Source organism: Chenopodium quinoa, unplaced genomic scaffold (assembly GCF_001683475.1).
Source record: "Chenopodium quinoa cultivar QQ74 unplaced genomic scaffold, ASM168347v1, whole genome shotgun sequence".
Classification (NCBI taxonomy): domain Eukaryota; kingdom Viridiplantae; phylum Streptophyta; class Magnoliopsida; order Caryophyllales; family Amaranthaceae; genus Chenopodium; species Chenopodium quinoa.
In genome coordinates, this window is record NW_018744647.1 from 1,579,813 (window position 1) to 1,651,901 (window position 72,089).

Genomic DNA, 72,089 nt, shown 5'->3' on the forward strand with positions numbered 1-72,089 from the left:
GATTGGCCTGACAAACTCCATTTTTTCACTGTGGGGTTATCGCACGTCAATTTGCACATCAATAGGAAATAAGCCATTCTCCTTGGTTTATGGAATGGATGTCGTACAACCTGTAGAGCTAGAGATACCATCTCTATACATTTCATTAAAAAGCAAACTCGATGAAGTTGAATGGAATAGGGCGAGATATGAGGAGCTAATTCTACTTGATGAAAAATGACTAGAAGATCTACATCATACTCAATGTTATCAAACTCGTATGGCTAGGCATTTTAATAAGAAGGTCAACACAAGAAACATCAAAGTAGGAGACTTGGTGTTAAAAGCATTAAGGAAGATTGTTTTAGATCCAAGGGGTAAATTTAGGCCTAATTGGTCTGGACCCTATATTGTCAAAAAAATCCTATCAGGAGGTGCAGCAAGATTTACTAATATGGATGGAAATGAGTTCTCGAACATGATAAACCTTGACCAACTTAAAAAATACTACCCATAATTACTTGAGTAGGATACTGAAGAGAGCTACGTTTGCCTGATTCCTTAAGAAAGGATACGTAGGAAACCCTTTACGGGTGCGGCCACTTTACTTTTTGCAAACCTCGCATCCCGGACTTAAAAATAAATTCGACAGAAATTCGACGAAGCATCAGCGTCACTGAAAAAGTTCTGTCGCCAGCCGATTAACTCTAGCGCCAGACGACAATGTCCGTCGCCTGACGCTAGTTTTCCGTAGCTGGCGCCAGTTGTGAAAAAGTGGCGCCATTTTTCTGGGAGTACTTGGGGATAATTCGGTGATTTTCAGAAAATTTTTGACTTCTATACTCGAAAAAATTTCTGGAAAATTAAATTTTCAGTTTTCATTGCTTTAATAAATTAAATTTAAAGGAGATTATTTAATTAAAAACCTGAAATTTCATTAATAAAATAAACTAACGAATTACATTATTGATGGAATTTAAATAAAGCTAAAATAAATTAACTTAAAATTTAAAACTAAGTCTAATAATTGAAAGTTAAGCAATGCTTTAATCTATTTTCTCTTTATTTGCTCTCTTCCAATTTTAATCTGCATCCTCTTCATCATCCATAACTTAAGCTAGTAGGCATCCTTTAGAGGACCTACATTAAATTTTGGAGTAAATAGTTTCTCCCTTAGCTAGGACTCCATGTTTCTTCTCTACCCAAGCCTTCTTCTCTGAGGTGTCAGCTTCTCTTTTCCCTTTATCCTTTGTAGAGCTCTTCTTCCTAGTCATTGAAGGTGTTTTGAATTCAACCTTTTCACCCAAGCATTATTTAATGGGAATCACTTTGTCACCTAGACGACTCTTCACATCATTTTTACTCTGATTTTTCTTCATGTCCTCTGAAGGTTTCTTGAGAAGCCACCTCTTCATATCATTGGGCAAGGAAGGAGGAACCTTTTGAGTAATCACTTCCCACAAAGGTCTAGCTCTCCATTAAGCATCAAATTTTTCTACTTCTTGAGAATAGGGACAACAAAGATTCGTAGAAGGAATTGTTTGAAGTAGGCGGTACTGTCTTTTTACCCAGCAGGGATAATAAAAAGTCATCTTGGATAAGCTTAGAAGACGGCAGAAGGGTTTCTTGTTGACACCAACCATCTTCTCTATTTTCCACCAAGGGATGACCCACTTGATGGCAAAGTTGCAAGAGGCAAAGACTTTCTTCCACTCATGGCGCCCCATCTTAGAGAAGCGTTTCTTCCTTCTCACAAAGCAATTTGGAGTGTACTTTTCAACATTGTCAAGAGAACTAATTAATTCTAGTCCTCCATTAGCCACATCTGCAAAAAAAAATTCAATGCAAATAAAATAATATTACTATACAAAATTATGTTTTTGATTTATGTAATTAAAAATGTTATTTTTCTACCTGTAATAAAATTGGAGAGTCCCGAAAAGGTGCTTTTGGATTTCTTTTCAATTCATCAAGACTAAGCATAGTCTCTCCAACGATTAGCGGTATTGGATTTCTCCCAGATTCAATCTGCTCCAAAACAGTTAATATAATTTCTTGACCCTCATTAGTTCTACCACTAGTGAGAAGATATTGGTTAAGCATGCAAAAGAGAAAAGCCCTCTCTAAAAACATGAAAATACTTAGAGTAAGGTCTATCAAAATAAAGGCGAGCAAACTCTTTCAAATTAACTATGCTACCATCTACTATATTTGTTTGATCTTTGTCTTTTAAATTAAAGAAGTTCTCAAAATCCTTATAAATATTATTCATTTATTCTAGGGATGACTGTAAGATCTAACGCAGGGAAGCCTAAGATCGCACCGAATTATTCCGACAAAGGGCTAATTTCATCACACCCTAACCTCAAACAAAGAGCATCCACATCCCAATATTCTAAGGCGGTATGAATGAAGTCTATATCAAGATCTACCCCCTTGACACCATAAATACCCCCCATATGGAAAAAGTCTAATTCTTTTCTCTCCTTAGCAATTAGAGACCGACACCATTCATGAGTGAAGTTGGTAAAACTCTTAGTGATTAAAGACATGATTATTATTTTTTCAAAAGCTAAGACAATTTTTTCTGCTAAAATTATGAAAAATTCGGCTGATCAGGGGGCTATTTATACACAACATCGGCACAGTTTCAATCCGGATAAAATTCGGAGTCAGCGCTCATTAGCGCTAGACGACAAAGTCTGGCGCCTAACGCCAGAGCTTGGCGCCAAGCGCTAAGAATTAGCGTCTGGCGCTAACGCAAAACGCGTGGCGCCAGACGGCGCTGACGTGTCTTATCATACGAGCTTTTCAAAAACCGCATTTTTTTGGTTGATTTGAGTCTGAACAATGACTTTACGGTTTTTTTTCCTTTGTATACCCCATTTCTTAATTAAATATATCAATTATATTACAGAACAATTCTTTGCACACACAAACATAAAAAATAATAAATAAATGCTAAATAAATAAACTCATAGTGGTATGTATATACAAATATGTCTAAATAAATGATTCTAATAAAGGCAAAGTTCTATACAAAGTCAAAATAAAAAAGAACAATTATAAACTACGACGCCGGAGGACGCATATGATGAGAGATGCCCATCATATCATAAAACTACGCAGTACAAGGAGTAACCTCTCCAATAGCTCTAGGTCCAGTCTCCTCGGGAGATGGAAAACTCAGCTTAGGACCCGTCCACTCAAGATCACCCTGAGGCTGAGGCTGCGGAGGCTGCTGCAATGACGAGCCGACCTCGTACATCCCACCACCTCTAGCCGAGGTAGCCTCTCCCTGGCCTACCAGCTCAGCATGGCACCCTCAGATGAAGAGCCCGAGCCCTCCATCGCCTCGGTCCGAGCAGCCTCGGAATTACCACGTCTCGAGCTAGACCTCGTCGGGTCTCTCAACACCTAAGGTCTCGTCCAAGTACGAGAAGGAATAGGCTGACCCTGCAAGAAGAAACTAAGTCAGAAACAATCAAAATAGAAGTTATAATGCGAAAATAAGAAGGAAAACTACCTCCTGAACGGTGTCATCGCGACGACATGTAGCCACATTCCACATCCGAACGAGCTGGCTACAGAAGGCATCTATACACCGTGCAATCGCTGTGACCACCTCCTACGAGAACCGTCAAAGAAATAAAGTCAGTAATAATGCGTAACATACATGAACAAAATTGCAAATAAATGAACCTTACCCGAGTATGGTGGCGAGGAATCGACCGCTCCACGAAGCGCTCATCCTCAGGAGCCGGAGGAATCATCTCCTCGATCGGCCCGTATGTCCCTTGATAATGGATGGACATTCGAGGTGGCACGAACTCAGTAGGTCCGGCCTGACGAAAGCAAATCAAAGTCAGTAAAATATTACTTGGGGCTACTTAACAAAAGGTAAAAGATGAAAATCATACCGCCACCTCCTCAGCCAGAACACGGACTGGAGCTAACAGCGGCAGCCGCTCCTCCTAAAAGCATCGCCCAGGGATCGTATATGATCGCCAAGGGGTACCATCTCTAACATGCTCACCAACCTTGCGCCAATGAACATATGACGCGACGGAGGAGTAGGAACGACGAAAGTGTCTGAGGAATGCTGAATAGCAACTCTCTCTCCAAGATATGCAATCGCTCCATATGTCCCTAAGAAATAGCGACGCTCAGCGGTATACTGCGCAACTAACCTAGGGACAACCAAGCCGATACACGGCCGCTTCTGCTCGTTATGCTCCTGCGAAGAATGCCTATCAGATAAGAATCTACCAAAGATAATACGAAAGTGTTTAACTATACAAAGAACCATACCGAGATGATTTAATCTCGGACATTAGTACTAGACATCCCAGCGCGGCGGCCTCCCTAAAAGGCGCTCACTGGAAACCTGCTCGGCGACGGTCTCACTGGCGCAACTGAAGGAAAGTACTTGTAGAACCAGATCTGCAAAAGACAAAAAGCATCAGCAAGTGCTAACCAAAGCTTATAGCTAAAAATTTTGGGAGATAAGGTATACCTCTACTACTCTCCAGAAGCCGGAAAGAGCGACGTTCCCCGTGAAGGACCGATGTCGACACTAGTCTCGTAACCCTCGAACAAAGTCAGCATAGGCCAAGATGGTCCAATCATAAGTCCCGATAAAGTGAAGATCACGGACTGTAGGTAGGTAGTAAAGCAACACTCTACTACCCTTCTCAGGGGAAAATGTCCCTGACAGCAAGATAAGCACAAAGATGTGCACCCGCTACTCTTGGGTGGTCGCATCATCCTCGAAAGCAGTCACTAGAGTCGATCGACGAATGCCTTTAGCGCTAAACTGAGTCGACTCTACCTCAGCACGAGTCCGAACATCAATCAGACCCTACAGCTCCTCAACCTCAGGAGAGAAAACACTTTGTCTCGTTGTCGAACGGCAACGCAGTAGAACTAAACTCTAGTCCCATAATTAGACTGAAGTCGGTTGGGGTGACCATCATCTCACCCCAAGAGAAGTGGAACGTGTTGGTGGTGTCCCAAAAGAACTCCATTAGGGCACGAGCCATGTGGTGACCCCCGATAGAGGCAATCATGGCCTCCGAGGTCTCAAACAGTGCAGTCAACCCGCAAGAGTCCCAGAGAAGTCTCACGTCTCTATCGACACTGATATGCATCTTGTACTGGTTGCCTAGGGTATCGCAGCCTGAGCCGTGGTAGCGCGTCCTACCAACCGTGATCCCTCGTCGCACCCTCTCAGAAATATGGTGGACGGGGGAGAAGTACATAGTCCGCTCATCCCACTCAGGGAGGAGACCAAGAGAAGTAGACGAGTCAGTGTCCTCGTCTATGAGCTCATGCTCCCGTCGTGTGTCTCGGGACCGTAAACCCAAACATCGTTATCTAGCCATGCTACATTGTGCAAAATCATCATAAATTAAGGTTCTATAGTATCTAAGGTTTGCCTAGCCGCATGATACTTCGTTCGAAAAAAAAAACAGAGAACGTAGTACTAAAACATAGCACAATTTAAAATTGAGAGTACACGAAAATTTTCAAGCATCCAAACAATTTCTTGTAATACTATGATAATTATTTTGACAAATTGGACAAGAATTGCTAGCAAGAACAAGCCACATTGTATTCCCGACCTTAAGAGGTCCAACAATGGTGATTTGTTCATTTTTTCACCAAATTGAGTCAAAAAAGTGTCAAATTAATCCAAGGCAATTTATAAACATAATCAAGCAATTTTATGGAATAAAATTTGACAAACTAAGTGAATTAAGCATTATAAATTTCGAATTTTTAAGAAATTTGTGAACAAACATGTGCAAAATTCATCAAAATCGAAGTGAGTTTGGAGAAAACATACATAGATTGGGAAAGTAGATGAAAGAAGATTTGATTTGCAACAAATTTGAGAAAATTAGGTTGAGAAACGAGCAAGAATGAGTGAATTGAACTTCACCGGCGATTTCTCGAGCAAAAGCAAGCAACAGCAGCGGAAATGACGAAGAAAGGCGTATATACGGAAATCCCGCCTCTAGCGCCAAGCGACAGGACTTGGCGCAAGACAATAAGGTTTAGCGCCTAGCGCTAGTTCTAGCATCTGACACTAGAGCCAAATATGTGGCGCCAGCAGAATTTCATTGGCAACAGAATGCTCTGCCACTCAGTGCGACTATTTCGACTTCTTACAACGTTTTGGGTTCCTTGGTACGCCAGTTAGCCCCTCTAAGCAATTTGACATGATTTAGTAATCGGCTTGATTACAATTGCATAAAGTGATCGACCTGAAAAATGATCGTCTCACTTAGCTTAAAGCGCCTAAGCATTGGCTTATCGCAAAGCACCGACATAATAGTTCATGTAGAAAAGGCACCGACATGATGGTTCATGTTGCAAAGGCACCGACATAATGGTTCATAAAGCAGAGGCACCAACATACTGGTTCACAATTCAGAAGGCACCAACATACAGGTTCAAAAGCAGCAAAAGCGCCGACGTACGGGCATAGTAGAAGCAAAGCTCAAGCGAGCTTTAAAGATCGACAAGCGTGGGTCTTTAGTAATTTTCCTCGGAATATTATCGCAACAAAAGAGGATAGCTTTAGGCGAGAATATCTTCGACAACGTTCCCTAGCTTGCGGAGAGACTTCACAAACAACTAGTGGTGATTTCATGCGAAGTTATCTTCGATCATGTTCCCTGGCTTGCGGAAGATGGTCACAAAGCGCTAGAAGGTGGTTTCAAGCGAAGCGATCTTCGATGGGGTTCTCTAGCTTGCAGAAGTCTATCATGGTAGAATTGAAGGCAGTTACAAGCGTAGCAGTCTTCAGGAGGCATTCTCTATCTTGCAGAAGATCTTCAAAAAAAAACGGCGGGACGACGTTCCCTAGCTTGCGAAAGATTATAAAAAATACAGCAATGTAACAGCAATAAATCGGTTACTATCAGAGACGTGTGCTCGACGGTACAAGATACGCGTTTCTTGTCTCTTTTATCTGTTTTAACTAACACTAGTTTACAGGTATCGGCGTTACAAGAGTGATTTAGGATCGCAGAACGTTCTGAATAATTCTCCGTCCCTATGGATACATTGACTTTTGTTTTCGAAACTTGCGTTTCTCCAAACTCAGTCAAAGTGGGGGCTTCTGTAGACACCCATTTGTGTCTCCCCAAAACCAAACCCAATGATGAGTACATTTTGCGTCGAATCGTAATCGAATGAAGTGAATGTGTGGAAAGTCTAGTGTTGTGGAAAGTTTTTTATTCTTTTCTCTTGTCTCTATTTTTTTGGATACCTATTTTAAAAAAACAGCCAATCTTGTTTGGTTGTGTCCATAGCAAGGGTCCGATAATGATGTAGTTGGATGGGCTTGAAAAGATCTTTCCAACGATATATTATAAGCCCAATTCCGATGAATACTGAGGAAGTTATGGCCAAAATACTGAACTGGGCCCGGTTTGATCCTTATGTGTGGCCCAATGATCTAGAGGAGGGCCTAATATGGATTTATCGTTCCTAATGCAATTAGAATTGATTTTAATATTCTAGATTCTTCTATTCATTCCTAATTCAATTAGCATTGATAAATTGACTTTGGTTGACTTTTTGGAGTTTTAATTAGAATAAAAGAGTGTTTTTAAGGAAAATACGATTTTACCCTTCTGTACGGCTAAATTTTATCGAAATTAAGAAAACGCGTGAAATTAATTGTTAGCGACTGACGACAAGGATTAGCGCCTGGCGCTAGCCTTAGCGCCTAGCGCTAATGATCAGCGTATGGTGTTAACCTGTTTTATTCTCGTCGAAACTCTGATTTGTTTATTTATCCGTTTGGCTGATTTTCTCTATAAATAGCCTCATAAAACCTCCGTTTTCCATCATAAAAAATCATCAGAATATCATATATTCTCTAGTTTTCTTATTCTCTTTAGATTTTAAGAATTCTCTTCTCTCTCTTGCTTTTCTCTATAAAATTACGCATTCACAAGACCTAGAAGCACGTATCAAAATTCGAAGTTGCCTTTGCCCTAGAAGTGAAAGGTTTTAAATTCTGAGGGTTTGGTCCCAAATCTCTCTCTGAATTATTTAATTTAATTCTATGTTTTATTATTTTTTCTTGAAGTTACTAATGTTTTGGGTGTTTTTGTCCCTCGGGAGAGTTACGTTACAAAGATTAGTCTGGCTGAGCTTTACCTGTAAAAACAACGGAGACTCCGGGTGGTGGAGTTCCGCCTCCGACGATCAAGTTAGTAACTTGAAAGAGAATAAAGAGTACGGAAATTTAGGTAGGGATATGCTTGGATTCCAAACTAAGGTGTTCCTCTGATGAGAGAGAAAGTAGGTGTAATCAATGATTTAATGTGTCCCCAAAATGGGGAAATATCTCCCTATTTATAGGGTCATTGGTAGGAGTGCCCCTGTCTAGGTCACTTCACCTAGGTTTTGGTGGGCTGCGCCGATTTACGACGATTCTTGGGATTTGGGCCCTTGAAGGCAGCCATTTCAGAAGCTTATCTGAAGGGGACGTGTGTTAAAAGGCTATGGGGCCACTTGGGCCATCCTGAACTCGACACGTCGCCTCCTCTCATTGGTCCACAAGTTTAGGGTATTTTTACCCTAAACATTTTCCCCTCACAAAGGTCACGTGCATGTCACGTGTCCACCTATCAAAGGTGATCGGTAACAACGGATAGTAAAATTTGAATTTTAAACAGGGATGCCCCCGTTTTTACCTTTTATAAATAGAAGTTTACCCCCCCTTTTCTCTCACTTCATTTTCATTTGAATTTTCTAGATAGAGAAAAACGAAATATTTAGAGAGAGTTTCTCTGCTTCCATCTGCGTCAGAGTATTCTAGATTTTCGTGTGCTAACCTTGCAACACCCGGTCACCGTCTATACCTGTTTTCAGATTTTTTAGAGTTAAAAGTAACGTAACCGCCTGTACCATCTTTAGTTTTTATTTTCCAACTTGTATACATTCTTTTTTCCGTCTGAGAACATTGTCTTAGAAATAAAATGAGTTCTCAATCCACACACTCGGCTCTGCCTAGGACACTCAGCCGATCTCCCGGAACAGGGGGTGCCTTTTCTGGACTGTCGGAACAGCTGTGCTCATCTCCGAATTCCTCCCTCTTTGTGTCTGTGCAGGACACAATGGCTAGAGTTAAACAGACGGCCAGAAAATCAAAGAACCGGCGCACTATGGAAGTGCCTGCCGACGAGGTTGTTCCGGATGGGGAAGATAAGGATTTGGAGGAGAGCGACAATTCAGATGAAGAGGCTTCCTCTTCTTCCGGGAGCTCTAGCGTACGGGAGGTAGCCGGAGATGAGGCCGCCTCCTCTAATGGATCCGGGGAAGGATCCGTCGGTATTGAGGCCGCTAAAAGATCGGGGGCTGAGACTTCTAGCTCCGATCAAGATAATTTCGCGGTTGACTACCAGCAGCCAACGAAAGTTGCTGACAACCTTAACTCAAAGAAAATTAGGATGCTTCCAGGTGACATTGCCCTGCTGAAAAGTGTCTTCAAGGCCTTCAAGGAAAAGCACCCCTTTGGAAAGGGGTGGGATATTGTCATCCAACTTGCTGATGCAGTGATGGAATGGGATGACAAGATAGAGAATGCAGACAATTATTTTGTCTGCTACGAGGCGGTAATAAAAGCCAGCCTCCGATTCCCCCTCCATACCGAGATTAGGAAAATCCTAAAGGGGTATGATATGGGAGTTTTGCAGCTCACCCCCAACTCAAGGGTGAACATTTTGAGCTACATAGCCGCCTGTGAGCTCTAGAACTTAGCTCCCAGCTTCTATGCTTTCGCTCATATGCATTACTTGGGCAAGGCCCCAGGTGGTCATGGGGCATGGTACACTCTTTCCACCTTGCCCCATTATTTGATGAGTTTGGACAAGGTGTCCAAGTGGTCAGGGTGGAAATACAAGTTTTATTTAATTTCTTCACCAACCCTTGGACATAACCAGAAACTGCGCCAATACAATCAAAAACCGGTTCTTCTAGGCTGGAAAAGCCCCTTCCCGACGCTCTCTACTAGGGCCCGGAGCAAATAATGGAGCCGGGTTTCTTTGAAACTACCACTGAGCCCTTATGGGATGGGACTTACATCATTGTTCTGATAAAATGGATCCCCTACCCGGACTACTTCAAAGATGAATGCTTTCTGTCCGCCTGTGTATGCCGAGTAATGTTGTATTTTTTACCAACTGTAGAGTTGGTTAACAATCATTTTCTTTTGTTTCTTCTCCGGATGTTATTCCGGTTAACAATTATTCTGGCCTTTGTGCCATTTATAATATGAAGTATTCCGACTCAGTCGGTTGTTTATATATATATTTGTGTTTGAATTTTTTCAATTTAAATTTTACGTATATACTGCAATTCTTTAATATTTTGCCTAACTTAAAAAAGCATGCGACAATTTGCAATTTGGCTATTGTTGCCCCTGGACGGCTTTGTGGTTGGTTTTATTTCAAATAGATTGATTTGCTTGAAAACACTTGATAGTTGGAGAAGTATGAGGTGTTTTTAGGCCAATCAATCACAATGGTGATTGCCCCAAACCAAGCGCACAGCCGGCCATTAGAACGGGTGCTTCTAGCCTCTTACCCAGGCGGTAATATTCCGTCTAGCATTATTTCATAGCCATTACACAAATTCTTTTGCCCCAATTAGGAGAGAGAGTGCAACTTTGGAATAAATAATCTAAGTGAAAAGTTCAGCCGGTAACCGACTAATGCCTTAGGCATCCGATATTCGGAGACTTAATCGTTCCGTAAATTATTCTGGTCAGACGGCTATGAGTTGACCAATTTGGTCATTCAATCTTTGTCGTCTGCATAGGTACGTAGAACTGATGAAGAGTCTGATCTCTGCGATGATTACACTTAGAGGGGTGTCGCCGGAAGCCATTGTCCATGTTGGGACAGGCGGTTTTATAAAATAAATAACCAACCAGCCATTGGCCTTTGGTCTTGTTTGCTGCTCGCTTCTTCATGACGGCTGCCGCCTGTGGTGAATCAGGAAGTGTGTCATCTGTTAAATATGTCGGATGCCATTCATCCAGGTAGAGCTCTGGTCCAGGATTCCAATGGGCTCTTCATATATACTTCTTTTTTCGAGAACTTCCCAAAAGACTGACCGAGGCGTATCGCAACAGGCGGATGATGCCAATTTGGACAATGCATTCGCCTGGTTGTTATCTGACCTGGGCACTTGACTTAGACGGATTTCCTCAAGTGCCCCGGCTTATTCTTTGACTGCCTGAAGATACTTGATCATAGCCGGATGAGTTTCCTTATATTTTCCCTCATACTATCTTACGGCCAACTGTGAATCAGAGTAGGCGTCAATTTTTGTTGCCCTTGCTTCCTTACACATGCGAATTCCGGCTAGCAGGGCTTCATATTCCGCCTTGTTATTTGAGGCTTGAAACTTAAACTACAGTGCATATTCAAATCTGCCCCCCTTAGGGGACTCATATATAATTCCTGCACTGCAGCCGTTCTTCGTCGAGATCCCGTCTACATGCATTTTCCAAACCTGATCAATGTTATCCGGTGGTACCGGTCGTGTCATTTATGCGTTCAAAAGTGATTCAAGACTTTTCATTTCAATAGCCCATTTCAACATTCTGCCGGATGACTCCAAGGTAGACATTGGCTGCTTGAGGGGCTGATCGGTGTAAATTACAAACGGATGAGCCAGAATGTACGACTTCAATTTCTTGAAGGCCGTATATAGAGCAACGCCAAAATTTTCGACCATGGGGTACCGGAGTTTAGCATTTTTTAGCACATGGCTAATGAAATAGACCGGGAGATGGATGTCGTCTCTCTCAGCAAGGTACATGTATAACGTCTCTTTGGGCAGAGGGCTAACTAGCCTTGGCAAAGAGTGCAAGTATTCTTTAAGCTTTTGAAAGGCCGCCTCAGCATCATCCCTCCATTCAAATCCGGTCTCTCTTCCTGATTGCTTGGAAGAAGTAAAGGCATTTGTCACCTGACCGACTGAGGAACTTCCCTAGTGCCGCCAGGTAACCGGTTAGTCTCTGTGCTTCCTTGACAGTGCGGGGTGACTTCATGTCAATTACCGCATGTATCTTCTTAGGGTTAGCCTCTATCCCCTTTTGATCAATCAGGAATTTGAGAAACTTCCCTGACTCAACACCAAAGACGCATTTCTTAGGATTTAGCATAACCTTATGCCGCCTATGTGTGGTGAAGGTTTCTCGGAGATCAGCAAGGTGATTCGCTTGCTGTATGGATTTGACTATCATATCATCAATGTACCCCTCCACATTCCTCCCAATTTGATTAATGAAGACCGTATTAATCATCTATTAGAATGTAGCCGGCGCATTTTTCAAGCCAAACGACATCACATTGTTACTGAATAACCCCTGATTAGTGACAAAGGTCGTCTTCTCTTGATCTTTTTTCCACAGGGGTATCTGATGGAAGCCGTAATAGGCATCCATGAAACTCATCAAGGCATGCCCGGCTGTTGAATCGACCAGACTGTTGATCTTTGGAAGCGGATAACTGTCCTTGGGACATGCCCTGTTGAGGTCTGTGTAATCAACACACATACGCCAGGTACCATTCGGCTTCTATACAAGCACAACATTCGCCACCCAGTCGGGGAAATTACATGGCCGAATGAACCATGCTTCCAGCAGCTTTTTCAGTTCGGCAGTTGCCGCCTAACTTCTTTCCTCGCCGTGATTTCTTTTCTTTTGCCCGATAGGCTTCTTTTTTTTATCCACAGCCAGTTTGTGGACAGGAAGATCCGGGCTGACGCCTGGCATCTCTTCCACTTCAAAGGGAAAAATGTCTTTGAATTCCTTCAGCAATAGGTGCAAGTCTGCACACATCTTAGCATAAGCAGTCGTCCCAACCTCTAGAGGTATATCAATATGGTCTCTAGCCGGCTGGGGACGGAGCTCATTTGACCGTTCGCCGGTCAGTGATTGCTATTTTTTCTCTTTCTTCACCTCAACCAGCAAAGGAGCCTTTCTTTTTTTCCTGGCTGCTGGTGGGGCTAGGGCGGCATCCTTGATATTGTCAAGGTCTATTGGTTCATGGCCTTGGCTGTCTGGGGCCACAGTATCCTTGACGGTTGAGAGGTAGCACTCCCGGGCCGTCTTTTGATCCCCATTCAAGGAACCAACAAAGCCATCAGCCCTCCCATACAACCTTAGGTTCGTTGAGGGTTGGCCGGCCTAGGATAATGTTATAGGCGGTCAGTTCCTCAACGACCAAGAACTTGACGACCAGGTGTCGTCCTTTTTCTTTTTCACCCATTCGAATTGGTAAATCAATCCTACCGACTAGGTAAACCATCCCACCCCCCAAAGCCAACTGAGGGGTGGGTAACCAGATGCATTCTGTTGAGGTTATATTTCAGCTTTTGCAAGCACCGGGGACTTATGATGTCCAACGAGCTGCTGGTGTCAATAAGGATTCGTCTAACCAGCTGATTGGCAACCTTACATTCAATGACGATTGGGTCATCATGCGGACGACGGAAAATGCCCTTATCCTTATCAGTGATCATCATCATCATCATTGTCCATCTTTAGAAGATGGCTCTTGGTGCCCCGGATGGTAGGGCCACCGCATGAGAACCCGCTTGCTATGGTGTAGACCGGCTCCTTATTAGTGTCCAAACTACTAACAGGCTGGGGTATCTTAGATACTACCTTGGGTTCTTCTTTTTAGTCCCTTTGGACTTAGAATTTTAGGACTTTAACATCCCCTTGTCAGCCAGACGGTCCAACGCTCGTTGAAGGCTGATGCAGTCATTGATGTCATAGCCGACTTCCTCATGGTATTGGCTGAATTAATTTTTGTGCCTTGATTGAATGGAACTTTTCATTTGATTCGGCTTCTCTAAAGACAACCTGTCCTTGATCTCCATGAGGATGGAGTTGCATTCCTTGGTAAACTCGTACCTAGAAACGTACGGTTTAAATTCTCTCTTTTTCTTATGGGACAACTAGTCAGAATCGCTCAACGCCTAGAATTCTTTTCTTTTCTTGCTCTCATCTTTTTTCTTCACCGGCTGAGCAAGCCGGCTGTCTTTTTTCCTGTCAGACTTCTTGGAGTCCGACTCGCTACCAGGCGAGCAGAGGTCAGTTGCTTGAGTATAGCTTTCTGCCTCCCTCAGGGCTGCTTGTAAAGTAAAAGCCCCTTTTCTGACTAGGTCAAACTTAAAGGTTGACCCGTCTCTTAGACTGTTAAAAAATTCAATAAAAGCTACCTCATCATACAGTCCTTGAATCTGAATTCTGATCAGATTGAACCGCCAGACATTGGAGCGCAATCTTTCTCTCTCTCCCTGCTTAATGGTGCTCAAGTCAAGACTTGTTTTCTTCGCAGGGATGTTCATTGAGAAGTTGAAAGTAAACAGGAAGGTAAGCTTCCTGAAACTGTAAATGGACCCGGCTGGCAAGTTGCCAAACCATTGTTGGGCAATGCCCTTCAATGTAGCCGGAAAGCATCGACACCAAGTGGCATCATCCAACCCCTGTAAATACATGAGGTTGGTGTAAGCCATGAGGTGATCTTCCGGGTTGGAGGTTCCGTCATAGGTACCTACCAACACATTTTTAACCTTGAGCAGCTGTGCCGCCTCGGTTATTTTTCGGGTGAACGTGGAAGGTTGTTCACCCAGGCGAAGCAGACGAAGCTGTCAGTCTAGTGGCTGTACGTTTTTGTATGCCGCCTGAACTCCGAAGAGGGCCTGCTGCATGAAATGGGGAGAATACGAACCGTAGACCAGAGGTGGTTCATACAGTGCATTCCCAATCATCGAAGGGCCAGAATGGACGGTATTACCGCCTGTATGGCTTTCATGCAAGGAAGGCACCTTCCCTGGTGATGTATTCTTGAAGCTGATTTCTCTTGTCTAAAAAAGAGTTGAATTTTTGTTTCCCACCAGCTGTTGCATCCGACGAGAATTGTTTGTATTCCTCTGAGGCAGAAGAATCTTAGACCAATCAATGGTCTTGGCTGCCTTCTCCTTTTGATGAGGAGTTGGCTGCCAATCTCAAACTAACTTCCCCTTCTCCAAAAGAATCTTTCTTGCCGACTGACCCCTCCTTGGGCCAGCCCGACTCTTTGTGATCAGATCTTTAATTTCACCCTTGAAACTTGTCATGAATTTCATGAGTTCGTCTCGAGTTACGGGAGCTGATCCACTGGCCATATGGGTTTCCCCTTCCGTCTGCCTAGGGGGTCGGTTTGTACCCGCCAGGCTGGCACCCCGCTCTTGAGTGTCTCTGGGCCGGATGCGTTTGGTTATTAGAGAGCCATCACTGGCTATATAGGTTTCGACCTAAGAATCATCATCCTCTTTGTAAGTAAAGACTTCCAGTTCATCTACTGGACGCTCAGGAGGCGGTACAGACTCTTAAACCATCTTTGAGGTACTCTCCTCACAGACGGCGCCAAATGTTTTGAGTGTTTTTGTCCCTCGGAAGAGTTACGTCATAAAGATTGGTCTGGCTGAGATGTACCTGCAAAAACAACGGAGACTCCGGGTGGTGGAGCTCCGCCTCCGACGATCAAGTTAGTATCTTGAAAGATAATAAAGAGTACGGAAATTTAGGTGGGGATCTGCTTGGATTCCAAGCTCAGGTATTTCTATGGTGAGGGAGAAAGTAGGTGTAATCAATGATTGAATGTGTCCCCAAAATGAGGAAATATCTCCGTATTTATAGGGTCATTGGTAGGAGTTCCCCTATAGAGGTCGCTTGACCTAGGTTTTGGTGGGCTGCGCCAATTTACGGCACTTCTTGGGATTTGGGCCCTTGAAGGCCGCCATTTCAGAAGCTTATCTGAAGGGGACACGTGTCAAAAGGCTATTAGGCCAGTTGGGCCATCCTAAACTCGACACATGGCCTCCTCTCATTGGTCCATAGGTCTAGGGTATTTTTACCCTAAACAACTAACGCGTGTATTTTGTTATTAGAAAGAGGTACGAGGCATCCATGTAAGTGCTTTAGTTGGTTACATCGTTATTATGATATAGAAATCAAGCTTAAGTTATTATTTTGATCTTCCAATTATCATGTTTAGGGTAATTTCTAATATCAAGAATGATTAAAGAATGATTCCTGGTATCATATTTAGGGTAACAACTATAATTTCTATTATCAAATATGACAATTGTGTTTCCTGCGATACTCCCTATTTTCTTTCCTAATATTCATGTTAGTATGATGTTAGGGCTAAATCTTTGATTTTTAATGTTTAGTGACATGCTAGGTTTTGTTATTAATCTTGTTAGTGTCATGCCAAGGATCTTGCTATTAATATCATGCTTTAACATGATTATTTTTATAATTGTTATAAAAATTATTATGATTATTATTATGTTGCTTGATGCTTATTATTATTGTGATTGCTTTATCACGCCTTTTATGCATGTTTAAAGGGAATTTGTATTTGTAATCACGCTTAATAAGATAATTAATAATATTGTTTAGGGTTAATTTGATTATAATTCAAGTGATCGCCAATAATAGTTTTGTTTGTGCATTAATATTCAACCAACATAGATAAACGGGTTTAGGGTTAACTTATTGATTGCATGTTGTCAGAAAGCGCACATGAATACGATATGAATAAAGTAGACGCCTATTATTAGGGAAGGTTCAACCTCTTTTAGGTTGGACTTGTACCTTCATCCCCGAACTACTAGTCATGGTTCCAAACCTATTGGAGTTGACGATCTCCTGGATCATTAAGGGGTGTAACATTCACCTCGTGAATGGTTTACAAGTTCCTAAAACTTGTTGGCGACTCTTTAGCTCTATCTTCTTTCCCTTTGGACGCCACCGTACTTTATTCTATGATCACAGTGGGGTTTAAGCTAGGGATAATGCTAGAAATATTCCCTACAGTCAAACCACCTCTGGCGAATCCGCCTGCTATGGTATGGACTGGTTTTTCAACGGTTTCGGAACTGACAACAGGCTGGGGGTCTTTTTGCTAGACTGCCCCAGATTCGCCTGGGAAGACACTTTGGACTTCACTAGGACTTCAATGCTCCGTTGTCGGCCAAACGGTTAACCGTCCGCTTGAGGCAGAAGTAGTTGTCAAGGGTTGAAACTAGGTTGTCATCTAATTCTCCCTTGGTCAAACTAAATTTGTAAACGCTTAACAAACCTTATACTAGTATAGAGGCAAGTTAAGGGTCGAACCCAAAGGAATGAATCGAAGATATGCTATAGTCTAATGTTAAGCTAAATAGAAGAATTATCGATGGTTGAGTTTTGTAACTAAGATAAAAAGAATCAAGACAATTTATAGAATTCAATCAATATACTAACCACTAGGGATATAGTTCCACATGCAAGCTCAACAATCATGCTAATTGATGGATCACACAATTGATGCAAACATTGCAAGGGACAAACAATAGTTGCAATCAAAGGAATTCAAAGGTTATATCCTTTAACCAAGGTAGGGTTCACTATGAATGACTAACAAGGAGAATCACAATCAAATTTAATCAATTAAAACAATTCTCAAATTAATTGTTCGTGTCATTGAAATTTGCAATGCAATCTAGATTAATCTTATAGGTTGATCACTCCTAGTCTAATTAATTACATGCACAACTATGTCAACCAATTTAATTGCAATAATTCAATCAATCAAGGATCATCAACTAGTAAAAATCATCAATCAAGCATATTCCCATTCTCCTTAGAAACTAGTCTACTCACTAAACATGGTAAAATTTAAACCCAAAACAAATTCAATCACAATCATATTCATCTCAAGTTAAATAAAAAGGAAATACAATCAATCAACAAATTCTTAAAACTAAATCAAAATCCAAATCAAACATTCAAGCATAAAAGCAAATTTCAATTGAAGTAAATTCATATGAAGGAAAATTCCAAACTTGATTAAAGAAACAATGTTGAATTACAAATCAAATCCAAGGATTATAATCTCTACATTCTCTCTAACTTCTCTCTAGTTTCTCTTTCTAAAAACTAAGCAAATGAAATATTATCTAAATGTTAGCCTTCAAATGGATTTACAAGAGTATTTATAGATAAAGAAGAAAAACTGATCGGCAACGCCCTCTCCAAGGAGACCCCGCGGGTGTGCAGAAATGGATACGGAACCCATAACAAACTCTGCAGGAAATCAAAGGAAAACCCGCGCCCGCGGCGATGTTACCCGCGCCCGCGGCTCAGGGCGCGGCAGATGCCCTGTTCCAGGCGAAGCAGGGAGGCCGCGGTCTCTCCAGATCCTTCGCGCGCCGCATCTAGACTAAGGCCATGGCATAGAGAGTTCCTGTCCAAAATCACCAAAATGATGCATATAACCCGCGCCCGTGGCCCATTGGACCCGCGCCCGCGGCCATGAGAAGAAGCAGAGAGCCCTCTCTAAGAGGCTTAAATCTCCTTTGCTTAGCTCTTTTTGCTCCTCTTGAATCCTTTGCGAAGCTAAGTCCTTAGGCACCTACAAAAGAGACCAAAGAGAGAAAATAGAAGAGAAAAAGAGCAATATAAAAGGAAAACACAAAGAAAAGAACATAAAGGAAAGTAAAACACGAAGGAGGAAGAAATAGAGAAACCAAATGAGAAATGACCAAAATGGTAAAAGAAAAGCATGAAAAATATAGTGAAAATATCCTAAAACACTACCCTATGAGTGCCATAAATGACACTCATTAAATTCCCCCAAGCTAGAATTTTTCTCGAACTCGGGCAAAACAAAATCCAACCCAAGGGAAAAATGATGACATTATTCACGTAAAGAAAGAACTTATAAAACTAGAGAAGATGGAAATATACACTAACTCACTTTCATAGGAATCACGGTCAATTTTAGCAACTAAAGATAAGCCATTTAAACCCCTAGATTGCCCTAGAGGACGAGTGATGCTCTCGTAAAGGATTCTTAAGAGATTAACCTATAACTCTCATAATAATACAAACAAGGCAAATCATGAGAAGAAAATCAAAATAAAAGAAGAGCAAAAACATGTTCATGAAAGGACTTTTCCAAATGTACAAGCACAAATGAATGAAAATCTTTCTAAACATGTAAGGGAACGCATGTTCCAAGATACCCGAGGTTGATTGAAACATAAATATGCTAAGCACAGGGACCTAGTTTTCGCAATCAACTTTCATCTCAAACGGTCTTACCGCGTTCTCCCTACTAGTCTCATATCTTTCCCTAGTGAGCATCTCAAAAGTTCCACGAAGGAACCGGAAAAAGAGAAAATTTTAGGCTACTCGACGTCTTGACAATGCATCCCCTCTCCTTAGGCTTTAACTCATAATACCCTCCCTCGGTATATGACTCGACCTCTAGGTCGAAAGGTCTATCCCAATGGTTGTAACGTAAGGGAAAAAAGAGTGAGGGTAGGCTTAAAATATTTAAAATTTGGTGGTATTTCTAATGTGAAGCAAAGGGTGATCAATCCTTAACACCATAATCAAGATGTCACCAAACAAAAACAATCTAACACCCCCAAGCTTATTCAAAGCTATAAGCACAATCATATATACAAAAATCTTAAACGTTTCTCCCCAAGCTTAAAGGAAGAATTGTCCTCAATACTTTAAAAGGGGAAAAGAATAACATAAAAATATTTTTTATTTTTCTTATTTTCAATTCTTTTTTTTTATTTTTTATTTTCATTTCTTTCAAAGCAATTGCCCATGCTTCTTTAACTTAGGACTGCTTTTACATTTTTGCATTTATTATGTCTTTGCCTCTTTTTACTTTGGATGACTTTTTCCATTTATTCATTTACCATTATTCACACAAATATCACAACATAAACTTGCTTTCAAGAGAACCAAATATCCAAACTCCTCCACCACAAACTCCAACGATAATGATCAATTGCTTCACAAAAACCAAGAATGGGAACAAAAATGAAACAAAAGGCTCAAATTTCTAAAGATACGGCTTGTAAAGAAGGGAAAAGGCTAAAATGGTTAGCTAGAAGGAAAATGTAAACCCAATGAACTAAAAAGGAAGAAAATAAACCTAGAAAAGAAAAATTACCACCCCGAAAAGATGCCTTTGTCCTCCCTAGATGGCTCAATCTCGAGTTTGAGAATTATGAGTCAAGATTCTAGATTAGGTCCGCAATAGTCAAGGATCCAGGCCACTCATGCAAATATATGTTGAGGGCTTGAAAAAAAATGAACCTCACATGGATGTAGCAAAAACTCATTATTGGTGTCAATTCAACTATAGGAAGAAACTACCATTATGCCACAAACAAGTAGAATCTGGTTTCATGATCCCACTAGATCTAACCAACTACCTTAGCTTGCTTAATCCTAGAATCAACCAAGCGTACTCTCAAACCGTGCACACCGCTACCATTTAAGAAGAAAAGAATTTAACTATACGAGTCCAAAAGTATTATATCCAAAGAATAAAACAAAGATACATTGCAAATTTGCCTTGATAGAAACAAACATATGTTTAGGATTTTTCAAAATATAGAACATGGAAATGCATATACAAAGGAGCATGGCATATATGAATCAACATCTCACCAACACATGATAGAATACCCTCCCCCAAGCTTGAATAAGACATTACACTCAAACATAAATCAAATAATCCATGGGAAGGGAAAACAAGGAGATTAATCCAACAATACCAACACATGTCCAACAAGAAATCAACCATTAGTGATAGAGAGCAAGAAAAGATATTACCGAATTTAGGTGGGTGGAAATACACGCAAATGACCCAACTTAACCTTTCAAAGATAATTTCCTCAATAATTGAAACTTGCTTTCTATATGCTAGCAAAATAAGAGTCAATCTTCCCTGATTCTTGATTCAAACAAATGCACCAAAATATATTTTTAAGTCATGTACATAGAAAAAAGGCACACAAATATTTCCATGAGAGAAAATCTATTCAAAAAAGAAAATAAAATAAAAGCAATAAAACATGGTTTACTTCCCGAGAAAGGCTTGCTTAAGGTCCAAGCTTGACCGCGCTAGTAAAAAAGTATTGTAATGAATGCAAGAGCTTGTCAAATGCACTCCTAATCATTTCATAAGATAAACGGTAGGCAAATGACGGGATAAGAACGAGCAACAAGATTATTGCACACAAGTGAGAAGGGAGATGCCAAATGAAAGAAGAAGAGGGATCAAAAGGAAAAAGAAGAAAATAAGAATAAGGGAGAAATAACGAATGGAAATAAAAAGAAAAAGACAAATCCTCCTCACTAAAATATTTTTGGGTGGCAACATCACCCTTTTCCTTAATTGGGGAAAAATGAGCCACATACAAATCATCATTGATAAGGGCGTCCCCAATAGGCTCATTGACTTTGGAAGGGAGGGATATAGGAATGTAGGGAATATGGTTGAAAATGCTTGAAAAAGGGACATGAGAGGAGGGAATATGGGCTATGGTCTCTCAAATTAACTCTTTCTCACCACCATGTCTCAAATCACCAATAAGATCATGAAAATCAATCATAGAATCCTCAAAAGAAGAACAGTCATGATCATCATCTCCTCCAAACATCCAACTTCCAAGAGGAACTACATAATCCCCTTCACTACAACCATGAACAACAACTCCCTCAACTTCTTTAAATCCTAGAGTCTCAAAGCCATGCATGAATGGATCCAAATTCATTTCAAACTCATCTCTCTCCCATGAAGCATTCTTAATGAACTCACTTAAACAGCTATGGGTTTTTATTTGACACTCAAAGACCACATTGGTCATAACCTCAATCAATTCCAAATACTCATGGATAGAAGAATCACAATCATGCACTTGAGACTCATCAAGATTGGAAGAAGGGTTAAGATTTTCAAAATCAACAATCTCTTCATTCTCTACTCCTCACCATCACTCAAATGTTCACCAATAAGATCCTCACACTCTCTTCGTTGCTCAAAATCATCATTATCATCCTTAACACACTCATTTAATTGGGATTTTTCATAAACAATCATCAAGGATGACAATTGGCTTTCTAACTCTTCTCCTCTTCTCTTTTCCTCCTCAATACGCTCCTCATTTTTTTCATTATCTCTAATTTAATTAAGAATCATCTCCTTATTACTAGGCCGAAGCTCATTATCAAACTCAATTCACATAATTTGAGACTCAAATATATCAACAAGAGATTTAAAAGATGTAGAAGGTTGAGGCTCAACAAGTGATGAAGAAGTACAACCAAGATTGGAAGAATCAACATTAAGATCATGAGCATATACATCACATTGGGGAGTGGGGGCATAATCAATAACATGAGATTCATCATTAAGGGAATGAAGCACATCACAACAAGGCATGATAAATAATGAAGAATATTGAAACACACCATTAGCATCAACTTGAACATGCACTTCATCATTATGAACAAAAGGGGAAATATAATCGAAAGCACTTGTTCTAGGTTCACTCATGGGATCATTTTACAATTCATGGGAATTCATGCTAATATAAGAAGAATCAAGAAATTGCACATCAATATTAGAATCATGAATACCCCTATTATAAACATCCCTAGCAAACCAAACTTAAAAGTCCCAATCATCATCAATTTACAATGCTCTAAATCTACCATTATGCCTGTAGTCAACTTCATTCATTCAAACCAAAATAACAAATCTCACAAGGTTCCCAAAGACTATAACAATTATAGCCTAAAAATCCCTCAAGTCTAATGAAATATTCACAAAAAAGACTCATTGTCAAATTGAGGAAAAGATAGACATGCCATTTTTTTCACAAAACCAACAAAAAACAAATAAAAGAAAAGTATAAACATAGACCTAGACTCAAGCAATCAAAGACACTCAAACATATACACTGTTCCCCAAAAACGACGCCATTTTAACAAGGGTTGAACTAGGTCGTCATCTAATTCTTCCTTGGCCAAACTAAATTTGTAAACGCTTAACAAACCTTATACGAATATAGAGGCAAGTTAAGGGTCGAACCTAAAGGAATTAATTAAAGTTATGCTATAGTCTAATATTAAGCTAAATCGAAGAATTATCAATGGTTGTGTTTTGTAACTAAAATAACAAGAATCAAGACAATTCAACAATCAATATACTAAAAACTAGGGATATAGGTTCCAAATGCAAGCTCTACAATCATGCTAATTGATGGATCACCCAATTGATTCAAACATTTGAAGGGACAAATAATAGTTGCAATCAAAGGAATTCAAAGGTTATCTCCTATAAACCAAGCTAGGGTTCACAATGAATGGCTAACAAGGAGAATCACAATCAAATTCAATTAATTAAAGCAATTCTCAAATCAATTGTTCGTGTCATTAAAATTTGCAATGTAATCTTGATTAATCTTATAGTTTGATCACACCTTGTCTAATTAATCACATGCACAACTATGTCAACTAATTTAATTGCAACAATTGAATCAATCAATCAAGGATCATCAACTAGCAAAAATCATCAATCAAGCATGCTTCCCCATCTCCTTAGTAACTAATCTACTCACTAATCATTGTGAAATTTAAAGCCAAAACAAATTCAATCACAAATATATCCATTTTAAGCTAAATCAAAAGGAAATACAATCAATCAACAAATTCTCAAAACTAAATCAAAATCCAAATCAAACATTCAAGCATAAAAGTAAATTGCAATTGAAGTAAATTCAAAGGAAAGAAATCTCATATACTTTGATTGATATGAAGAAGAATTCCAAACTTGATTGAAGAAACAACGTTAAATTACAAATCAAATCCAAGGATTATAATCTCTACTTTCTCTCTAACTTCTCTCTATGAAAACTAAGCAAATGAAATATTAGTTAGCCTTCAAAAGGATTTACAAGAGTATTTATAGACAAAGAAGAAAAACTAATCGGTCGCGCCCCTTCCAAGAAGACCCCGCGGGCGCGCAGAAATGGGTACGGAACCCATAACTAACTTCGCGGGTAATCTGGGAAAACTCGCGCCCGCGGGTACTGTAGAAAGCGCCCACGACAATGCCACCTACTCCCGTAGCTCAGGGCGTGGCAGATGCCCTTTTTCAAGGCGAAGCAGGGGGCGTAGAGTTCCTGCCTAAAATCACCAAAATGATGCATATAACCCGCGCCCGCGGCCATGAGAAGAAGCAGAGCACCCTCTCTAAGAGGCTTGAATCTCCTTTGCTTAGCTCTTTTTGCTCCTCTTGAATCTTTTGCAAAGATAGGTCCATATGCACCTACAAAAGAGATCAAAGACAAAAAATAGAAGAGAAAAGGAGAAATATAAAAGGAAACTCGTAGAAAAGCACATAAAGAAAAGTAAAACACGAAGGAAGAAGAAATATGGATACTAAAGGAGAAATGACCAAAATTGTAAATGAAAAGCATGAAAAATATAGTGAAAATATCCTAAAACACTACCCTATTAGTGCCGTTAATGACACTCATCAGGAGTCGTTTGTGTCATGGCCGACATCCTCATGGTAATAGCAGTGTTTGTTTTTGTTCTAATTTTCAACGGAAACTTTCATAGGAGTCTTCTTCTCTAGAGTCAGCCGATCCATTATCTCCATAAGGATGGAGTAGCTGTCCTTGTGCAACTCGTACCTTGGAACGTACGACTTCCACTCTTTCCATTTTTTCTAGGCCGGCTGATCGGAGTTACCAATCTCCCAGATCTGTTTGTTCTTTTTGCTCTCTTCTGGTTTAAGAGACGGCTGAGCAGGCCGACTCTCCTTCTGCAGGTCAAACTTCTTTGAGTCTAGCTGCCTATTGGAGGAGCAGAGCTCGATCGCCTGTATATCCGCCTCCATCATAATTCCTTGGAGGGTGAAGATTTTCTTGTAGATGATTTTGAACATGAAAGTTAACCCGTCCTTCATACCTTGGAAAAAGTCAGTATAAGCCACTTCTCAGACAGTCTTGGATTTGGATTCTCACTAGATTGAACCGCCTGACGTACAATTGATGGGCGTTATAATGGTCGCACATTCAACACTCAATCAAACTCACTTATAAACAAACATCCTACAAACCAAGCATAATGCCAAGTAAGATTTCGGTCCACAAGGAACGGGGTATGGTTGCTAAAGATCTTAACACTTAAGCTAATTTAAATTCTTTGGTGAATTAGGGGTTCGTCAAGTAGACAAATAAATTATTGCTCTAGAACAATGTATTAAAGACACTAAGGAATATGATTCACTTAATCAAGGCAATTAGACAAACGGGGAGTAAAATAGACAAGATATAGCACGGACTACATGTAAGATCAACCTCATGCAATTAGGGAACAACTCACACTAATAAACTTAGATTCCACATTAGTTTAGCAATAGAAGATACACTCGTTCCACATTTCCATGTCCGCTCCTGGTCAGGTTTACGCCTGTTCCTCTATTCCACAGTGTAGAAAGACTTTAACTATAAAGGGAGGAGCGCCCGCTCCTAGTCAGGGGCACGCCCGCCCCTCACATACTCTAAACTTGGGTATATTGTTGCTGAAGGTTAGGAGCACCCGCTCCCCCTGGAGCGAGCTCTCCCTTCTTTGTCTTCAAGCCTTGAAAGTTACTCCATTCTTTGAGTGCTTGTCAAATTGATATACAGTACCTACAAAACATGGACAAACATAAGCAAAGAAGGAGCAAAGACGAGATACAACATTTTCATTCAAAAATGTGTTAGAAAGAAGGGAAAAGATTACAAAATCGGGTTTAAATCAACACTATAGGTGGTAAAATAAACCTCTTATCAACGATCGCATCCCTTCTCTATCTCCATGCTGCACATGACTTAGATCAAGGCTTTTTTTCTTTGCTGGGATGTTGATATAGAAGTTAGAAGTAAACAAGTACGCAAACGTCTTGAAGCTATTGATGCAACCAGTCGATAGATTGCCGAATCACTGTTGGGCTATTTCCTTCAGGGTGGCTGGAAAGCAGCGACACCATGCGGCATCATCCAAGCCTTGTAAGTACATGAGGTATGCCAGAAGGTGGTCTTCTAGGTTTGTGGTACCATCATAAGTCCCAACCATCACATTCTTAACCTTGGTCGAATGTTCAGGCTCGGCTATTTCCCTAGAGAACGCAAAGGGTTGTTCCCCAAGGTTTTGTAGCCGAAGCTTCCAGTCCATAGGCTGGTAGTTGTATGCCGCCTGTCCTCCGAAGAAGGCAGGCTGGATGTAGGGCAAAGCAGGTGGCATGTATAATGGATGAGCCATATATTGCACTAAGTTGATTACACGGGGTCCTATGTGTAGATTATGAATTCCTCACAAAGGTATTCTAAAAGCTATCATGATAAGTTGACGTAGATACCGACTTTAACAGCTTCTTCGTCTTCTTCTTCTCGATGTACCGTCGAGCATCGGGAAATGTTTTCTTGTTACCATCCGGCTGTACATGCCTGATGGCTTTTCTTGTCACTGTTTTTGGCAAACGGAGTGTTGAAAGGTCAAACTGCGGTCGAGCCTTCTCCTTTGTAGTAGGGTGAGGAGTCAGCTGACGATCCCTGATCGACTTTTGCTTTCAAGGCTTAGCTGGTTTCTTTGCCGACTGTTCCTTTATAGGGGCAGTCGACTGCTTGGTGATCAAATCTTTGATTTCACCCTTAAGACTGCTCATGAACTTCATAAGCTCATCTCGGATGACTAGGGCTAATCTTGCTGCCTCGCATGGATCAGCCGGCGGCCCTGAGGGCTTACTAGACTGTCAAGGGGGCCTGCTTGGACCTGCATGGTTGCATTGCGCTCCCGCATGTTTTTATGAGGGACGCACTTAGAGATGAGGGACCCGTCAGGGTCCATATAGGTTTCGATGTCTCCATTGTCACCAGAGTTATGGTCCGTCTTGTCCACCACTTCTTCCAGAGGCCGATTGGTCCCTAAGGGAGGCACATGTAGATCTTGTGAAGCCATGTTAGAGGTACTCTCCCCACGGACACCACCAAATGATTTGGGGTTTTTTGTGTCCCTTAAGAGGGTTACACATCAAAGCCTGGATACGACAAGGGCGCTTCTACCTGCAGAAAAACGGAGCTCCAAATGGTCGAAGGTCAGCCTCCGAAGATTATATTAGTAAGATTGGAGTAAAACGTCCGGAAAGTAAGTTATCTGCTCGGATTCCGAGCTCAGGTGTTCTCGACTTTAGAGAGAAATAAATGCCTTAATCATTAAGACGTAAGTTCTAAAAAGTGTAAGGTGTAAAAGTTATCCTAATAATTGGGGGAATCTCCCTATTTATAGGTGTAGACACCCAAATGTGTCTCCCCGAAACCACACCCAGTGATGAATAACTTTCACGTCATTTGATTATCAAACGAAGTGAAAGCGTGGAAAGTCTAAAGATAAGGATGTGTTTATTAAAATATTTCTCTTTCTGTTTTCAAAAAATATTCTTTTCTGACCTTATTTATGAAAAAAAGCCAATCCAATTTAGTTTGGTCCCTAATAAGGGTCCAATAATAGTGTAGTTGGATTGGGCTCGAAAAGATATTTCCAATGATATATTATAAACCCAACTCCGATGAAATATGAGGAAGTTATGGATTAAATTAAGTTAGGCTCAATGTTTTAAAGGTGGCCCAATGATCTAGAGGAGGGCCTGTTAATTATTATTCCTAAAGTGATTAGGATTGATTTTAGTGTTCTAGGATTATCTTGACAGTTCTCTTTAAGTCTAATAAGATTAGGATTGATAATTGTGTATTTAAGATGTTTTATTTAGAATAAAATATATTAAATATAATTTTAAAGCTGCTTGGACAGATAATTACCCAAAACCGATTGAAAGGTAATTACATGTGTACAAGCGTGTTGACTTTTGAACCAGCGCGAGACGACACAATCGTCGCTAGGCGCTGACTTTCGTCGCCTGGCGCTGAAATTCGTTGTCTGGCAACGAGCTTGTCGTCTGGCGCTGACTCCTGTCATTTGCGACATGAGGTAATTTATTTCGAATATGATTTTCTTCGTTCCCATGCTATTTTTCCTATAAATAGGGGTCGTAGCTCCCTGTTTTCAAATCATCAACATATAGAATTCTCTAACTCTCTTTCTCTAAAAGCTAGAAGCTTTCTCTCTCTTTTCTTTTTCTAAACCTTCCCTCTCTAAAATTCCTCACTCATTAGCTCTAGAAACACCTAGCCAAGTTCGAAGTTGCCTTCGCCCTAGACATGAAAGGTTTATTATTTATGAGGGTTTGTTCCCTAATCTCTATTTCAATTATTTAATTTAATCGTTTGATTTTTTACTTTTCCTTGAAGTTACTAACGGGTGTATTTTGTTATTAGAAAGAGGTACGAGGCATCAAAGTAAGTACACTAATTGTTTTAGTGATCTTTTGATATAGAAATCATACTTAGATTATTTTGTTGATTCATAGTATCATGTTAGGATGTTTTATTACTGCCTAGTATCATGTTTTGGGTAATAACTATACTTTCTAATATCATGTATGTTTTTATGATGCTTCCTATTTCTTTCCTAATATCATGTTAGTATCATGTTAGGGCTAAAGCTTTGATCTTTGATGTTTAGTGACAAGCTAGGGTTTGTTGTTAATCTTGTTAGTATCATGCCTAGGATCTTGCTATTATTATACTTTAACATGATTATTTTAATTATGAATATTTTGATTATGATCATAATTATTATGATTATTATGTTGCTTGATTATTATTATTATTGTTATTGCTTGATCACACCTGTTTTGCATGATTAAAGGGAATTTGTACTTGTAATCACGCTTAATAAGATAATTATTAATCTTGTTTAGGCTAATATGATTATGATTCAAATGAACGCCAATAATAGTTTTGTTTGTGCATTAATATTCAACCAACATAGATTAAACAGGTTTAGGGTAAATCTATTGATTGTATGTTAGTTAGAAAGCGCACATGAATACGAGAAGAATAAAGTAGAGGCCTATTTTTAGGGCAAGTTTAATCACTTTTAGGTTGGATTTGTACCTTAATCCCCGAATTTCTAGTCATTGTTCAAGACCTATTGGAGCTAACGATCTCACGGATCGTTTAGGGGTGTAACCTTCACCCTGTGGACGGTTTACAAGTTCCTAAAACTTGTTAACGACTCTTTTGCTCTAGCTTCCTTTTCTTTGGACGCCACCATGCTTAAGTTTATGATTACAATGGGGCTCAAGTGTGAGATGGCTTAAAATATTCCCTACAGTTTTTTGGCGACTCCACTGGGGAAGATTTCTATTTTAATTCTTGAAATTTATTTTGGCAATGATTTAGAATGAGTGGATGAGACTCAAAAAGTTCTAAGTATTTCATGTGCGTAATTTTTGATTGACATTATTGGCATCAGCATAAAAAGGTTATTATTGGAAAGATCATCCATAATGAGTCAAAAACATAGGATTTTTACTCGTAGGAATCTAGGGAAATATCTTTCAAAACTAAAATTTAAATAATGCTATGAAAAAACAGGAAAATTCAAGAACCGAAAGCTGCCGAGGCATGTAGGAATTAACCCTTAGAAAACAGCGTCAGCGTCAAACAATGGCGATGTCGCATGGCGACAATGCTAGCGTCTAGCGACGACGCTATTTTCTCGCACCAAATTCTTCCACTACCGAGCTAGAAATATACCTTCTTGTTTCGACTAGTTTTCTAGTACTGTTTGCTCGATTTTACTTCTTGATTGAGTTTTTCCCTTTTTTCTAAAACCCATATATGTTCCACATATGGCCATAACCCTCCGGGAATTCATGCTCCATCTACCCAATCAAAAGCTCCTGGCAACGAAGGGTACATCCGAGATTGTTGAATTCACCAAACCATGGAAGAGAGTTTAACTCTCGGGGTCCCATCCACACGCGTCAACCCTTCCAATGGTGAGCCTTCTGCGCGGTGCATCCGAACTCATAACCATGGAACCTCTTTAACTAACCCATATCGTGAACTTTAGAGAACTAGAGCCATGGTTAGGTTGCAAACGCATTGCATCATATCGTGATTATATGACTCTTTTATGTGTTTTTGTCCCCCGGGAGAGTTACGGATTGAAGATTAGTATGTCACAAGTTGTACCCGCAAAAACAACGGAGACTCCTGGTTGTTAGAGCTCCGCCTCCAAAGATCAAGTTAGACATTGAATAAGAGTAAAAGGTGCGAAAATTTAGGTGGGATCTTCTCGGAGTTCGAGATCAAGTATTCTCTGATGAGAGAAAAAATGAATGTAATAAAGAATAAAACTCCACTTTAATAACTCATTCTCATGCAATCATTAAATATAGGTGATCTTAATCTAGTTCAAATCACTTTCATGCATTTAAACTAGAAAACATCAAATAAAGTGCCTCAATAATCTCAAGCTATCAAAAATCATGTCTTTCGTCAATTTATTGCATGAGTTCAATCCAACCATCATCATTCATCCAATATCAACATTTCCACCCCCTTCCCCTAGCTAAGAAATTCGCCTAGGGAAGGGAGATTAAGCTTAATAACAATACTAAACATGAATACAAGAAGCACAAAACAAAGCATGATTAAGAACAATGAAAACAATACCTACTAGTCCAACTAAAAAGATAAACAACAACAAAGCAGATAAGTAAATCTAAAAGAAGGGATTAGAGACTACTAAATATCAACTTGATTAAAGATGAAAACTTGGAAGAATTGCTTGATTGAAATGAACTTCACCAAAAGTTGAATACAATAGAGAAACTGGAGCAATAATCTACTTTCTCTATCTAAAATTATCTAATCTAACCCTAAGCGAGAGAAGCTCCCCCAAAATAAGAGAAAAATATCTAATAATATCCAGAAGTCCCGTACAAAAACAAGCCTCAAATATAAATAGATACGCGCAAAAACGCTGAACAAGGCTCGATGTGCGCCCGCGTATGGTAGCTGTGCGCCCGCGCAAGGGATTGTGCGATCGCGCCTTCGTGGGTTGGGGGCTTGCTGGCTGAGTTGTGCGTCCGTGTGCCTTGGGTGTGCGCCCGCGCAAGGGAGTGTGCTCCCCCGCACAGGTTGCACACAACTCGCGCAAATCAATCTGCCTCGATTGTGAAATTTACATCCTTCTGTGCGGGTTCTGACAGGGCTGCGTGCCCGCGCACTATGGCCGCGCTCTCGCGCACATTTTGCGCTCGCTCGCACCTTGCTTCTTCGATTCTACTCTCGTTCTTACTTTTCCTCTTCTTTGCAAGCCAAGACTTTAAATACCTAAGCGCAAGTACCAAGGGAAGCAATAAGATATAGGCAACGGTGAAAACAAGCAATAAAGGGAAGCATTGAAGCATATTTCAACAAAACAACTACAAAACATCTCAAGACAAGCTAAAGCGAAGCATAAACACTACCCTAAGAGTGACATAAATGTCACTCATAAAATTCCGCCAAGCTAAACCTTTGCTCGTCCTCGAGCAAAGCTAGAGAAAAATATAATAAGATGAAATTATTGAAAGCAAAAGAAACAAAATAGAAACCAAGAGAATGTTCACTAACTCACTGCCATAGGAATCATGGATGCAATTAGTGTATAGATCAAGCCCTTTAAACCCCTAGATCTCCCTAGAGGACGAGTGTGCTCTCGTGAGGATTTCCTAAGAGCTTAACCCACAACTCTAGACAAAACCAAAGCAAAACAAAAAGAAAAATAAAAGCAAACACAACCATGACCAACATAAAATGGCAAGGTTTAGGAAAACCAATCAAGCTCAAAGGCGGAAAATACTCCATTGGACTAAAAAAGAAGAGACATACACCAAAGAATACTCACCTTCCTCAATTCAATGAGGGAAAACACGTTCTAAGATGCTCATAGTTAAAAGAGACAAACCTAAGCTAATCATAGAGAACTAGAGAATTCATTCTCCGCCCTAGCCCCATCCAAGACGGTCCACATTCTCTCCACTAGCTTCAAATCACCCCCTAGTTAGCTCCTCGTGATTCCACAGAGGAACCGGAAAAAGATTCAATTTGTGGAATTAATAGGTCATCCAACATCTCAACTAATCATACTTTCTCCATAGGGTTGAAATATTAATGTATCTCCCTCCACTGGAATTTTACCCCACCCCTCTAAAGTCTAAGGGTCTTAACTAGGGTTGTAACATAAGGCAAAGGGTTAAGGCAGGGTAAAAATTTGAAATTTTTTATGATATTTCTTAAGTGAAGCAAAAGGGTGATCAAACATCAAAAACAAACTCAATAAATCACCAAACATCAAACAAAAATACCAATAATCCCATCTCCCTCAAGCTTACTCAACACCAACATTCCATAAAAACAAAAACAAAAACGAAGTAACGCTCCCCTCCAAGCTTGAACGAAGCATTGTCCTCAATGCTTAACTTAAGGAAGAAAACAAAACCTTTTTTTTAACTCTTATTTGATGAACTTGCCTTTTTTAACTATGACGCATTTTTTTGGGATGCATTAGCTTTATTACACACAATATATACAATTTACTTTCTTCCTTGGTACAAAGAGCATAATACTTTCTCATTTTCATTACAACACAAAACAAACTCTCAAACTGAAATGCTTCATAAACTAAGGGTAAGGGGAACGAAAGGTCATAAGGCTTGTAATGTGGCTCATAATCAAGAAAGGGAATAGGCTCAAAGGGTTAGCAAGAGGAGCAAATGCAAAATAAAAACAAAATATGTAACAAAACCAAAAGAAGATAAAGAAAAATGAGAAAAGGGTGCCCTTTTCCTCCCCTAGAGTTTCTTAATCACGATCTTGGGAGTTATAAGAAACCACAAGGATTAAGATATCGTTAGTCAAGGATCCTAAACGCCGCTCAAAATAATTAATGAAGGCTTGAAAAATTTAAACCTCACAAGGGATGGGAAGTAAGCAAATACTAATTAAAGAGCTTCATATCCACTATAGAGAATGTAGAAATCTACTTTTGGCCTCTTGTCCCGACAGGAGGTGCAAGGACGATAAATAAAACCATCTTCGTGTTGGATCAAAGTGAAAAAAAACTTATGGAGAACTGGTTAAGCCACAAAACACAAAAGACTAGCCCAAATTAAAGATAAAAGCCAAAACAAAGGTCCAACTAACTAAACTCGATCATAATTAGGCTTATGCTTGTGCTTAAAACCCAATAATGACAGATTTAGGAGCGCATATGTTAAATCTTAGTGTTGCCGCAGAAAAAGCCGCGCGCATCTCAAACAGTTGCGCTCGGCTGCCGCGCACAACTAATTCAGTTGCGCGCGATACCCAGCGCAACCTCCAGAGTTGCGCTGCGGAAGATTCAGAATTATACGGAAAATATAAAATCGAATCTTACCATAAAGCCGCGCGCAAGAAAATTAGTTGCGCTGCCCGTAGCAGCGCAAGAAAATTAGTTGCGCTGCCCGTAGCAGCGCAACCTAATCACTTGTGCTGGGATTTTGCACGCAACTCATCCATTTGTACGCGACACCTACTGCGGCAGAATGCTCGTAACCCTAAACCCAATAATTCTCTATAAATAAGAGCTTAAACCGAGGCTTAAACATATAGAAAAAAACCTATAACTCTGGCGAAATACTTGTGAACTTGTGCAACCTAGCCCCTCTTGTCCTAAACATTCACCCCTTTTGATATTTTGTTACTACGGTGGAGGTTCCCCAACAAGAAGGAGTCCATAAGTATTCTAAACGGAGGTCTAGCAAAGAGAAGTGGTAAATTCCCGAGCACTTAGTTAAATCACATTTATTTTCTTGTTTAAAAGAACCTTAATTAATTAATTAGTGTTGTTTGATCACCTTTAAAATAATAATTGAATCAATTCCACATAGTATCTTACGTTAAATAAAGATTAGAATTGAATTAAATAATTGTAGGTTGAACACCTAAGCCAAGGCGAATATTGTTTATTTTCTTGTCCTTTTACACTAATTTGATTAAATAAAGAATAACGACATTATGATGTAATTCCTACGTGAATTGGTATGTGTAAATAAAATCAACTAACATAGTTTTAGGTATCGCGTTGCATATATTGTTTGGTGATGAAATTGTAAAAAACGAAGAGTTAGTAAAGGCCGCACTAGGGCTATGATAACGATTCCCCTCTAAAGGGAACCTTATTTTAGAACCCTCGCTCCCGAACTCATTTCTTGTTTATAGACCAATTTGGGCATGGGTAAACTTATGATTCGTGCTAATTATTTCATGAACTCCACATGAAAGAAAGGCATGAACAAGGTTTAAGAGGTTTTCCTAAAACGCATTAGCGATTCCCTGCTTGTTTCTTACAAAAAAGCGTAATGATAGAATCAATTCTAATTCAAGGTACCCCAAACAGTCAAGAATTAAAATCCTACTACACGTTAACAAGTGTAAAGTCCTAGGCTTTTAAGTGGTCATGGGCATTTAAGGAGAGGACCCCTTACGATTGGAACCCCCTCCTTACAGTGGCGACTCCACTGGGGACTTAGAGGTTACATGATTAGTTCGTAGTTATGATCCAAGGTTTCCAACACTAGGTTGCTTATGGGTTGTAACGAGAATTAACTTTGATAATTTTTAGTTAGAGAGTGAGACTTGAACGCATAATATCTCCCTTTTGCACAAAAGTAAAAACCAAACAAGCAACATTTCATCATTCATAAGCATAGCACACTTAAACCATTAGGGATTGGCTCATTGACTAGGGGTCGCCAACACTAGGCTTCTAGCCCAAAATCAATAACAATCATCCCATTCATATCACCAACAAAATGTTAGGAGGGAAATGCCATGAATCAACATGTTGAGTGATTGATTTGTGCGTCGTTTCTTAAGATATGGTACCTTTGTACACCCAAGCCTTTTTTGACCTTAGAATGGCATTGCTTGAATCTTAACTTTTGGCATGCTTATGTGATTATGTGACTATATGCAACATGTTAGGATAGTCTTCCTTTTTTTTCCTAGTTTGGTCTAGGTTCCCAATTACGAAGTTGTCTCTTCGTGATTTAGAGTCGTATTCAAAGGATAGCAAACAAAAAAATATTAAAAAAAATGATGACAAAAAAAAATGCTCGAATTAAAAAAAAAAATCCTACGAACAGGTGGCGCGCGCAACTCACTCCCTACTAGCGCTAGAGATTCCGTTGCGTGCTACAGCCGCGCGCAACAGAGTCACTTGCGTGCGTACACTAAACAAGTCAATTTTGATTTCTCAAAATACAAATTGACTCGTCCGAACAATATCTTCATTGAAGAATTATTAAGGGTGATGTATCCATTTGAATATATTTTGCGTCTTTTCTTTTTTTTTCTTTGTTTTTAAACAATCGTATCGATTTACTTGTCCTTTCGTATTCCTTTAGGGCCGGTTTCCAAGCTTGAGAAAGAGGACTCCCGAGCACTCGCATTCTACGTTTACCACCCAAAGATCAAGCCCTTTCAAACAACTCTTCTTCGACAACTAATCCTAGTCCAACAACAATGCCAACCATCGAAGAACTTCAACAAGAGATTCTTCGTTTGAGAGAGGAAAAGGCTCAAGAGGCCGAGGATAGAAGAATTAAGAAAATGGAAAAGGCTGAAAAGAAAAATGCTGAAACCTTAGCCTTGTAAGAAAAGATGGAACAATTATCCATCAAAGAAAAGTTGTTGGAGAAGCTAGTTCTTCGTTCTACAATAGGGAACAAGTACTTTGACGCAGAAAAGTTTGCTCCTCCCCATGACTTGCTTTACCAGAAAAGTTCGTAGCTACGGACTTGCAAATATTTAAGGTGGCCAATAATCCACAAAATCATTTAATGTGTTTTACTAGAAAAATGGCATTAAAGGGAGTTGATCCTATGCTTTATGCTTTGACTTTCCCTTTATCCCTAGACCTAACCGCGAGAGAGTTGTACTATGGGCTAGATCAAAAATTCAAGGCAACATGGGAAGATGTAGTTTCGGCTTTCATTACCTAATATGAGAGTAACGTAGATTTTAAGTCAACTTTACGTGAACTCGAGATGCTTAAGCAAGGAGACGATGAAGGTTTCCTTGCTTTCTATGGTAGATGGCGAGAAAAGGCGGCCCACCTTTCCCAAAGGCCGCCTGAACTCGAGTTAGTACAAAAATTCATTGACAACTGTCATGAAAAGTACAACAAACATCTACGTTACCTTGGTTTAGACATTTTTCAAAAGGTCTATTATGTGGCTACTAGGATTGAAGATGTTCTTGCTAAGGAAAAAGCAAACAAGACTCATCATCATCATCAACCTAAGAATAACTACTTATTGACGTATTTGCGACTTCCACGCAATACATAACACAAATCGATATGATGATCCTAGAAAAAGATGGACAAAAGAAAGAAAATTTACTCCATTTCCTATAAGTTATACAAAATTGTTAGAAAAATTAATTGAAAAAGGCTTACTTGGGCCAACAGGGCCAACACCACCCACTCCACCAGAAAGAAGATTTCCTCAATTGGATGGTAATGGTTATATTGCTTATCATAGAGGCGTTGTACATGATGCTAAACTTTTCTATGTTTTAAAGAACAAAATACAAGATTTAGTAGACGATGGGAGGATTCTCACGCCTAAACCTAATAATAATGCATCCCCCTTAGGGGTGTTTCACATCGATGAGGACCATATGGGAAGTGATATGTTCAATCCTTTGGACTATATCACACCTATAAGAGAACCTCTATCCACAATACTCATAGGGGCAACTAACGAAGTATGTGGACTATGGGACGACGACTTTCAAGACTTATATGTCTCTAAGTATGCTGCTGTCCCACCTCCATCTTATTTACAAAATGAAACAAATAGAGCGCTTGATTGGGATCATTTCTTGGGGAAGTCGCAAGATTTATCGAATCTCTCCTTGGATGAACAATGGCATCAAGCACAACTTATGGAAAATCTTGAAATGGAGGCACATCCAAAGCCTCTAGAAGAAAGTTGGTTTGTGAGTCCTACAACTAACCCAAATATGATAGATCATTTAACTCGTTCTGGGTGAGTCTACCAAGCACCACCACCAAATGGATCTTTGACCACACAAAATTAAACTCAAGGTTAAGTACAAAATCTAATACCACCACCACTTGAGGAGGAAGATCCATTGGTCAAACAACTTTTCCAATCCAAGGCGAATGTTAGCATTTGGGAACTCCTTAGTACTTCTAAAAACATAGGAATTCTCTCATGAACGCTCTAATGGCTTTGTTTTTAAGCACATACACAATCCCTCAGGATCTCGTTAGCTTGCTTACTAGCGAGAAATCCGACAAATCAATCATTTTCCCTAATGATGATTTGCCTTCAAAAGACACTACCAACAACAATGCATTATTCTTAACTGTGGGAGGCAAGGGATACAATATCCCTCTAACTTTGGTAGATAATGGGTCAGCTGTAAACGTATGCCCATTAAGAACGGCAAAATACTTAGGCGTAAATCCAGAAAAAGATTTTCAATCAACAACACAAAGCATTAGGGCCTATGAAAATTCAAGAAGATCGGTGGGTGGAACTGTTAAGCTACCAATTACCACAGGCCCAATTCAAAAGATGGTTGAATTCCATGTTATTGACATAAAACCTACATTCAAAATAGCAATAAATGATCAATAACTCTTAGAAATAAACAATGATAATGATGAAGAGGACATGTGGGGATTCGCCGCGTAGCCAATCTACACAATTGAAATGGAAGAAGACTTTGAAGAACCATTCAAGCTTGATCCATATTCCACTTGGATAGTAAACAACATCTTACTCAAGAGTAGTTACTTTCCTGGGATGCCTTTGGGAATAGGAATGAAGAAATATCTCTTACCTCCTATCCCAAAGAAAAGCTTCTCCTTTGGATGTAAACCAACCAAAGAAGAATTGGAGTCTCACGATGAAAAAAACAAATCACGTAGAGACAATAATAAGCAAGGGATAATCACTTTACTCTCATCCTATCAACAAACCCTTAATGGGCAATTCATTAGTGATGGAGAAGATTACCCATGCTACGACTTTCTAGAACCCTTAGTTCTGGAAGGAATCAAGAAGCTTGGATTTGAAATATTTCATGATTGCTACTTCTTGGATGACGATCTTAGTATCGTTAAATCAAAACACCCAACTCTAGGGTGCTATGATGGGCAAGCATTTAACTTTCTATTTGGACTAGAGCAAAATCATGTCGATACAATGACCAATTAACACGCCATTTAAGATGAAGCTTTTAACCCAACCTCATTTATCACCCTTTCAAATGAAACTTTTGATCATAGATGAAGGATATCTTTCAAATGGACCAATCATAAAGGCGATAAGCTGGAAATCGTCACAGGCGAAGGGAAGATGTTTTAAGAATCGCACGATGAATCTATTATAAACTCTAGGGAAGCTTAAAATCTAGGCCTTGTGGCCATTAATGAGTCTTTATTTTCTAGTTCTAAGGACGAAGATCCAAAAAAGGATTCTTCTCTCGATGTACTCTCTTTTGATTTTAATAATATGATCTGTATTTCCGAGTATATGCCTTCTCTTGAATCTTTCGAGTGCTATAACAATCAATTTAATGAAGATGATAACATTAATAAATTGGTTGAACTAATGAATGAACAAGAACAAAAGAACCCTATCGTTGAAGAAACTGAAATAGTTAATATAGGAACTAACGAAAAAAAAAGAGAAGTCAAAATTGGCTTACCTCTAAATCCGGAAGAGCGATCGACCCTAATATCGACGCTCAAAGAATTCAAAGACGTCTTTGCTTGGTCATACAAGGACATGCCTGGAATAGATACGGAAATTGTGAAACATACCATTCCCTTGAACCCTACCTCTAAACTAGTAAAACAAAAACTTCGACGAATGAAACCTAATGTCGCATTAAAAATAAAAGAAGAAGTGCAAAAACAGTTAGACGCGGGTTTTATTCGCGTATGTAATTACCCAGAATGGGTAGTGAACATCGTCCCAGTCCCTAAAAAAGATGGACGAGTTCGCATGTGTGTCGACTTTAGGGACCTTAATAAAGCTATCCCTAAAGACTATTTTTCTCTACCACATATTGATATATTAGTAGATAACACGGCTGAACATGCGATGTTATTCTTAATGGATGGTGATGAATGGCATTTATGTCACTCTTAGGGAGTAGTTTAAGAGTTATTTCCTTGTTTATTTTCCCTTATTTTCCCTTTTATTCTCTTGTTTTCTTTTTAATAAAGTTTCTAGTTTATTTCTTAGGTTTAATATGTTTTACTTTAATTTCTTAATTTCATTGGTTTCTAATTTATTTTCGTATTTTATTTTCTTTCGATTTATTTTATTTCTTTCCTTTTGTTTGTTACTTTCATAGTTTTAATTAGCTTTATGTTTATTTTGTTTATTTTATTTTATTTTATTTGCTTGTATAGTTTTATTTAATTTTGATAGTTTTAGTTTATTCCTCTTATTTTCTATTTTATTTTATTTATTTCCATTTTATTTATTTTATTTTATTTATCCCAATTCCTTCCTTCGGTTTTGTGTGTAGGGGTTCGGGTTTTATGTGAAGTGAATTCGGGTCCTAATTTGAGTGAAACGCCAAATGCTCATTTCACAAGCATGCTGCCAGCTTACCTCCCACCATCTCCTGTCCTACACCACACACACTAATTCCCTGCTCCCTCACGCACACAACCGTCCACCAAAACCCACACCAATCAACCACCTTTAGCCACCCAAATCGGCGCCACATCAGCTCCCCATCTCTCTCTTGCCCTGCTCTAATTCACTTCCAGCCAACAACAACCACGCAATTCCCCTGTTCCAATTCAAACAGCAGCAAACTGCAACCAACCCCGCATCTCCAATCAACTCCTAACCACCGTCAACAGAGCATCCACCACCAACCTCCCATAAACAGCCCGCATCAGCTCCTCACAGCCACCCCAACACACAAAACCACCTCACGCACACCACCAGCTCCCTCGCGTATGCACCACCGTCAACAATCAGCGCAACCCCCTGCTTCCTTCAATCACAACCTTCGAGCACAGTCGCAATACCAATTTACAGCAACAAATCAGCCACCAATCGCAAGCACCCAACATCAATTATAGTAGCCGCAATTACTCACCGCGATTCCACTATTTCCTCCCAAAATTCAAAGCAATTCAATTTTGATCGGGTTCGGGCAAACTGTTGAGGAGTTCGGTCAAAGTGCCAAAATAGTCAGAAACTTTTGAGTTTTTCTAAATTGAAGAGGTGTGGTCGAACACACTCATGGTTCGACCGAACCAACCCCATAATTCGGCCACACTAACCCATGGTTTTACCGAACCACTCCACGAGCTCTGCGGGTGATTCTTAATAAAGATCGAACGGTTTTTATTTGATGCTCACTAGTAGAAAAATTGAAAAAGGCACCGCTCAATGGCCACCGGTTTTTGAAAACCGGTGGCTTAAAAATGGGCGGTATTAGACATATGTACATTGCCATCGGTTCAAACCGAACCGGTGGCATAAATGATAAAGGCCACCGGTTTTGAATCGGTGGAAATAATCAAATAATAAAAAAAAGCCCACCATTCTCTTTTCCCTTCCTTTATATACCCTAACCCTAATCTTCTCTATCCTCTATCGCCTCTCCTCCTCTCCTCCTGCTCTACTCCTTCTCTCTATCTCCTTCTCTCCTTCTGAATCTCCCTCTCTAAATCTCTCGTCGCTCTCCCTCTCTAAATCTCCCTCAAAGGCCACTACCACCACTGCCACTGACCACCGCAACCACCAAGACCGTCATCAACAACAAGTTTTAAACGGTTTTCAGTTTCCCACATTGTCGCCACTAACCACCGCAGCCACCAACATCGTCGCACTTTCTCTCTCCTCGTGATGAAACCATAGGTTTTCAGGTCAAATTCGACCATCAAAACTCTAGATCTAGAGTTTTTATGGTCGAATTTGGCGTTGTAAACCTAATTTAATGTATGGAGAGTCGTTGAATGAAGATTTGTGTGTTTTTTTTCAAAATTTTTTTCATTTTTTCTGTTTTTGGGTGGTGGGTGATCGGTCAATTTTTTTTGTTTTTGTTAATTTTAGGTTGTTATTTTCGAAGGCGGTGGTTTTAGGTGGGTGGCGTGGTGGTTTTAGGTGGGTGGTGGGGTGGATTTAGGTAGGTGGTGGGGTGGGTCGTGGGTGGTGGTTCGTTGAATCTGGGTGGTGGGTTGAGGGTTCTAGGTGGTGGGTCGTTGAATCTGGGTGGTGGGTCGAGGGTGCTGGGTGGTGGGTCGTGGGTTGTTGGGGTGGGTCGTGGGTTGTGGGTGGATTGTGGGTTTTGGCGGTTTTTTTTTTTATTTTTTTTAATTTTTCATATATAAAGTTTTTGTTTATCATTTCTGATTTTTATTTTTTTTGCAGAATTTTTTTTATTTTGATTTTTAATTGTTTTTATTTTTTTGTGTTTTTTTCCAGATCTATTGCAGAATCAAGGTTAATTCAAAGAGCTATTTTTTAAAAAAATTGTAAATTAACTATTTATTCATTGATGAATATACAATACATGTAATTTATGTATATTATGATTATTTCTCAATTTTTAGGGGAAAAAAAAAGATGTATATTATGATTATATGTAAGTGTCTCTTGATTTTTAAGTGACAAAAATGAAAAATTTTAATTTTTTTTTTGTTTTTTTGGGCATTATTGCCACCGGTTCCACCGAAAAACTGGTGGCAAAACTTACGAATACCAAAAAAAATGCGGGAAATGTTATTGCCACCGGTTAACCGGTGGCCTTAAGCCTCTTTGCCACCGGTTTTGAACCGGTGGCCTTGCTTCGTTTTATTGCCACCCCCCAAATGACCACCGGTTCAAAACCGGTGGCCTTGGGGGGTTTTGAACTGGTGGCCAATTCATATTTTATCCTAGTGGCTTGATGGTAAACGATGAGGATGAGCGGTGACGATTTGATGATGATGGTTGATGAACGGTGGTGATGGTGATGCGCTTCAATGGAGTTTAGAGCAGCCAAATGCGAAGGAAGGAAAGGGGGGTCTGATTAGTTTTGTTGGGGAATTTGTTTTTGGTTTTTATTTTCTCTTTTTAGTTCTTTATTTTTTTATTTCTCTTTTATATTATTAGCGTTGTATAAATACCCATTTTTGGGGTAAATAGAAAAATAATAATTCATTTAAACAATTATTCTATTCTGTAATTAGTTTTTAGGAGAGCTTCTCTCTCTAGGTTTAGGTTAGGGTTAGAGTAGTTTAGAGAGAGATAGTGAGGGTTTCACCATTGTTGAGTTTGGATATTGAAGAGGAAGATTGATCATCTTGCTTGTAGATTTTCACATTCAATCAATGAGAATCTCTAACTGTTTCTCCTCTATTTTTATTGCTTTCTTTTGATTATTATTTTAGTTGTTGGTATTGCTTGTTAATCATGTTGATTCTTGATTATTTGTTAATTAATCTTGTTGTTAGCATGATTAGTGAGTAATTCCCCCATTAAGGGGATGGTTGGGGTGTAGTTGGATCTTGAGCATGTTCTAGGGTTTGGAATTTGATTTATTTGTGATTAAAGTCTTTATATGCTTGATATTCTTGGATTTTCTTGCAAGTGCACATTGTTGGTTGATTAAAGGTGAATCTTTGCTAACAAGGAACGGAAGTTGACTTAGCTAGGGTTCATTATTATTGATTATTATTTAATAGTACCTCCTAGTATATGGTTCTAATGTGGAAACATAGAAGCTATGTTAGGAGAAGCCATTTGACCCCGGAAGGCGGCTAGATTGGATTCCTTACTTCGATATTCGAGCATGTTTAGCTCATAATTAATTTAATTTCTATGCCTTTGTTTATGTTCAAGTGAATGTTATACCTAAACCACTTCTCATAGTGTTTTATTTCTTGATTTAGCATCTTTAAACTTCAGTTTATTTATCCCCTATTCTGAACTAGCTTATTTGTCGATAACATTTGGTGGTGTTTATTCGTTTCATGTTGTTCGACCCCTATGCTTGCCTTACACTCGTATAAGGTTTGTTTAGGTTGTATAAATTGTATGTGATATAGGGATAGACAATTGACGACGCGTTTATTCCCTTGTCAAATTAGCGTCGTTGCCAGGGAACGTCTTCCATTACCGTTGTGTTATCTTATTTAGACTAGTCCATTGTGTATAATTTTCATTCTATTTGTTGGTTTGTATTTGTGTTGCTTTTTTTAAAAAATGGCTTATATTTCTATTCCTCAATTTGATAATGAACTGTTTTGGGTGTATTTCAATAGAGTTGAGGATTGCCTAGATGGTGTTTGTAGACACCCATTTGTGTCTCCCCAATACTAAACCCAGTAATGAGTACCTTTCACGTCGAATCATAATCGAATGAAGTGAAAGTGTGGAAAGTCTAGTGTCGCGAATAGTTTTAATTTCTTTTCTTTTCTCTCTGTTTTTGAAAACCTATTTTAAGATATATTATAAGCCCAATTCCGATGAATAATGAGGAAGTTATGGCCAAATTACTAAACTGGGCCCGGTTTAATACTTATATGCGACCCAATGATCTAGATGAGGGCCTAATATGGATTTATCATTCCTAATGTAATTAGGATTGATAAATTGACTTTGGTTGACTTTTTAGAGTTTTAATCAGAATAAAAGAGTGTTTTTATGGAAAATACGATTTTGCCCTTCTGTACGGCTAAATTTTATCTGAATTAAGAAAACGCGTGAAAATAATAATTAGCGCCTGACGGTAGACATTGGCGTCTGACGCTAATGCTTGGCGCCGGGCGCTAATGCTCAGCGCCTGGCGCTAATCAGTTTTATCCTCGTCGAAACTCTGATTTATTTTTTTATCCGTTAGGCTGATTTTCTTTATAAATAGCCTCCTAAAACCTCTGTTTTTCATCATCAATTCTCAACTATAATCAATTCTCTCTATCAAATATCACCAATTCTCTCTATCAATTTCCATCAATTCTAATTCTCTCTTTCAATTATTCTCATCAACTCTCAGCAAGAATTTCATGATTCTCTCTCTCTCTCTTTCTAGCCAACCCTTTTACAAACACAATTCCTCATACATTAGCACTAGACATACCTAGCGTTGTTCGAAGTTGACTTCGCCCTAGACGTGAAAGGTTTGATATTTCTGAGGGTTTGGTCCCAAATCACTATTTCAATTTTTTTAATTTAATTGTTTGATTATTATTTTCCTTGAAGTTACTAACGTGTGCATTAATATTCAATCAACATAGATTAAACAGGTTTAGGGTAAACCTAATGTTTGCATTTTGGTCAGAAAGCGCACATGATTACGATCAAAATAAAGTAGAGGCCTATTATTTGGGCAAGTTCAATCTCTTTTAGGTTGGATTTGTACCTTCATCCCCGAACTACCATTAATGGTTCCAGTCCTATTGGAGTTGACGATCTCCTTGATCGTTAAGGGATGTAACCTTCATCTCGTTGATTTGACCAATTTATATAGTGTTTTACCCCCGTCCGATCCCATGGTCATAATAAGTAGTGTTTTTGGCTCATTAGTAATTTGTGTTTTCTAGTGTTTTCGTAGTTTTGGTTGAGTTTTACAGGGAATTTCACTTTTGGAGCACTTTCCCGAGTTTTCATGGATCAAGTACGGTAGCTAAAAGGACACGACCATTCTTGAAGCCCAAGATCGGTGAGAGTCGGTGATTAAGGGCTCGGTATGTGATACCGGGGCTATTGGATCAAGTAATCAAGACCCGATGAGGAAATCCAGATTGGGTCGAGGAATCGAGCTCAATCGAAATCCAAGCCTCGAAGAAGAAGCCGGGCCCGATCGGGCAAGCATACGCCCGATCGGGCGGGCACGCACAAAAGCAACATGAAGGAAGAAGCCGCGCCCGATCGGGTGAGCGCAGGCTCGATCGGGCGCAGCGTACCGGCAAGGGGCATAGTAAAAAGGCGGACCCGATCGGGCGACCCTTCGCTTGATCGGGTGCGTGTTTTCCTAAGTACCTGATTAGTTTTGTTTTAGATTTTGTTTTAGGAGTGTTTAAGTACGAATTTTGTACGTAATTTTGGATTACCTTCTCTTTTAGATTTTCTCTCTCTACTTAGGATATTTTCTCTCTCTTAAATTCTCTCTCAACTTTGTTCTTAATTACATTCATTAATCCAGATTTCTTTTGGTAACAATTTCTTCTCTTTTAATTTCAGTTATTTTATTTACTTCTTTGATTATGTCTTGCTTTATTTATTTGATTAGTTTAGATCTGATGATGCTTGAGGAGTTTTATTTCTAGAGTTTATGGGGATCTAATAAATAATATGAAGGGGTAAATTTGTGATTGTTTATTATCAATGCCTGGTTAATTTCCTATTTATTGATTTAATGCTATGCAATTAGGTTTGGCCAGATTTAATTGTATGAGTTTAGCAATGTTAATTCAAGATTCGACAGATGAGAATGGATGTTTAGGCTTAGTTTCAATAGGCGGACTAATTTATAAATGGTTAAGTCGAGATTCGACAGATGAGATTTAATACCGGTAAATTAACTCTGTGATTATAATACGTAGCGGAAGCCCTTTATAATCTGATTAATCAATGCTTGATGATTTCTTATTACGATTTGCCCTGGAATATTTCTTATTAGTGAACCTATGCCCTAGGCCTTTTATATTTAATTTCTCCCTATTTTATTTCCTCCGATCTTATTCTTCGTAGTATAGTCTTTAATTACAACAATACGGTTACCTTGATAATTTAGATTATAATAATTAATTAGGATTAGAAAGACTTGTTTCCCTGTGGATTCGACCCTACTTCCCTATTTGCATAGTTAGAGGACTTAGGTAATACTTTTTATTAGGGAATACGACTTTACCCTGTCACTCGTGAACGATTTACAAGTTTCTAAAACATGTAGGCGACTCTTTTGCTCTATCTTCTTTCACTTTGGACGCCACCATGCTTAAGTGTATGATCACATTGGGGTTCAATCTAGGGGTAATGCTTGAAATATTCCCTACATTTTTTGGCGACTCCATTTTGGAGGATTTCTATTTTAATTCCTAAAATTTATTTCGGCAATGATTTAGAATGAGTGGATGAGACTCAAAAAGTTCTAAGTATTTCATGTGTGTAATTTTGATTAACACTGTTGTCATATGCATAAAAAAGATCTCATTGAAAAGACCATCCGTAATGAGTTAAAACATAGGATTTTTACACATAGGAAATTTGAGGAATATCTATCACAACTAGGACCAAAATAATGCTGCGCGAAACTGGAAAATTTTATCGAGCACAGAAAGCTGCTGAGTCATGTAAGAACTAGCGTCAGAGAACAAAGTCTAGCACCAATTATCTGACTTTAGCGCCAGGCGACAGCTGACTGACGCTAAAGCCAAATTGTGGCACAGGCCTCTGTTTGCTGTTTGCTGGCGTCAAGTTCTTCCAATACCGAGCCAGAAATATGCGTTCTTATTTTGACCAGTTTTTAGCACTGTTTGCTAGATCCTACTTCCTGATTAAGTTTTTCTCACTTTTCTAAAACCCATATGTGTTCTACATATGGACATAACCCTCTGGGAATTCATGCTCCATTTACCTGATTGAACGCTCTGTGCAACAAAGGGTACATCCGAGAATGTTGAATTCACCAAACCATGGAAGCGAGTTTTTCTTAACTCGCGGTGTCCCATCCACTCGCGCCAACCCTTCACGGTTAGGCTTCCGCGCGGTGCATCCGGACAATTAACCATGGACCCTCTTTGACTAACCCATATCCCTAACTTTAGAAAACTAGAGCCATGGTTAGGTTGCAAACTCATTACATCATGTTGTGACTACTTGACTACTTGTGCATCTCTTACTTGTGCATACTTATTATGTGACTGAGCTAACCATTTGTTTTGACTTGTGCTTGTAAATAATTATTAATAAACTAATTAATGACTACAGGACTTTGTTTAATTAATTAATTAATTTGAGATAAAAAATATACCTAAAATCGAGTCATAGTTCTTTTAATTCAACCCGGATTTTTATTCCAATATACTGCACAAACGTCAACTTGTTTAGGTAATAGCCGAAGTTCTAAGAATAACTACGGGTCGTAAAACCTATGGATCTGTAGCCCCGAGTTTTATCTATATTTTGGCGTTGATTTCATCCCAATCAGAGTCACAGATCAAAAGTTATGACTAAAATACCATAGCCTGTCCAGTTTAATGCATATACGTGAAGTCTTAACTTAGTATTTGCTTGATTCTAGTCACATAGTCTAGCCACATGGTCATGACACGAGTCTTAACATGTCACCTACACTCACTAGTATTAGCACACACTTTGAGAATATGTCACCATGACCATGTCTTAGGTTCATGCATGAGTCGGTTTTTTCCGTCATTTGAGTTGGGGGTACATTCTATTCCTAATTTTTCATATCTTTCCATCTACATCATCTTTTCATTCTCTACATGCTTTCTCCATATCACAACCTTCATTCTTCCTACCTTCTTCCATCCATGCATGTTGAATCGAGTTTGAATCATGTGATTGACAAACAAAAAATAAGGTTAATGATGAAACAAATGCACAAGGCAAGCATCTCACCAAGATTTCATGCTTTCTTCTTCTTTTTCTAAAACCCTTTCCCCAAAAAGTCTAGCATAGGCACCGTTCATCCTCCTTGAATTTATTTCTTAGACTTTGATTTTTACCCTTCACTTTTTAAATAAAATGAGCATTTATTTCTTTACATATGATCAAAGCATTGCAAAAAAAATAATTTTTTTTTAAACAATATCCATGTCAAACTAAGCACAAGGTATACCAATGATTTAAGGCATCCCTTGTAGACACATCATATTACCTTTCACCCTTCAAATATGCAATCCTTTTTTGATAAACCACTTTGAGCCTCGTCTAACGATAGACCTTTCATTTTTCAACCCATATCTACCTAACCTTGGGATGGGATGGTGTGCAACTTATGCAACTTCAAAAAGCTTTAGTGACTAAAATAGCAAAATAAAAAATAATAGTAATAATAAAAGTGTACAAAAGGGCAAGTGTTCCAATGTCTTTGACATGAACATGTCTTTGATATGAACCACGTCTCAGATTACGTCTCTTATCGAGTGCTCGGTACCGTGCTTGAGAAACATGAATGCCAAGTGAGTGATAGACCGCATGATCGGGATTTCCCACACTTATAAAAATAAAAAAAAATAATATGCAAAAGCGAAAAAAAAGAGAGAGCAAAAAAAAAAAAAAGGAAATAGCTCAAAAGTGAGAAATCTCAAGCATAAAAATATAAAGATTCAAAAGCAAGGTTGCACACCTTGGTGGCTTATCTAGGTTCTTGAGCCTTTATCCCTTTCTATTACCTTTAGCCTAACCACATTACAACCCTTAAAAAGACCTTTTTGAGGTATGCACACACTTGTGCGAGGTTCGGCTAGAGCTACGTTCGGCCTGATTCCTAACGGATACGTAGGCAACCTCACATTGAGGTGCGGCCGTAATAAACATGCACTCACATTCACATTCACACATCATGATCATATCAAGGGATCTCCTATGCTCATCCCTATATAATTAAAGCTAGACTTGGGGGCTTGATCCCTACATCATTAGCTTACCTAGCCTAAGAGTCACCATCATTTACTCTTCATGAAATAATATCTTCCCACACACTTAGCCCCTGAAGCGTAGCTTAGTGTCACTATCAAGCACATCATAGATACATGACCAAATATACCTCCCCTTAGGAACCCTTTGTCACGAAATCTTAACATAACATTGAAGCATGCCTTATCATATCAACATCACTCGTCAATCATAATTGTCATTGCATTTCGAAGTATGAAGTGCTTAGCCTCTGTGTCTAAGTTACCTAAATACTTTCATTATCGATTTAACTAGGATAGTTTAAGATGTTACAATCCTTGTATAGTGAGAGACAACGTTAACGGATTAAGCTCATTCTACATGCACCTTCAAACACTTCGATTCTTTTTCGTGTCTTTCTTTTTCGGGAGAAAGTTGGTACCCTCTACACAAATGATGGAAATTTTTTGCTTTTTTGCATTTTCGAGTCACACGATCACAATACAATGCACACACGGGTCATGAGTCACACGTGTCATTTCACTTCGAGTCGAGTTGAGTCACACGTGTCATTTCACTTCAAGTCGAGTCAACCTCGAGTCAATCACAGCGAGTCAAGTTTATACCTTAAGTTGTGTCAAGTCAATGAGTCAAGCAAAACTAAGTCTTAGGTTAACCCTAAAGAAAAATAAGCAAAGCCCTATGATCAAAGATATAAATGCAGGTGCATCACAGCAAGCGAGGACATTCCCGGATTTTTTACGAAAAAACAGCGAATATGATACTAGACATTACATGGATCAGTAAATTAGAGATGAAGAGCTTTAATTTACAAAAGATTTGAGTGGATTTGGTTGAAAGGAAACGACCAAGCTCAAAGTTCGGAGCAAAACCAAGCAACAGCGACAGCAAAAGCAGAGTAGGGAAGACCCGACTCCAACACCAGACGACAAGGCTGTCGTCTGGCACCAACATTTGGCGTCTAGAAACAGAGTTCAGCACATGGCTTTAGATCGCCACAAGGGAAAGGAGGGAATGAATCAAGAGCCAATGGTGGCTCATAAATTTTTTCTCTTTCTCTTCTTGTTGATTCTTCTTCTTTTTTCACTCTTCTTTCTTTTCCTTCTAAAAGGGGGATCGAGCTTGGAATCCTCAATATTATGAGGGGAAACCTCACCATCCTCAAGAGAGCCTTCAAACTTAGCAGGAACTTCAAGGAAGTCATCATACCTCATTGTCACCTTATCATCAAGTAGAGGTAAGCTCTCATTAGCCATCACACCATCGACCACATCAACTCTACATACGTTCAGTGGCATATGGCTCTTGAAAACGACATTCTCAACTAGACTATAAGTAAAGGGAACCAGGCCTTAAAACTTGTTTGGTTCACTAAAATCAAATAACTCCTCATTTTGTTCTTGAACCTTCTTCTCAACCACATCATCTACGACCTTTTCCACCTTGCAAGTTTCAGGTTGATAAGTCTGTGAAGGGTTAGTAGATGATTGTAAGGGGAGTTTTGTGGTTAAATGGAGAGAAGAAATTTAGGCTAGTTGGGAATCAACAACTCCATTGTGAGATTTGATCTCTTGGAATTGTTAAGTGATAATTTAACGTTGTTGAAGAATTTGAGTTTGTGTGTGGTCGGGTGGGGATATTGATCTTGAGAGTTCTCTACTTGGTTGGAAAGGTAGGAAAAGTTTTGGGTTGGTGGATTGAAGAGAGGTCCATCTTAGGGGTAGGAATTTTCTAGCCTTGGAGGTTGTTCAAGTTGTTGGGATTGAGCTTGGGATACAAACTATTTTTCCCTCAAAGTCAAAACTTTCACCATTCTTGAGATTGAACTCTCTACAATAGGATGCATCATGATCCGTCCAACCACAATGATCACATGAGAAATCAATGATTTGTGAAGGTTTTGAACAGAAACCAACACTTGAGTTCAAATTGGAAAGATCTTCATTCAAGAGCTCAATTATGTGCCTTTTTAAGTTAGCCGACTTTCTCCAACTCATAAGATCTCCTTGCTTCCCTTGGGATCTTCTTAGGCCTCCCTAAGAACATCTAGTAGCCACTTCTTCAATTGTAGCTTCAACTTGGCTTTGAGGGATCTTAATTAATTGGCCACCGGCACCCGCATCTAGATTGGTCCTTGACATTGGCTCCAAGCAATCATAAAAGAATCTTATAAGCAAATTTCGGTTGAATTCATGATGAGGACATGCTCTAATCAAATCCTTAAAACTTTCCCATGCTTCCCCAAGAGTTTCATCCGGTTCTTGCTCAAAGGAAGCTATCTTCCTCCTCATTTTTGCGGTTTGCTCATCGGAAATGAACCTCTAGAGAAAGGCCTTCTCAACTTCCTTCCATGTGTTGAGAGAGTTGGGCTTCAAAAGCTTGAGCCATTTCTTTGCTCTTCCGATGAGAGATTGCCGAAATAGATGCAGACGAATGTAATCTTGGCTCACTTCATTTGTTTTCATCATTGCACACAACTCAAGGAATCGGTCCTAATGCTCAATGAGGTCTTCACTTACACCTCCGGACAATTGCTCAATTCACACAATCCTAGAATATTGTGGATGGATTATGAAATTAGTCTCGGTGGTCGGGAGAAGTATACCACTCGTGAGCTCTTAGATTTTTGGATTTCCAAACTTCCTAAAAAGAAGGTCATCCTATTGTCTTGCCATATCTCTTTGAACAAAACCAAGAAAAGCACACGATTAGGAATGACAAGTAGGATTAAACAAGCAAAACAAAAAGGAAAGCACGTAAAAAGACTCTAACAATAGCAAAAATAAATGTTAAACAAGCCGCTTCCCCGACAACGACGCCAAAATTTGATCGAAGATGAAGTTGGTCATTGGTCTACTACCCTAATCAAATTAATCATTTACATTTCTAAACTACCCTATTACAAGTATAGAGGCATGGAAAGGGTCGAACCACTAACGAAGCTCACTCATTCAACATCAATTTTAACTAATGCAAGAGTAAAAAGGGGAATTTTTTTGTTGGTTTATGAATAAAGAGCAGTGAAACTACAAATAAGCAAAGAAAATGATGATTAAAATCAAGAGAGAACGACGCTAGGGATACGGGGGTGTCAAACATGACTAGAAAGAGGGGAACAATATTGCTTATTATGAAGAACATGCTAAAGAACACAATATTCTACCTAAACAATTCATTCTCATGCAATAGTCTAGGAAAATCAATGAAAAAGGTTTATACTAATAAGGATCATTCTCATGCATCATATAAGTAAAAATCAAATCAACATAATAAAGAAGCCCAATCCATAAAACTCCACTTTAATAACTCATTCTCATGCAATCATTAAATATAGGTGATCTTAATCTAGTTCAAATCACTTTCATGCATTTAAACTAGAAAACATCAAATAAAGTGCCTCAATAATCTCAAGCTATCAAAAATCATGTCTTACGTCAATTTATTGCATGAGTTCAATCCAACCATCATCATTCATCCAATATCAACACATATTTTCCACCCCCTTCCCCTAGCTAAGAAATTCGCCTAGGGAAGGGAGATTAAGCTTAATAACAATACTAAACATGAAAACAAGAAGCACAAAACTAAGCATGATTAAGTACAATGAAAACAATACCAACTAGTTCAACTAAACAGATAAGTGAAAATATCAACAATAAAGAAAATAAATAAAGCTAAAAGAAGGGATTAGAGATTACTAAAGATGAACTTGATTAAAGATGAAAACTTGGAAGAATTTCTTGATTGAAATGATCTTTACCAAAAGTTGAATATGATGCGTGCCATTTTTGGCACTCTTAGGATAGGTTTTCTACGCATTTTTATGTTCGTTTTTAGTATTTTATGTCGTGTTTTTAGGGAATAATGCTTGATTTGCGTGTTTGTGTGTTAGTTTAGAGAAATGCATGCTTTTAATGGTTTTCTTATTATTTTAATCATTTCTCGGCAATTTCCCTCGCTTCTCCGTTTGTTTGACTTGTTTTGTAGGTGTGTCGAGCTTCCCGGGATTAAATCATCATGGAGGGTGCTCAAGTTCATTCAAAGAATTTAACGGAGCCAAGTTAGGGACGCCAAGCACGCAAGTCAAGCCAATCCAAGAAACAAAGGAAAATGAAGGCTTGCAAAGTAACATAAAGGACCTTTGTGCATTGTTTCAGCCATATCCTGAGTTTTACAGACCGGATTAAGGTGATTCAAGTTTAGTTGGAAACTAGACTTGAAGAGATTTCTATGATAGGTGGCAGTCCTTCATAAGATTCCTAGATTATAAGTTACAGCCTTCCAAATTTGGCCTTGAAAATCAGCCGCGGGGTGTCCGCGGGCGCGGGGCTGCCGCAACCTATTTCCGCCCATTTCCGACCAGGAACTTGGAGAGGGCTAACCGCAGTAACCCCGCGAGGGTGACCGATTTCTCAGCGGGCGCTGCTTTCTAGGTTTTACTTGTGATTTCATTTATTTCCTCTTTTTATATATATAGTGTACGACTTTCTTTATTCTTCATATATGAAATACTTTAGTTTAGGATAGTTTCTCTCTCCTCTAAGGAGGATTAATGGTAGATTAGGAGTTCCTCTCTCTAGATTAGGAGTAGTTTTAGAGAGAGAAAGTGAAGGATTTCAATGGTGATTGAGATATTGAAGATACAAGTGTGATATTTGTGTTCAAGATCTTCACTATTATCAATGAGAATTCTTAACTCTATCTCACCTTATTGCTTTATTTAATTTCATTTTTGTTTGGTTTAATTTTTATGTTTAATTGATGCTTGATTAGGGTAATTGTTCTTGATAAATTGTTGATTCTTGATTTCTTTAGTTAATTGTTGATAGATGATTATATCTGAGTAGTTGTTGGCTAGGAATTTGGTGAAACTTGTATGATTGATTAATTGTGATTAATTTGGGAATTGTGTTGATTGATTGTTGAGATTAAAGTGATTAATGAAGGTTTGCATGTGTGTAATTCAATTAGGCCTTGAGAATTATGCTAGATTGCATTGTAATTGCTAATGACATGAACAATTGATTTAGGAATTGCAATTATCGATTGGTTTTGATTGTGATTAAGTTTGTTATTCGTAGTGAACCCTAGCTTAACAATTAGGAGATAGCTTGACATGATTACTTGTTGATCCCCGTTACTAGTGTTTTATTTCCTTGGTTACTTGTTTTGTTAGTTGTTAGTATTCTCTCTTACCTTCGTCTTCGACCTAGCTTAGGCGCATAATTGAAAGTGCTAGAACATTAATGTTCCTTTGGGTTCGACCCTTGACTTGCCTCTATACTCGTATTAGGGTTTGTTAAGTGTTTATAAATTTAGTTTGACCGAGGGAAGATAAGATAGCGACCTAGTTTTCCCCTCGTCAAAATGGCACCGTTGCCGGGGAAAGGTGTTTATGTTTGAGTGTTTTTGATTGCTTGAATCTAGGTCTTTGTAAATACTTTTATTTTATTTGATTTTTGTTTGTTTTTTATAAAAATGGCATATTTCTTGTTTCCTCAATTTGACAATGAGCCTTTTTGTGAATATTTTAATAGACTTGAGGGATTTTTAGACTATAATTGTTGTAGTCTTTGGGAGGCTTGTGAGATTTGTTATTTTGGTTTGAATGAGCAAACTAGAGATGAAGTTGAATGCATGCATAATGATGAATTTAGAGCATTGTCAATTGATGATGCTTGGGATTTTTATGTTTGGTTTGCTAGGGATGTTTATAATAGGGGTATTCATGATTCTAGTATTGATGTGCAATGTCTTGATTCTTCTAATATTAGCATGAATTCCCAAGATTTGTCACATGAACCCTTAAGTGAACCTAGAACACATGATTTCAAATTTATTTCTCCTTTTGTTCATGATTATGAAGTGCATGCTAATGTTATTGCTAATGGTGTGTTTCAATTTTCTTCATTATTTGCCATGTCTTCTTTTGATGTAGTTCATTCCCTTAATAACGAATTTCATATGCTTAATTGTGCTCCTTCTCCCCTATTTAGCGAAAATGCTCATGATTTTAATGTGCATGGTCCTACCCTTGATTGTGACTCTTCTTTTACTATTGATTAACCCTCTTTGTCTTTTCATTCTCCAAACTCTTGTGATGAGTCTCTAGTCCCCTATAGCCAAATTGATGAACCTTTCAGGGAGTTAAAGATGAATCCTAATCTTAGGCCTTAATATAGACAAATGATGGAAACTTTAAGGTGCCAATTGGAGATGATTAGAGAGGGTGAAGATCTTTTTAATAAAGAATTGAAAAGAAAAGAAGAGTTAGAAAATGAATTGTCATCCTTGATGCTTGTATGTGAAAAATCCCTATCCAATGTGTGTGTTGAGGTTGATGATGATGATTTTGAGCAACCAAGAGAGGGTGAGGACCCCTTTGGTGAGCATATTAGTGATGGCAAAGGAGTTGAAAACCAAGAGAGTGTTGAATTTAATTATCCTAACCCTCCTTCCCATCTTGTTGAGTCTCTGTGCATGATTGTGATTCTTCTATCCATGAGTATCTAGGCTCGTTTGAGGTTATGTCCAATTTTCTCTTTGAGAGTCAAAAGAAAACCCATAGCCTTTTAAATGAGTTCATTGAGGATGATTTATGGGAGAGAGATGAGTTTGAAATGAATTTGCATCCCTTCATGCATGGTTTTGAGACCTTGGGCTTTAAAGTTGTTGAGGGAGTTGTTGTTCATAGTTTTGATGGAGAGGATTATGTTGTTCCTCTTGGAGGTTGGATGTTTGAGGGAGATGGATATCATGAGTGTTCTTCTTTTGAGGACTCTATGATTGATTTCCATGCTCTTATTGGTGATTTGATGCATGGTGGTGAGAAAAAGTTTATTTGTGAGACCATAACCCCTTTTCTCTTTTCTCATACCCCTTTTTCAAGAAGATTCAACCATGTCCCTTACACTTCTATTTCCCTCCGTTCTTTTGTCAATGAGCCTATTGGGGACCCTTTTGTCTATGATAATTTGTATGAAGCTCATTTGTCCCAATTGAGGAAAAGGGTGATGTTGCCACCCAAAAATATTTTAAGGAGAGTTTACCTTCTTTTTCTTCTTGTTCTTCTTTTTATTTTTCTTCATATTTTGTTGAATTTTCTTATGATTCTTCCTCTTCCTTTTCTTGGCATCTCTCTCCTCATTTGCGTGCACTATTGATGAATAAAAAGTTATAACATAAGTGCACGGTGTCTGTTGTTAGCAGAGACTTAGCAAATACGGGTCAAATCCCACAGGGAGACATGTTCTATTAGTTTTTGCCCAATTATTATAAACTATTTCGACAAACGAAGAGTGATTTGATGATTAATTAACTAAAGATTGACAATAATGAAAATAATGTTGTTCCCAGATAAATTAAAGTCTAGGACATACGTTCGGTCCACCATGCTTATACCAAACCAAGAAATGCAAACAATCCATTAATAAACAAACTAGGTCGAATAATTAAAGCACTTGTTAATCCTACGGTCGTGAATTAACACTTACGAATTAACATATGTAGTTCGGTCGCTAACATAATCAAATTCGCCAATTGTAATTAAGCTTCTAAAAATATGATCTTTCAATTCTAATTTTTATTAGCTAAATAATTAACTCATGATATTGGGCAATTACATGAATCAAACAATATAGCACAAATCAATTGGAATTAGTCAAACCCCAATTCATAAATTTATGAATGAATAAGCACAAATAATCATGGTATAAACATGGCTTCCATCCCTAGAAAATGACTACTCACACATAATTGAAATAAACAAAACAAAAGAGATATTTAAACTTGAATTCATAATTATTAAAATAAATAATGAACAAAAGATTTAAGAAAATACCTCAATGATTGAATTAATGGAGAATGAAAAGTTAGGGTTCAACAATGGAGAGTAAAAAAAAAAAACTAAGAAGCGTTTAATCTAGAAAATAAAAGCATAAATAGGAAAATAAAATCCTCTCAAGTATTTATATTAAAACCTAATCCTAAATAAAAATAAAATAGATAAAAATAAAATGATAAAATAAAAGTAACAAAGGTCATCTTTTAATTGGTCGCGAGAATTACGATCGACAGAAAACAATTTTCCCGCGCGCCAGACCCATCGCCCGATGGATGGCTGATGGTTGAGTGATCAAGGGCTGCGACGACGACCATCGGGCTAGGCAGATTCGAAGGGTTGTTTGTGTGGCTAAACCATCGCCTGATGGCTGGGCGCTTGCTGGCAGATTTGCAAGACCGATTTATGAAGGCTGTAACTCACAAATTAGGAATCATATAAAGGCGTGCAACCTATCATTAGAAAGCTCTTCAAGTCTAGTTTCCAATCCAACTCAAATCACCTCAATCCAATCTGTAGAACTTGATATATAGCTGAAACAATGCACAAAGGTCCTTTATGATACTTTACAAGCCTTCTTTTTCCTTTGTGCCTAACTCAAATTCAATTCCGAAAAGTGCATATCGATCCTTGTATTTATTTCCCCGGAAAAGACAACATCCACGAGCATAAATCCCCCGGTCAATGAACTCGATCCATCTATTTCCATTCAAATATCATTCGAATCATCTCCAAATACTTCGAAAGCGTCCAAATGACTATGAAATCACTTGAAACATTAAGAAATACACAAACGGAGCGTAATAGAGCGATATAGAATGACTTATGCAAAGATGACCCTAAAATCGACTAAAAAGACTAAGAAAAAGGTATAAAAACTAACATAAACGTGCCTAAGAACCCTATATTATTATGATTCATCAAATTCCCCCAAGCTAAACTGTTGCTTATCCCTAAGCAACACTTGACTCAAGACGGAGAAATAAGATAAACAAGACTTCCAGGGAACCATAATAAGATCAACTCGACTCTCGACCAAAATATCAAACCAAAGTTAGCGAAACTGAAATCTGGCTCGGATACATATAGAACCTCGTAGCACTCATAGTCGTGCAATTAACTCACCGATCTAGAGGCCACAAATAGTCTCTTTCCAAGCTAGTCTCCGCCGATTTCCGGTAGATCTGCTGAAGTCGTGTTGGGGTTTGGTGAGTCCGACTCACCGCGGAAACAACCCCGACCCAAGGAACCACTCGTAATTAATAAAACCATAAAGCATAAATAAATAAGGACAAGAAAAGGAAGAACGAGTCATACCCTTGAAGCGAGCTTCGCCCTCTCAAAACGGGCTCTTACTTGAAATCCTTGAGCACCGCAAATGTCGTGCCTCCAACGGTATCCACCCACAAAGGACGAACACGAACTTTTAGGTCCGCTACCATGGAGTTAGCAAGGTCCGATCAAAACCCAAGTGTTAATGGAGTTTAAGAGTTTTTCCAAAATATGGAATGTTCTTTCTAACTCCTACTCAATCACTTTACTCAAAATCCCAAGGTTGGTATTTCTTTCCCATCAATGTGGGATCGTGAAATTCTACAAATTAATTTAATGCTAAATTAAATTAAAATTGCAAACTAATAATAAATCTACAAGTGGCATTACCATGAGAAATGGGTTGGTGAGGACCACATGGAGAGTAAGGGACCGTACTTGCTCCCCACTCAATACTCTCCTTGTGCCACATGTCCTTACCCACTTGCTCCCATATTCCTCAAGCTTCCCCATAGTGACCGGCCCTATGGGCCATCCACGAGCCCAGCCCGAGCCTAGACCCGCACCAAGATACCGGTTGCTGCTGTGCGCGCAAGCCACACACTTGGTGCGGGCTTGCTGCTGAGCGTGGCTGCTAGTGCACGCGGCTGCTAGCTGTTGTTGTGCGTGGATGCTAGCACGGTGCGCTAGCACGCACCTAGCCAGCCATGCTAGGCTCGGCTTGGTGCGCTTGCTAGCCACCTATGCTTGGACATTTTTGCCCCTAGCATTCAGATGCTCGGGGCACTCTGATGCTAGGGGTATTTTGGGAATATGGTCAATTTATTATTAGTTTGCGCGTCTCGTCTTTTTATTATTTTTTAGTCGACTTGCGACGATCGGTTTCGACGCTCCAAGCTCGAATTACCGACGTCTAAATATTTAACACTCGGGCGACGAATTAATTTCTTCCGAATTAATTCGTCGAGTCGGTTCATATATTTTGCTTGTGTGTGACCCGAAGGGTTCAGTTAAGATTAATTTGTAAAATTAATTATATTAATATTACTGATCGGAAGCGGCCTCCACCCAAGCATTCCGATCACTTGACCTTACTGAATATATTAGCTTTCTAACAATTCTGAACCCGCTATCATAATAATACACTTGTTCGAAGGACACCATTCCTTTCAAGTTGAGCACTAGAGGTGCCGTACCAGCTTAGGGTTATAACAAACACTCAACCTATACCATGTCGACTCGGAATGCAACAATTACTCTTTAACTTTGACTCAAAATTCAATTCACTTAATCATAAGTTATGCACGAAGATCAAAAGGTCTTTATGAGGGTTCTAATGGAGCTAGGGTGAAAGGTAGGATTAAAATTTTGGGAGATGTGAGAGTTGAACTACCTGAGAGAGTGGTAATAATAGTTTATAATAACAACAAAACCTAATGCATGACGAAGATAACCCCGTTTAGCATCTAGCCTCTCCATACACAATAAAACCAAGACGAAAATCACTATAAAACAAAGTGATTTGATTTTCTCTTCTTCCCTTCCTTCTTCAACCCTTATTTATTTATTTAATCTTTTTGTTTTCACCCCTTCAAATTTTTTATTACTTTTTTTTCATTTTTTTTCAGTTTTTTTTTTTTTTTTTGAAAAAACCTTGAGCTTCCATTAAAAATCTCCTTTATTGCACCACGAAACAAATATTTAGCCAAATGAAAATTCACAAATCACAAGATAGACCACTCCCCCAAGCTAGGCTCGGGAATAGTAACCAATTTAGGCCGAAGGCTTGTAATATGGCTAATTCAATGAAGGGTAAAGCTCAACATGGGTAACAATTAAGGAGTAAATGTACAAAAATAACTTTTGGAGGCTCAAATTGAGAAAAAGAAAGACCTTTATTATTTCAATCATGCAATCAACACAACCAAATTACTACGAGTCTCTAGGCAAAATCAATATCAGAGTTGCACCAGGAACTATCACACATACAAAAATTTAGACTGTTATAAATGTGACAGTCAATCAATCAGGTTTCGAAAAGTCACATGGCTTGGGGTCTACAAAAATATCGACTAGCTAGACTCAAAAAGAGCAAAATATCTTTCCACAAACCAATAAGTCGCAGGCTACATTGCTACGCAATTATCAACGTATAAAGCACACCGACCAAATTTCAAAATCTTAGCTATGATGAGAAGAAGCTCAAGAGATTCTAATCTAATCCGCACACGATTCGAAGTCAAACAAATGGAAAATAGTCACAAGAATGCATTATTCGAAAACAGAACTCAACAAAGAAAGCAATACATTTTTTTCATTGCACGTAAACTCCCATCCCTAATAGACGGTACAAACCATGCAACACCTATAGAAAGCAATAAAACTACACTATGAAAGCATTAAAAGATAGATATCCCTCCCCCAAGCTAGAATGACACATAGTGTCCTCACTGTGGCAAAATAAATACAAGAGAGAGAGACGAGAAAGAAAAGCTCACTCAGCAGGAACCTCGTCGACAGAAGAGGTGTCTACTGTAGTGTCATTAGATGTAGCGCTGATGCCAGAAGCTACTATCTGCTGACGTAGAGAAACAACCTCTGAATTCAAGGCCTGAAACCGTTGCTCCAAATTGCCGAAATAATTGATAACCTCCTGAGCAAACGTACCAATGTTAGCCAAGAACTGCTTGAACATCTCTATAGTGATTAAATCGCTGCTAGACCCCTCGAAACTGAAACTATGACAAAAAGGGTGGGATGGACTAGTACCACGAGAAGGAGTATGAGAGATCTGTGAATTGTCACCAACAAAAGGCGGAGGGGCCGAAGAAGATCCTTGCTTTGTAGAATGCACACCAGTTTGGATAATAGTTTTGATCTTTGGTAACAACAACCATCCATATCTTTCCATTCTCACAGTATCAAGGAGTGCATATGAGTTCAACTTTTTAGAGTAAGACAAATCAATCCGTAGATGCGTAGCAAAGACGGTTACAAAGCTTCCCATAGTGAAAGGCCATTTCGGCTTGTTTTTCTCCACAAGAAATGCAGCAATGAGGAAATTTCCGAAATCTAATTGACCCATCCTATCTCGATCAACATGTAAGAACCACCAAAGCATCTTGAAATCACTTGTACCAATTTGTCCCATCTTTGTTTTAGGTAAGAACACTTGTAGAAGCAAGCGATGTAGAATACGAGGCACTTCATCAAGAGAAAAAGATATGTCGCCATTAATAGACACTACTAAATAAGTAAGAAACTCAATAACCAAATCCGGATAAACCTCTTCCTTCAAATTAAGAACTTTTGACCAACCACACCTTCGACCTATTTCTTGCAAACAATCGTCAACCCCAAGCTTCTTACCATCGTCTTGTGAATAACATAGTGTTGGTTTGATTTTTCGGTCTTAAAGTGAAAAACTAAGGCCTTTACTCAAACTTCAGGAAGGGTGAGAGGTGGAAGGTTGGTTGGTATGACAAGTGTTTGGAGGGGATTTATGTTGTAGTTTGGGATGCTTCTTTGAAGGTGAGGCCCTTGCTTTTCGAGGTGGGTTTCCCTTTGTGGGAGTGGATCTTAGTGGTGCAAGTGGAGATGTAGTGGACTTTTGGTGAGAACTAGTGGTTTTTCTGGTTCTCATGATTTAATGTCAGAATCAAATAGCAATAAGCACAAAATACTCCAACCAACACTAGTAATCCAAAGTAGGATCAATTCCAATAAACCACCAACAAAATATCAATATTCAATCAAAATTAATCACCACAAATTCAATCAACATGCCAATATTAATATATAAGAGGCGAAATTTTCAATTTTTATATGAATGTAAACTATTCAAGAAGAGAAGTTGGATGAAAAATTGAAAATAATGCCCCTATGCTTTTTGCAATTAAAATAATATTGTTGTTGGTTACCTCAAATCAAATACCAATTAAATTGCAATTTCAACCAATTCTCCCAATTGAACAAGAAAATCAAAAGCCCTAACTTTGATAAATATTAGGGTTCTTCTTTTTGTTTTTTTTCATGGAGGGTGGCTGACTGGTGTCTCGGAGCAGCGCCAGTGGGGCGTTGGTGGGGTGCTGGTGATGCAGGCGGCGGTGCACGGCTGTGGGGTGGCGGAGAGGTGGAGAGAGAAGGGGGTGGGGTATCTTGGGATTCGTGTAGGCTGGGAACTTTCTTCTTCTTTTTTTTTTCTGGTTTTTTTGGATGCGTGTAGGTGCTTGGACGCCAGAACCAGCGGGCGCTGGAATTCCAGCGGCCCAGGCAGAACGTTGGGCTGCTGGTGGGGGCTCGGCCCAGCGGGCACTGGCCTGCCGCTAGCTGTACGGGCTGGTGCCTGGTGCTGGCTGCCTCTACTTCCTTTTGTTTTTCTTTTTTTTATAAATGAAAATAAAATTAAAATATATACCTTCACTAAAAATAACAAAAAAACAAACAACGTTAATAGAGTTGGTGAAGTAAAACAATAACAAAACAAAAAAAGGAAACGAAACTAGCACAAAAAAAAAACTAGAACAATAGCATAAATAAATAAATAAATGAATAGAAAAAAAATAAAAATGGAGATAATAAAGAAAGAAAAGCTAAAAACAAAAAGGAAAGGAAACGAAACTAAAAATAAAAGGAAAAAACAAAACTAAAAAAAATCAAAGTAAAGAAGAATTAGGAAATCGGGTTGCCTTCCGATAAGCGCTCATTTAGAGTCGTGAGCTCGACTTCTTACCTTAGTATCAAGCATCAACTGGTGAATCAGAGAGATATGTCGTCTCCAATTTTCCGATGAAAGCACCCTCGGTATATAGCTTTAAATGTTGTCCATTTACCTTGAATTTCGTGCCATTTTCGCTAGCAACCTCTATGGCTCCATATGCTTTGACATCAGTGACTCTGAAAGGCCCGGACCATCTAGAATTAAGTTTTTCAAGAAAAAGTCAAAGTCTTGGGGTATAAAGCAACACATTGTCACCATTATTGAACTCTCGTTTTTTTATCATCTTATCGTGAAACTTCTTCGTTTGCTCCTTGTACAGCCTATGATTTTTGTAAGCATCGAGCCGAATCTCATCTAGCTCGTTCAATTGAAGAAGTCTCGCTTCACCGGCCTTCTCTAGATCCAAATTAATCTCCTTGACGGCCCATTGTAAAAGGTATTCCATTTCAACTGGTAAATGACAAGCTTTGCCATACACCAACCGATATGGAGTTGTCCCTAACGGAGTCTTGTAAGCCGTTCTCAATGCCCATAATGTATCATCCAATTTCAATGACCAATCTTTGCGGGATTTGTTGACTACCTTTTCAAGGATTCTCTTGATTTGTCGATTAGATACCTCAACTTGGTCGCTCGTTTGAGGATGATAGGCAAACCAACCTTGTGAGTAACTCCATGTTTCTTAAGAAGAGACTTGAAAAGTCGTTGATGGAAATGAGAACCACCATCACTGATGACAACTCTTGGGACTCCGAAGCGCGGAAAGATGATCTTTTTGAATAACTTCATAACGACCTTCGAACCATTAGTAGGCGACGCAATAGCTTCGACCCACTTGGAGACATAGTCGACGGCAACCAAAATGTATCGATTCCAACAAGAAGAGGGAAATGGTCCCATAAAATAAATGCCCCAGACATCAAAAGGCTCAACCTCAAGAATCCCATTTTGTGGCATCTTTTTCCTCTTTGATATATTTCCCGTTCTTTGGCACTCATCACATGAACTGCAAAAAGCACGAGCATCCTTGAATAATGAGGGCCAATAGAAACCACATTGAAGCACTCGATAGGTAGTTGCAGTAGAACCAAGATGTCCACTAGAAGGTAGATTATGGCAATGATGAAGGATAGCATGGGTATCCCAATCCGCTACACATCTCTGAAACATTCCATCAGCGCAGTTTCGATACAAATGAGGGTCGTCCCAAAAGTACCGCTTAGCATCATGGTAGAACTTCTTGCGTTGTTAGTAAATCAGATCCGGATGATGTAAACCACCTACACAAAAATTAGCATATTCAGCATACCATGGAGATAAAGAAGAAATAGAGAATAAATGATTATTGGGGAAAGAGTCATTTATAGGGCTATCTAAAGTAGACTGAAATCTTAATCGAGAGAGGTGATCCCAACAACATTCTCGACACCCTTTTTATCTCGAATCTCTAAATCGAACTCTTGCAAGAGCAAAATCCATCGAATAAGCCTCGGTTAGCCTTTTTCTTTGCTAGGAGATACTTTAGAGCGACATGGTCAGCGTGGACAATTACTTTCAAACCAATGAGGTAAGTTCGAAACTTGTCAAGAGCATACACAATAGCTAGGAGCTCTTTCTCAGTGGTGGAATAATTTATCTGAGCCTCATCCAAGGTTTTACTAGCATAGTGAATGGCACGCAGAACCTTGCTCTTTCGTTGTCCAAGCACGGCTCCCACAGCATAGTCACTCGCATCACACATGATCTCGAATGGCAAATCCCAATCCGGAGGTTGTATGATAGGAGCAGTTATCAATGCCTCCTTCATCCTATTAAAAGACTCCATACAAGCATTAGTAAACTCAAATGTGGCATCCTTAAGCAATAATTGAGTGAGGGGTTTCGCTATTTTCGATAAATCTTTTATAAATCAGCGATAAAACCCTGCATGACCAAGAAAACTTCTCACTCCCTTGACATTCACGGGAGAGAGGGAAGTTTCTAAATCACCTCAATTTTTGCTTTGTAAACTTGGATGCCACGATCAGAAATAAGATGACCTAGTACCACTACTTCATTGACCATGAAGTGGCACTTTTCCCAATTCAAGACCAAATTGGCGTCAGTACAAAGTTTAAGCACCTTAGAAAGATTATGCAAGCACATATCAAAATCAGAACCATAAACACTGAAATAATCCATAAATACCTCCATGATGTTCTCAATAAAATCAGAGAAAATGGCCATCATACACCTTTGAAACTTCGCAGGGGCGTTACACAACCCAAATGGCATTCTGCAATAAGCAAATGTACCATAGGGGCATGTGAACGTTGTCTTTTCATGATCTTCCGGATGAATGGGAATCTGAAAGAAACCTGAATATCCATCCAAATAACAGAAAAAACTATGTTTTGCTAATCTTTCAAGCATTTGATCTATAAAAGGTAAGGGGAAGTGATCTTTCAAGGTGGTTGTATTCAACCTGCAATAATAGATACACATACGCTAACCTGTGACAACACGAGTAGGACAATAATAGATACACAGTTGTCCCCCCTTTCTTAGGAACGACTTGTACCGGACTCACCCACATAGAATCTGAGATGGGGTAGATGATGCCCGCGTCAAGAAGTTTCATTACCTCTTTCTTCACCACCTCTTGCATATTAGGATTCAATCGACGTTGTGGTTGGATGCAAGGGCGATGATTCTCTTCAAAATTGATTCTATGCATACAAAAATTAGTACTTATCCCTGTAAGATCATCAATGCTATACCCGATTGTCTTTTTATGCATGCAAAGCACAGTCAAAAGCTTAGAAACTTGGCTATCATCGAGTTTAGCACTACCAATTACAGGGCATTCCTCATTATCATCAAGAAATGCATATTTAAGATGAGGAGGCAAAGGTTTTAACTCTACCTTTTTTACTTGTGACTCAGAAGTAGAACAAATAGTTTCCATTACCTCAAACCCCTTAGTGTTAGGGGCATCCAAGTCACGAATCAAGGAATCAATCTCTGCATTTCCTTCTCCTTCAGAGACCTCCAGGGTGAGAACAACTTCTAATGGATCATTAGCTAACTCACAAGGCGTATCATCTCTCACAATCTCATCAAGTACATCAATCCTGCAACAAGTATTCTCAAGCATAGGCGACTTCATCGCGTTGATTAGATTAAAAGTCATTGTATCATCACCAACAGACAAAGTAAGGGATCCAGACTTTACATCAATAACAGCACCTGCAGTACACAAGAAAGGTCTACCTAAAATGATCGGGATATTACTATCCTCCTCCATATCCAAAACTACAAAGTCAACAGGGATGAAAAATTTCCCAACCCGAACGGGGACATCCTCCAAAACACCTAAAGGGTATTTTATAGAACCATCCGCCATTTGCAAAGTGATTTGTGTACATTTTAAAGCTCCCAATTTCAACCTGTTACAAACAGAAAGAGGCATAACAGACACACTAGCACCTAAGTCACATAAAGCTTTATGAATGAATAATGCAAAGATGACATGGGATGGAAAAACTACCAGGGTCCTTAAGCTTAGGTGGGGATTTCTTTTGCAGTATAGCACTACACTCTGCAGTTAGAGCGACTGTTTCTACACCACCAAATTCTTTCTTTTTAGTAATCATTTCCTTTATAAATTTTGCATACATTGAAACTTGAGAGACCAAATTAGTAAAAGGAACAGTTACCTCGAGGTTCTTGACCATAGTCAAGAACTTACGAAATTGTTGATCTACCTTGTTCTTTTGCATCCGATGTAGAAATAATAGCTTTGGCTCAAAACGTGGAGGCTCAGAACCTTTCTTTTTCTCTTTCTCAGCATCATTTGCTTTAGCTTTCCCATCTTTTGGGGTGGGAACATCATCCAAGGCCTTCTCTACAACCTCACTATTCTCCTTCTCAAGATTTTCATCATTAGTAGGCATTTGTGGCCCTTCATAACTAACACCACTACGAGTAGTGATAGCATTGGCAGTCTCCTTCGGGACAGGTTGTCCCGGTAAGTGGTCAGGTTGCCTTTGGATATTGGTACCTGCGACTTCTGCAAGTTGGTTCTCCAAATGCTTTGTTGTGTTTTTAAACTCCTTGATGCTATCTTCAGTGTTTTGCTTCATGGTTCTCATGGGAGGATGATGAGAGGCCCCTTGTTGATGTTGTGGAGGCCTTGCAACATATTGTTGAGGTTGAGGGTTCTGAGGTTGTGACTACAGTTGCTGAGGTTTCGCCCGTTGTTGCTGAGGTTGAGGATTTTTAACATTATTGCTTTTGTCTGAAAGGTATGGATGATTCCTCCAACCTGGATTAAATGTGTTAGAATATGGATCATTTGGTTTCCTTTGTTGAAAGGCATTCACCTGCTCCATCTGATTGGTGTCTTGAGAATTATGTGCACATTGATATCCAAAATGACCCTGTATACCACACAATTCAAAAAAAAAAATTAGTTTGCGAAGGTTGAGAAGACATAGCATTAACAAACAAAAGAGAAGATTCTTGAGTGGCCTGAAATGCATCAATCTTTGCAGTTAATTGAGCCATTTGAGATGTCATGAGTGAATAGGCTTCAACTTCCATCTTCCCTTTCTTTGGTAGCGTTCTTGGAGATGAGAAGTGGTTGGATGCAAGATTTGCAAGAAAATCATACCCTTCCTCGATTGTCTTGCCAAGGAAAACACCACCTGCGGCAGAATCAACAATACATTTAGTCTCGGGTTCTAGTCCGTTATAGAAAATACGAACAAGATTCCACTTCTCAAAATTGTGATGCGGGCATGATCGTTGAAGATCTAAGAATCTATCCCTTGCTTCCCTAAGAGATTCCCCCGACTCTTGAGAAAATGTTGATATTTGATGTCGAATCTTTTCAGTTTTTTCAGGGGGGAAATATTCTTTGAGGAATGCTTGAGAAATCCTGCTCCACTCCGTCTCCTCGACAGTGTTCAACCACTTTTGAGTCTATCGCGAAGGGAAAATCCGAACAACATCACCTTCAATTGATCTTGAGTGACTCCTTTATGATGAATAGTGGAGCATAATTGTTGAAATCGCTGCAAGTGATTAATTGGCTCGTCACTAGGATGACCACTAAATTGATTTTGTTGGACCATACTGAGCAATGCGGGTTTGATTTCGAAGTTCTCTGCAGTGACTGCTAGCATTTTAAGACCCGTTGGAATGCCATCTTGGGATGGTACTCCGTAAGAATTAAGAGACCTATTATCAGTCATCTCTTTGCGTGTGTCAGACTGTGTTGTAGAGCTCTTCTGTGAGTGGGTCCTTTTCTACTTCCCTTTTCCTTGTATTTTGAGTTGCCTAAGGGTCTTGTCCAAGTCCGGATCCATAGGGATCAAATCACCTGTTCGTTTTGACCTAGGCATAAACAAAAAGAAAAGAAAACAATAAGAATGTCCAAATTGAAACTAGAAGTTCCAATGGGACAATAGAAACAGTTCCAACAATCAAACTAAAACTAATAGAATCTAGCCGTCTCCCCGGCAACTGCGCCAAAAAACTTGATGAATAAAAAGTTATACCGCAAGTGCACGGTGTCTGTTGTTAGCAGAGACTTAGCAAATACAGGTTTGATGATTAATTTACTAAAGAATGACAATAATGAAAATAAGGGTGTTCCTAGATAAATTAAAGTCTAGGGCATACGTTCGGTCCACCATGCTTATACCAAACAAAGAAATGCAAACAATCCATTAATAAACAAACTAGGTCGAATAATAAAAGCACTTGTTAATCCTACGGTCGGGAATTAACACTTACGAATTAACATATGTAGTTCGGTCGCTAACATAATCAAATTCGCCAATTGTAATTAAGCCTCTAAAAATATGATCTTTCAATTCTTATTTTTATTAGCTAAATAATTAACTCATGAATTGGCCAATTACATGAATCAAACAATAAAGCACAAATCAATTGGAATTATTCAAACCCTAATTCATAAATTTATGAATAAATAAGCACAAATAATCATGGTATAAACTTGGCTTCCCTCACTTAATCCCTAGAAAACGACTACTCACACATAACTGAAATAAACAAAACAAAACAGATAATTAAACTTGAATTCATAATTATTAAAATAAATAAAGAACAAAAGATTTAATGAAAATACCTCAATGATTGAATTAATGGAGAATGAAAAGCTAGGGTTCAACAATAGAGAGTAAAAAAAAAACTATGAAGCGTTTAATCTAGAAAATAAAAGCATAAAGAGGAAAATAAAATCCTCTCAAGTATTTATATTAAAACCTAATCCTAAATAAAAATAAAATAGATAAAAATAAAATAATGAAATAAAAGTAACAAAGGTCATCTTTTAATTGGTCGCGAGAATTACGATCGACGGAAAACAAGTTTCCCTCGCGCCAGACCCATCGCCCGATGGATGGCCGATGGTAGAGTGATTAAGGGCTGCGACGAAGACCATCGGCCGATGGATTTCCATCGGGCTAGGAAGATTCGAAGGGTTGTTTGTGCGGCTAAACCATCGCCCGATGGCTGAGCGCTTGCTGGCAGATTTGCAGGACCGAATTCGGAAGGCTGTAACTCACAATACAGGAATAGAATGAAGGCATGCTACCAATTATTGGAAAGCTCTTCAAGTCTAGTTTCCAACCCAACTCGAATCACCTCAATCCGATCTGTAGAACACGAGATATGGCTGAAACAATGCACAAAGGTCCTTTTTTATACTTTGCAAGCCTTCGTTTTCCTTTGTTCCTAACTCAAATTCAATTCCGAAAAGTGCATATCAATCCTTGTGGATGCTATTTTCAATTCCCATGAATATAATCCTTAGAGACAACATCCACAAGCATAAATCCCCCGATCAATGAACTCGATCCATCTATTTCCATTCAAGTATCATTTGAATCATCTCCAAATACTTCGAAAGCGTCCAAATGACTACGAAATCACGTGAAACATTAAGAAATACAAAAACAGAGCGTAATAGAGCGATATAGAATGACTTATGCAAATATGACCCTAAAATCGACCAAAAAAACTAAGAAAAAGGTATGAAAACTAACATAAACGTGCCTAAGAACCTTATATAAATATGATTCATCTGCTATCCTTGTTGCACGTACTCTTCCCATCATTTTCCTACCTTTTCTCCTACAAAATGTTTAGTAGTGTATTTGACAACCTCTTGCGTGCGTTGAATTATTATTTTCTAGAGCGGTCAAGCTTAGACCCTAAGCAAGCCTTTCTCGGGAAGTAACCCATGTATTATTGCTTTCATTTTCTTTTCTTTTTAGAATAGATTTTCTCTCATGGAAATGTTTGTGTGCCTTTTTCTAGGTACATGACATGATATACATTAGTGATTCTATTCTGATAAAGAATCAAGGAAGATTGGCACCACATTTGCTAGCATATAGAAGGCAAGATTCAATATTAGAGGTTGTTAGCTTTGAAAGGTTAAAATTGGGTCATTTGCGGATATTTACACCCAACTAATATCCGGTAATATCCTTCCTTGTTCTTTCTCTAGTGGACGATGACTCGTTGGACATATGTTAGTTTGTTGGATTTATCTCCTTGTTTCCCCCTCCCATGGTTTCTATGCCATATGATTGAGCATATAAATCACATTAGGGAGTGGTATTCTATCATGTTTGGTGGGATGTGATTTATATATGTCATGCACCTTTGTATATGCTTTTCCATGTTCTCATATTTTAAAAAACTCCAAAAAGATTTTTGTTTCTATCAAGGCAAATTTGCAATTTGTTTTGTTTTGTTCTTGCTTTGGACATAATACTTTTGGACTTGTATAATTGAATGCTTTTCTTCTTAAATGGTAACGGTGTGCAGGGTTTGAGAGTATGCTTGGTTGATTCTAGGATAAAGCATGCTAAGGTAGTTGTCTAGAACTAGGGGGGTCATGAAGCCAGATTCTACTTGTTTGTGGCATGTTTGGTAGTTGCTCCTATCTTCGATTTGACAAACTTAGTGAGTTTCTGCTATAACCATGTGAGATTCATACTATTTCAAGCTTTCAACATATTCTTGCATGAGCGGCTTGGATCCTTGACTTTCACAAACCTAATATAGAATCTTAACGTATGATTACTAAGATCGAGACCGAACCACCTAGGGAGGACAAAGGCATCTTTTCGGGGAGGTATTTTCCCTTTCTTCTAGGATAGTTTCCTTATATTTATTTTTGGGTTTAGGGATACATTTTCTTACTTGCTATCCCTTTTAGCCTTTTTCCTTTCTTTTCAAACCACATCTTTAGATCTTGAGCCTTTTGTTTCATTTTCGTTTTCATCTTTGGTTTTTGTGAAGCAAATGGTCATATTTTGGAGATTGAGGTATATAAGTTTGGTTATTGGTTCAAAATGAAAGCAAGATCGTGTTTTGTGTATATTTTGTGAATAATGGCAAGTGAATAAATGAAAAGGCTGTCCAAAAGAAAAAAAAGGAAAGGACATAGCAAGTGCAAAGTTGAAAAAGCCGTCCAAAGTTAAAAGAGGCGAGGACCAAGCACTATTAAACAAGAAAAAGAAAAAAAAGTGAAAAATTAAAAAAAGGCAAAAATATTTGGATGTGAGTATTCTCCCCTTTTTAGTATTGAGGACAATGCTCCATTTAAGCTTGGGGGCAGCGTTCTCACGATTTTTGTGTATATATTTGTGATCTTAGCTTTGAATAAGCTTGGGGGTGTTGGTGCTTACTTGATTATGGTGTTGACGTTTGATCACCCTTTGCTTCCCTAATTAGGAAAACCACCAAATTTTAGATTTTAGCATACTTTAACCCTTTTTGCCTTACGTTACAACCTTTGGGTAGACCTTTTGACCTAGAGGTTGAGTTATTCTTCGGTGGAGGGAATCATGGGTTATAGCGTAAGGAAAGGAGATGCGAAGTCCAGATGCCGAGTATCCCAAAAATTTGATCATTTTCCGGTTCCTTCGCGGAATCTATGAGATGCTCTCTAAGGGGAGATATGATATTAGTAGGGGGAACGCGGTAAGAGCGTTTGGGATAAAAGTGGATTGTGATAAATAGTTCCTATTCTTAGCATATTTATGTTTCAATCAACCTTAGGTATCTTTGAGCGTGCACTCCCTTACTTGCTTAGAAAGATTTGCATTCACTTGTGCTTATACATTTGAAAAAGTCCTTTCATGAATATTTGTTTTCTTTTCTTGTATTTTGGTTTCTTTTTCATGCTTTTCCTTGTTTGTATTAATATGAGATTTATAGGTTAATCTCTTAGGAAACCTTTACAAGAGCATCACTCGTCCTATGGGGCGATCTAGGGTTTTAAATGGCTTGTCTTTACTTGCTAAAATTGACCGTGATTCCTACGAAAGTGAGTTAGTGTATATTCTCATCCTATCTAGTTTATTATTTCTTTCTTTGCTTGAATAATATCCTCATTTTTCCTTGATTTGGATTTTGTTTTGCTCGAGGACGAGCAAACATTTAGCTTGGGGGAATTTGATGCGTGCCGTTTTTGGCACTATTAGGATAGGTTATCTACGTATTTTTATGTTTTTTTTAGTCTTTTATGTCGTATTTTTAGGGAATAACTCTTGATTTGCGTGTTTGTGTGTTAGTTTAGATAAATGAGTGCTTTAATGGTTTTCTTATTATTTTATTCATTTATTTCTCGGCTATTTCCCTCGCTTCTCCGTTTGTTTGACTTGTTTTGTAGGTGTGTCGAGCTTCCCGGGATTTAATCATCATGGAGGGAGCT